Source organism: Mytilus galloprovincialis, chromosome 14, assembly GCF_965363235.1.
Source record: "Mytilus galloprovincialis chromosome 14, xbMytGall1.hap1.1, whole genome shotgun sequence".
Lineage (NCBI taxonomy): Eukaryota > Metazoa > Mollusca > Bivalvia > Mytilida > Mytilidae > Mytilus > Mytilus galloprovincialis.
This window is the reverse complement of record NC_134851.1, coordinates 46,280,300-46,352,388: the sequence shown is the minus strand read 5'-3', so window position 1 is coordinate 46,352,388 and position 72,089 is coordinate 46,280,300. Positions and strand designations below refer to the sequence as shown.

Sequence of the window (72,089 nt, the reverse complement as noted above, 5' to 3'; positions counted from 1 at the left end):
TGGATACATCTGTTGTAGAGTTGTCACTGACTCAGACGTACTTATGAATATAATTATTTTCTGTGACTGTATATTACATTAATTTGTAGGATCCTTTACTATAGATAATTTAGCTGATTTGAAACAATAACATCTTCATGCCTTATATATCATGTACTGTAGTACGCCGCTAGATTAAAACTGACGTGGAAAGGTAGCACATGCCCACCGAAAGCTCTTTATTGAGAGCCCAGGTGGTCGTGTGGTCTAGCGGGACGGCTGCAGTACAGGCGATTTGGTGTCACGATATCACAGTAGCATGGGTTCGAACCCCGGCGAGGTAAGAACAAAAAATTTGCGAAAGCAAATTTACAGATCTAACATTGTTGGGTTGATGTTTAGACGAGTTGTATATATACATATATATATATACATAAGTACGTCTGAGTCAGTGACAACTCTACAACAGATGTATCCATCGGATTGCCATCAATTATGGTAATGTAGTCTAGCGGGACAGCTGCAGTGCAGGCGATTTGGTGTCACGATATCACAGTAGCATGGGTTCGAATCCCGGCGAGGGAAGAACCAAAAATTTGCGAAAGCAAATTTACAGATCTAACATTGTTAGGTTGATGTTTAGACGAGTTGTATATACATTATGTACACAGCCATGTGTTACCATCATTGATGGCGATCCGATGGATACATCTGTTGTAGAGTTGTCACTGACTCAGACGTACTTATAAATAAAATTATTTTCTGTGACTGTATCTTACATAAATTTGTGAGATCCTTTACTATAGATAATTTAGCTGATCTGTAACACTAACATCTTCATGCCTTATATATCATGTACTGTAGTACGCCGCTAGATTAAAACTGACGAAGAAAGGTAACACACGGCCACTGAAAGCTTTATTTTCGTAGAGCCCAGGTGGTCGTGTGGTCTAGCGGGACGGCTGCAGTACAGGCGATTTGGTGTCACGATATCACAGTAGCATGGGTTCGAATCCCGGCGAGGGAAGAACAAAAAATTTGCGAAAGCAAATTTACAGATCTAACATTGTTAGGTTGATGTTTAGACGAGTTGTATATATACATATATATATATACATAAGTACGTCTGAGTCAGTGACAACTCTACAACAGATGTATCCATCGGATTGCCATCAATGATGGTAATGTAGTCTAGCGGGACAGCTGCAGTGCAGGCAATTTGGTGTCACGATATCACAGTAGCATGGGTTCGAATCCCGGCGAGGGAAGAACCAAAAATTTGCGAAAGCAAATTTACAGATCTAACATTGTTAGGTTGATGTTTAGACGAGTTGTATATACATTATGTACACAGCCATGTGTTACCATCTTTGATGGCGATCCGATGGATACATCTGTTATAGAGTTGTCACTGACTCAGACGTACTTATAAATAAAATTATTTTCTGTGACTGTATCTTACATAAATTTGTGAGATCCTTTACTATAGATAATTTAGCTGATCTGTAACACTAACATCTTCATGCCTTATATATCATGTACTGTAGTACGCCGCTAGATTAAAACTGACGAAGAAAGGTAACACACGGCCACTGAAAGCTTTATTTTCGTAGAGCCCAGGTGGTCGTGTGGTCTAGCGGGACGGCTGCAGTGCAGGCGATTTGGTGTCACGATATCACAGTAGCATGGGTTCGAATCCCGGCGAGGGAAGAACAAAAAATTTGCGAAAGCAAATTTACAGATCTAACATTGTTAGGTTGATGTTTAGACGAGTTGTATATATATATATATATATATATATATATATATATAAATATATATACAAAGTAATGATCGTTCGATTCCTCTATCCTCTGAAATAAATATTTGACGTTATTACCGCCGACACCATCATATTGTATTGTATATATACATATATGCCTCGGATTCTACGATTTTCTTCGAATGGAATTTATAAAACAACACAAATAAAATGACCTCTCAAACCTTAACCTAGTCGATAGACTTTCAACTAAACAATTTACTAAGACAGTAGCTGTCTAAACATGTCTCTGCGTTGTTCTTGAAACTTTGAGCTTTAACCCACAATTAAGAAATTCTCGACCACTGTAGACAATGATGACATGAGGATGTTTGAGAACTCTGGCATAGTTGGCTTTAGATGAATTTGGCTATTTATGTTAGTTTTTTTACATATAGCTCTTCAACGATTTTTTGTTCTTATCTATCTCCGGATTTCAAATGTTTGGCTTTGAGCGTTCCTGATGAATGTAGATCCAGAAAAGCGCTTCGGAAGCAAGAAATTAATAAACGTGTTGTTTTCAATTGTTCTTCTCTTTCCAATGATATAAAATATAGCCGTGTGTTATTCCGTTAACCCAAATCGATAAAATTAGTTGACTGGGCACCATACTAGAAACGTATCGGGAACATGCATCCGCACGAACTAAACATGCCTAATTGGTTCATGCAGATAAACAAAAACCAAACTATAAAAATTTAAACTAACGATAGTTTAATATTGTAATTCCAATTCCATAATGACACCATTCATTTTAGAAATTTGCTATATGTTTTGAATTTAGTATAAGCAAGAAACTACTGATGAGTTCATATTATTTAGATGTTGAACTTGATTGAGTTTTTTACGTGTTTTCTAACGTTTCTCTAGCTTTCGATTTATTTACTTATAAAGTAATTTTTATGATTGAAATGAATACTTTTGTTTCTTTACAGGTTTGATTTTAGTATTTTGCGGGAAAATATTATTAGACAAATACTACCATAAAGGTGAGAAAGAATTGCAAAGTTTCGAAATTTTGTTTTTATCCAATCGTGAACTAATATAATGTCTGACTTTGATTATAGCAAACTCATTCGTCTTCTTGTTTTGACAATACTTAACTGAAATTTCGGTCCTATATGCTCATGATGCTCTTCAAATTAGAATGGTTTTGGCTTTTTCAACCGTGTGGATTCGTTGTTACAGCAACGCAGTAGTCAGTTCATGTGTTGACATATGTAAACATAAAAGGGTCATATTGATACTTATAATTTAAGTGTTTATAACATTATGATTTGAAAAACTACAGATTCTCTACCATGGTATAGAGTATCTAAGGCAAACTCTATTCGAATTTTGGATCCTGAATTCTCTGTTAATTTTAAATTCATTAAGCCGTTTAATTTCTTAAAACTTAGCGTCACTGATCAGTCTTTTATAGAAGAAACGGGTATCTGGCGTATCCAATTTCATTCCTAGTATCTTTTATGATTGTTTTTAGTAACTTTATAATATCTCGTGACTTAATATAATGGCGTTTGTTGCGTTTTGGCATAAAAAAAATTAAGCCAAAAGTGCAATGTTGACATTGGAGTGCACGATCATAAACCATAAATACAAATGTGAGTTTTAATTGCACAGCTTAAAGTTCTTTGTTTTCATCTTAAAATATATTTTACGTAAATTTAGCCCAACTGCGACTTATTTATACGTTCATACATGTTCTAATTCAGGTAAAACGTAATATATATTATCAAGGTTTTTCCCCTGTACTAACTAGTTACAAAACGTTGATTTATTCGAAAAACAAGGATTTTCTTCAACAGGCAAAGACAACTATTTTCTTAAATGATTTTTTCAAACAACTTCAATTTATTCGGTTTTCAAGGTACAAGAACTTTGTTCTTGTAGTGGCCGTTTCATGTCGTTTATTCGAGTGTCACTGGTGAGGGTTTGTGCGTTAAGCTCAAAACATTATAAAAATCATTTTAAACCTACTAACGGTAGCATACACTTAATTGTATTAATTTGTTGATAGTGAACAAAAAGATAGAACATGATACACAGAGAAAGAAGTGATCACTATGCTGGAGTTCCTTATTTTCAACATATTTGTTGAATATGGAGGAAGATATTTTCGAAAAATTGTCGGCATTCCTATAGAAACGAAATTAAAGAAACCAGGTCATTTGATTTCACTTTCAGATATATTGATGGATTTCATTGATATATCCCCAGAGTTGAAATTTAATGGATCAATTAATCTGGCTTCCCTCGCCTCATTTCTAGTCCTATACCTCGAATTTGACATACACGGTCATCTCAGTACCACAATCTATGAAAAACGAGACGATTTCAATTTTGAATGATCAATTTCCCCCAAATTAGTAGCAATATACCAACTTCACTTGCATATTAGTCCGGCCGATTGGTGAAATAATGGCTCAAATAATGAGGAAAGCACAAACTTTTGCAGGATGGTATATTTTTGTGTACTAAGCAATTTAAGTTATGGACCCACCCTCAGAATTCAATATGGCGGCTAATTTCAAGATGACCGCCATACATTCTAACCAAATTTCCAGCATTGCACAAACAACAGCGGATTTGATGGGGGAAAACATATTTGAATGCGTTGATGTACTAAGAAAGTGTTTGTTTTGATTTTTCTTTGAAATTCAAAATGACGGCTATTTTCAAAATGACCCCGTTGAAAAAAATGTAAATATTCATTTTTGAGAATCGACCTGAATTTAATAATTTCAATAAAGTATAGTGTTATTAAGTCTCTGTTCCAGTTCTGTTTTTCTTTTGATTTTTTTCTGGCCTGTCATTTCATATACAAAGTAGTAGATTTCATGAAAAGCTGTAATATTTTTTGTCTTAGGTAACACATAAAAGCCGTGATTTGAGATTAATCTGCCGTAGGATATCATTCATTGTCTAACTTATTTCATGGTTTGCAATATTTTGAAATTTTAAATATGATAGTATGATTTGAGAATTGTATATTAACCACAAATCAGTGTAATGGCAGAAATCGAGGACAATAATATTGAAATGGCAGAAACTTAATCACTTGGGGATATGGAAAAACTAAAAGCTGAAGACACTTAACAGAGGACAACTCAGAAATGACTATTCAACAATTGTACCAAGAAGTTTTAGGAAATAGGAAATCAAATGCTCAAAGAACAGCTGTGATCGACCGAAATATGAAACAGATCGAAGCGCGAATTGATAAAATATATTTTGGTCTCATAACGATGCAAGCTGAACAGAAATGGGCAATGCATATGAATAATGAACAGATAGGAGTAATATATCAGAAAATTCAACAGTCCGAACAGAGGATATACCACAAGGCTAGTGGTAAGCGCTTGGCGTGATGGACGGTCAGACCAATGAGAAATTCAATGATGTGGTGAGATGGATGGATGAGTTAACAGCAACTGAAGAAAGAGACACTGTTCAGTTTAAAATTGTATTTCAACAACAGGATACTTTCCACAAAGGGCATCTGTTGTGAGTGATTTAGCGGAGAAGCGAAATGAAGAAGTAAAAATCAATCATAGAGGAACACCATTAGAGAAACATTTGGCTGCAAGTTCATCTATCAAGTTTCTCCAATGCTGACTGCAGTGCCTACTTACAATATCATCTTTGTCGAGTTAATGGCAAATGATCCTCCTCCCACATTTATTACTCTAATTATTTCAACAGTATCAGCTCCTGTAGCTCTAACAGGCTTGCCACAACAGGAAATTGACTCCACTGACCCACCCAGAAAAGGACAAAGGACATCAAAAGAGACTCCTCTGTGGAGAGAGAATATACACGATGGAAAGCAAATTCTGGATCAAGAAACCGGGGCAGACTCCACAGCTCCCCAAAATGCAAATACTCAATGGAAGAAAATCTATGACTTAGGACACGTTCATTTACCAATTTGAACGGACTACCAGTAGACGACAACGGGAAAACAGAAAACAGGTGTGAAGTCTCTTAGATTGCCTAGCTAATGTTGCCTTGTAGTACTCTCGCAAGGTAAACACAACACATATGATGATTTCAAGGCCTTAATCATGTTAAGAAAAGCATCGAAGCTGCGATTCAGGAAAAAAGAGACTGAGACCAGATTGGAACCGATGCATTCCTCCAAGGATGTAAAGATAATGATTCTGCAAGCATAGGATAGAGAGGAACCCAGAAACGACCAAAGAGGCGTTAATAAACAATTGAAAACCTTAATATTCAACCTGATGGCGAAATAGGAACCAAAAAGTGTCAATTATGCCAATCGTCAAGTCTTCTTTGCTGCATAACAGCCATTACTCTACGGTTTCACGCCATATCCCTCCGGTTTTTTTTAACGTGATATCCGGATTGAAAACACGTGTAAAACATGTAAAATGCTGTCATCTATAATCAAACTATTTTGTATTGGAAATGCATTTGACAGTTGGAGGAACCCAACAGTAGAAAAAAGTTCAATAAAAAGAAAATACTGACCTCCGTGGAAAATATCAAAAGAAAGTTCTTAATCAAAGGTAAAATTTAAAGCTCATAAATATCAAACAAAGTCCATGCGGCTCACGATGTTTGCTCTGCCCGTCAAACTACACTGTTATCTTCTTGACTCTCTGTCGGGTTGCATTTTGGTATAGCTTTAAATCCATAGAAAATCACCTGAGTGATAGAGAGTTGAAAGTTTTGCGCCACTTTCACTTTCGAGCATAATTTCTCCAAAAATTAGAAAAAGAAAAGTAGGTTATCCATCAAATTGATAGAATGGAAGTAGATCATCTATCTAACTATAAAATCAGAAAGATTTTGATTTCAAATTCGGTTTCCATAAAAAAAGGAGTGAAATTGAAAAATAACTACAAGGAAAGCTATTGTACGAGTAAGAATGCAATGGTTTCTTTTGACAAAAACTTTATGAGTATTAATGCTTTATAATAGAAGGTATAGGAACCAAATGATTGCCTTGTACCTTCAACTGGGTTGTGGTATGAAATTAATGAAGTGAATGACGTAGTAAGTAAGTTTGGTTAAAGTAGTAAACTTACCTTGAACACGAGGGAAGGAGGAATATTTAAAGTTATACATATAGTGGATGAAACAGAGATATTTAACCTTTGGGGTTTAAGTACGGGTTTAAAAAAGGTAAAAGTACTCTTTATAAGACCTGGTTAAAATGCAAATACCACTTCTTGAAACCTAACAAATATCCCCCTTAGTATATGCCAAATTAGTTTTTAATTGAGCAAAATCACTAGATTTAAAAAAAACATTGTAACACATTTGAAAATTTGAAAAAAAAAAAATTTAAAGACATGGGTATAGTAATTTAAATCAATAAGACTGTTGTGGAAACGTTTTACAGATAAAAAAAAAAAGCATAAAATGCTACATTACAAGGATATTCTAGAAAAAAGAAAATAAGTTAATAGATTTTTAGAAGATAATGGTTTATCATACCTCCTATACATTTTCAGGAATATGATTGGTTAAAAGCACGCTCGTGGAGACCGTGTCTATTCCATATAAGGTCATTAGGGGACGGGGCTTATGTCAATACACAGTTAGTAGTGGAGTTACGATTTGATTATTTAAATCTTTTGAAAAGTCTTTTTAATATTGTAACAGTTTTACAAAAGCTGTTCATATTAAATTGTTATAAATTGTTATTGTTGACATTATTTTTTTTGTGCAGACCAATGGAAGTATGTTCTTAAAATTGAACACTTAAACACTTTAATATAAAAATGTGGTTTGATTGATAATGAGACAACTCTAAGTCTAAATTAAAAAAAAACCCGATAGTTAGTAAGATAAATTCGTTAAATAGTGTGGTAGTAGCCTGATACGATATGTACGTCATTCACTGATCCCGTATACATCGTATTAGGTCACTAACAAACTATGTAACTAATACTATTAGTATATAGGCGAAAGACAAGAGAAGACGCTTTAAAAAAGGAAAAGCATTAAGGATTTAATATGTTACAGAGAGGCAAAATAACCAGAAGGACATTCAAACTCATAGATCAAAAATAGACTGACAACTGTAGTTATCAAAGGTTCCAGGATTATAATTTAGTACGCCAGACGCGCGTTTCGTCTACACAAGACTCATCAGTGACGCTCAAATCAAAATATTTATAAAGCCAAAGAAGTCAAAAATTGAAGAGCATTGAGGATCCAAAATTCCCAAAAGTTTTGCCAAATACGGCCAAGCTAACCTATACCTGGGATACGAAAATCGTTACTTTTTCGAAAATTCAAAGTTTTGTAAACAGGAAATTTACAAAAATGACCATATTATTGATATTCATGTTAACACAGAAGTGTTGACTACTTGGCTGGTGATACCCTCGGGGACGAAACGTCCACCAGCAGTGGCATCGACCTAGTGGTGTAAATAGTTATCAAAGGTACCAGGATTATAATTTAGTACGCCAGACGCGCGTTTCGTCTACATAAGACTCATCAGTGACGCTCAAATCAAAATATTTATAAAGCCAAAGAAGTAAAAAATTGAAGAGCATTGAGGATCCAAATTTTCAAAAAGTTGTGCCAAATACGGCTAAGGTAATCTATACCTGGGATAAGAAAATCGTTAGTTTTTCGAAAATTCAAAGTTTTGCAAACAGGAAATTTATAAAAATGACCACATTATTGATATTCATACCATGGCAAAAAAAAAACAGACAGTCACCCTCTTTCAAGGAAATCATGATAGGATATTCAAGCCATAACATATCGCATTATTTGGGAGCTATATACTCTGTATGCAGGCGACGTTTAAATGTTACTTCATAGAAATGGAAAGTTCACAATTGGGAAGCGGGAACCATCTGTTCTGTCGTAAAGTTTTGATTTTCAACCGACTCCCATTTTTTAAATTTCCAGATGTAACTCAAGATATGAAGCAGACTTAACTGTAACGGTTGTATCTTTTATCTCTAGTTCGATGGGATAGATGCGTTCAACAATGTCAGTAAATTTTGAATAAACTAGTGAAAATATATCATCTATATAGCAGAAAGTAAAGTGAAAGAGTATTGAAAGCTTCATTTCTTTCTTCTTGTACGAAGTCTGCCTCACCAGAAAAAAAAAGTTGTTAAGAAGATGGGCATAGTTAGTTCTCGTTGGAATAGCGATTGTTTGTTGAAATACACGTCCAAACGGAACAAATATGTTTTTAAACAAGAAATAAAGCATCTTGATAATGTCAGTTTCAGAGAATGTTTTGTTAAATCAGAGTGATTTTTTACAAAGTGGGATTTTCCTTCCCTAAGACTAGTTACTTGCATTTGCGATCTTTTTTTTTTATCTAAGAAAGCAATACACACCATCTGAAAATGGATAATTAACAATAGGAAATGAAAAATCATCTCTTTTATCATAAATTTAAGTATTAAGCTTTCCGTTAGTGATATAGATTTTAAGATCGAGGAAATGGCAGTGGTCATTGTTAGTATTAGCTTTATTCAACGTAAGTTCAACATGATAACTTTCTTTATTATACACACTGAAGTCGTCATTATTGAGAGCCAAAATATCATTCAAATATCTAAAAGTATTATTAAATTTTATTATTATTCCCATTGGAATTCCGATAACCTGACGATATACGGAATCTCCAAAGCGAACAAAAATGTTATCTAGTAAAAATTCAAGGGCATATATAGTATCAAAGCATGTCCAACTGACATATTTTTTTGTTTATTGCTACTAAAAATAACCTAAAAGAGTTCGAACATATATAATCACAGATTCAAAATCACCAATATAAGCATACAATTTATTAAATACTTCCAACGAGTTCTTGACACTCAAAAAGTAATTAATTCTACTATTTTCTAAGGCCTTCTTTGAACAATTTATTACCAGGTTTTTGATTGTACCAAGTGTACTGGTAAGAATAATAGACAATTTAGTAGTGGAACAATGGTTTTAAAACGAAATAAATCTATATTTGTAAGGTGTTGTGTGTACCTTCGGAAGCCAATACATAGTTGGGACTTTCATTGTTTTTGGTTCTGCTTGTAAAGCGGTAACTAAAAGTTAATGTTTGTTACAGATGTCGTTTTCTGAAAATTAAATTGGTGAATTGGTGATTTCTTTTTTCAGAACCTCAATGTAAAATTTACGTCAAACAATAATAATAATATTAGCAGCTTTATCGGCTGGGACAAACACAAACTCCTTGGCTAGTTCTTTTAGTTTATGTTTGATACGAAAAATATGTTTATTGTGGTAAATGTTAATAGTAAAATGTTCTTTAAAATGTTGAACACGTATATAAACTATGTTCATTACTGACTTTTTTATCAGCTTTTTTCCCGTTTTATCCATTTCAAACAGTAAGTATGGAGTGAGTCGTGGATGATATTTCGACACTCATTCCAATTAATAATTGACGGGGGAAGATATTTAGGTCCTTTAATGAGAAATGATGTTAACTCTCGGTCTTGAACGATGTTAAGATTTCCTGTTATAACATGGGAAATGGTCCATAAATGTATTCGTAATAACTACAAGTACATGAAGTAGGTGTATTTTCACTGATATTAACATATTTACCCAATTGGCGATAATTAAACACAAATTTCCGGGTAGATTTCTTGTAAATAAAACAAATAAGAGGGAGCTCAGTATTATCAAAATATCCAGGATTCTTTCCCCCATAGAATGATCGTTTAATATACCGGCAATATTTACAAAAACAAAACCTTTATTGACATACTTTATTTTACTAAAATGTTTTTTTTATGATTTTCAGGGCGATCAATTTTGGGAAACAGTTTAGAATATCATTATACCATAATAATTTGAACAATTTCATACTAAGGACTACTATATGAAATTGTGTTGCAATCCTCCAAAATTTTATTTAACTTATAAACCGGTAATGAACAGGGCTTTGTTAACAGATAATGTCTGCCGTTGTTTTTTTTAATAGAAATTAGGTCCGAAATATTGGTATGATTGGTCCGAAATTTTCTTTGATTGCATTTTTTTGTTCGACCGTGAGAAAGTCTGTTTTTGTCTCCTGCCCATCATGAGCAAAATTATTGGAAAAAGCTAGAGGCCCTAAAGAGTCTGTGTCGCTCACCTTGGTCTATGTGCATATTAAACAAGGACACAGATGGAATCATGACAAAATTGTGTTTTGTAGTATGTGTAGTGTTTGTAGATCTTACTTTATTGAACAATCTTGCTGCTTACAATTATCTCTATCTATAATACATTTTTTAGCCCAGGAATGACAGTGGAAAATATTGTGTAAAAATTTATGAAAATTGTTAAAAATTTATTATAAAGGACAATTACTGCTTAAGGGGTCACTTGAACACTTTGGTCATGTTGGCTTATTTGTAACTCTTACTTTGCGGTACATTATTGCTATTTACAGTTTATCTTAATCTATAATAATATTCAGGATAATTACCAAAAGGGCAGAATTTTCTTTAAATTACCAATTCAGTGGCAGCAGCCCAACAACAAGTTGCCTGATTGGTCTGAAAATTTCAGGACAGATAGATCTTGACCTTATGAACATATTTATCCCCAGCAGATTTTCCCTTAATGCTTTGGTTTCAGAGATACGAGCCAACAACTGCATTTTACCCTATGTACTACTTTTAGCCATGTCGGCCACATTGATTTACGAGCGAGTTCATCGGACACATTTGTTGACATAGATACCATAATGATGATCGTGGACAAGTTTGGTTAAATTTGTCCTAGTAGCTTCAGAGGAAAAGATTTTTGTAATTGACTTTAAAGGGCAATTACTCGTTAAAGGATCAACTGACCATTTTGGTCATATTAACTTATTTGTAGATCTTACTTTGCTGAATATTACTGCTGTCTACATTTCATCTCTATCTTTAATAGTATTTAGGATAATAACCCAAAACGCCCAAATTTCCTTAAAATTACCCATCTAGGGGCAGCAACCAAACAACGGATTCTCTGAAAATGTAAGGGCAGATTGATCTTATTAGCAATTTTATTCTGTCAGATTTGCTCTAAATGCTTTAGTTTCTGAGATATAAACAAAAGTCTAAATCTTACCCCTATGTTCTATATTTAGCCATTGCGGCCATCTTGGTTGGTTGGCCAGGTCAAAAGACACATTTTGAAAACTAGATACACCAATGATGAGTGTGTGTGGCCAATTATTGTTAAATTTGGCCAAGTTGTTTCAGAGGAGAAGACTTTTTTGAAAAAGTTACCGACGACGGACGACGACGACGTTTGCTGACGCACGCACCTTCGGGCCAGGTGAGTTAAGAAGAAATGAACAATGGCACTTGCTAACTTACAGAGAGTTTTACTTTCCAGAGTAGATGTGTGTGTTTTTTTTTTCCGCCTCAATTTCATAAGTTTGCCGTATTAAACGAACTCATTCGCTACTGTTGACAGACGGACATACAAAAGCATGGACGGACTGCTTTATACCATTTTTCCCCCGACTAAGACGAACATATAGAAATTATTTTATCTTGTTTGTGAATTCATTAGTTCTGATTATCTAAGATGTATAAGGAAATTAAAATTATAGGTATAATATATGAATTAAAGTTTTTGATTCTAACACGTTATACATCTATCTTAAAATATAATCCCTGTTATAATTAACTCACGTGTTTTGAATAAACGAGACAGTAAATATAAAATACCAAAACGTTTTTGATTCACAAATTAATTTAGAAATAATTTGACGTTGAAAACTACAAAGTAAGATTTCTTCAACAGGATAAGATATTATAAATCTAAATGGTTAATTTTGTAAATTAAAACAAAGACAAGGTTGTTGTCGGCATTAAAATCTTAATGTGTTTTGAATCTTTTAAGTCATAGTTGTAGCTAAATGAAAGGGAGAGTTTTAATGTTTGACATTATTCTTGGAGCAACTGTTTTTGTCATATTAAGTTAAATTTACAACAATATAGTTTTAAACACCGATTTTATTAATTTTAATTCACATTCGCTGAGTATTAATTTGTTTTGGCTTTAAGCTAATTTCCAAATGCATCTAGGGTAAAACTTTGATTGGATTCCTTGCTTTGTTTGTATAAATGTTTATTCAAGCTTTGGAATTCAGATTGACATCTTTTCATATAGGTATCAGGTATGGGGTAATCGTAATCAGTAATTGTAATCAGCTGTAATCGATGACATTTTACAGTGTAATCCAATGAAATCAGTAATCATGTCATTTCTGATTACAAGTTATCATAATGTAATCGATTAAATTGAAACTAACAGGTGTAATCATTATTACTTTAAGAAGTCTTTCAGATTACATACATATGATTACTTGCTGATTACAAATCTTGTATATATATATATATATATATATATATACCTAACATCACTGAAGAGACATTTATTGTCGAAATCCGGATCTGGTGTACTAAAGAAATATTGACACCGAATGTTTGTGGCACAACATCGTGGCCAAAGGTTAACAAATTTTTTTTCTGTTTAGTATAAATTTATATTAAGATCCATTTTGTTAAATCTTGTGATCAATTTTATTTGGCAATCGCCAATGGCAGTCAGCAGGGTTAAAGAACATCAGTTGTTCGGCCTGTTCATCAAATGCGTTTTGTTTAAATATACTTTTTCACTGTTTTGGTCTTTTGTAAAATGTTGTTTGTGCTGTTTTTAGACCCTTCTACAACGAAATTTGTTTGACATGAACACGTATAAAAATTGCGGTTTTATCCAACGCAATCATAGGTTTGAACGTAGTTTTCAATTTAGACTCGTTTATATTTTTTGTTTGGGCATGTATCATATTTTCCCTCCGGTTTATATGATATTAACTCCAATTTCTTATAAGTTTACCCAATAACTTTTACATGACAACAATGAAATTAAAATGCAGAAAACATTTAGTTGTAATTTGACTATGATGGTTGACATAAACATATTAGCCCCACTTTATTCAAAATAGAAGTTAAAATCAGATTTCATTTATTAACAAATTGAATAAATTTTGTTTTCCATAAATTCATGTACAATATGTGCTTTTTAATTTTTATTCTTTACTAACTTTGAGCCTTACGGTTCATCAGTATAAACAAGTACGTGTACAGTGGTGTATACATATGGCATAACATTATATACAATATACATAGTAAACAATAGGTGACGTCAGAAGTTTCATCAAATTGAATACAAAATATCTTTTATTACAATGAACTGTTTATTAATTCAAAGAGAAATGTATATACTTTCCTAAGTTTCATTCTTTATTTACTTTAAACAATACAGTTTATCAGTATACAGTTACAAAGCTGTTTTGTGCTTTCACCTGACAATAATTCTATTAAATATTAATTAGATCAAGTATTAAAAAAATTCAAACAAATAATGACAATCAACCACTTTTAACTTGATTGATATTATTATTAAGACAATGGAATTTTAATACCCAAGCTCACCTATTGTTTTCTAAAAAAAATGCAAGTAGTGATTATCACCTGTAGAAACATAATTGGATGTGTCAATTATGTCCCAACAGACAATAAAACTATACTTAATTATTTTTTCCTTATTTGTTTAGGGTTTCTGTTAATTAAGCAGTTGGTTAAAATTTGTAGAAAAAAATACAGTTATGTCTTTTACATAGAGAAAGGACACTTATCTATAGCTTTTTTTTTTTTAATGAAATTACGCATGCTACACTGTACATGTCTATAAATTCCTTTAGATATGATGAATGAATTAGGGCTTTTAAAAAAATCATCAAATTTAACTTTTTTGTGAGGATAAAAAGTTATAAAAAAACCTTTGATATTGCAATATACCATGTAATCATAAGTAATCTAAAGTAATCATGATTACTTTAAAGAAAAGTAATCTAATGTAATCGATTACATATGAAATAGGGTTTTCATATAATGTTCTCGATTTTATTTTATTAGCAAAGTAATTGTAAATTAATCGATTACATTTTAAAGTAATCGACTGCATCCCTGATAGGTATGTAAACCTGTATATATGATAGTCAAATTCAATTGGACGTTATCAAAATATAATTATACAAAATATAAAAACAGAGCAAACAAGCTAACCGAAGTATTGATTTATGTACATTAGAAAATAAGCTGTAAGCTTCAGTGAGATCATGCGAAATTTTTATCATTTTTCCTTACGACCATTTGAAATCAAACAAATGACAAACGACGATGAACCTTGTCATAATTTTTATTTTTACTATAAGATTTTGGCAAATAAGCAGTATAAATAGATTTAAACCTCATTGCAAGATCGGACATTATTTTACATGGTTCAGCCAGACATTAGTTACATGCATACGTTGCCAGTATGTCAAAACTTCTAGGAATATTTTTTTATTGGTTCGACCTTCTTAATACTCAATTTTTTAATTTTTTGAAAAATTGACATTTGAATTAGAAGGATCATATTATAACGAACAAGTGTACTTAGTTTTAAGTCGATATGACTTCAACTTCATCAAAAACTACCTTGAATAAACAATTTATCCAAAAACTTTAACCTGAAGACGTAAGTACAATGTAATAGAATTAAAAAAATGAAAGGCAGATAGGCGGAAATATAAGCCAAAATCTATGCATGTGAAAGAATAATAAAAATAATGGAATGCAGATAGGCACAAATGTAAAAAGTCGAGATCAAAATGTATATTTTATAATTTTCATTAGAGCGAAGGTTAAATATAGTGTACTATCGTTTATGTCCATTTGTGTTAAATATCAGATATCAGTGCGACGCTTAATTCTTGGGAGACGTATATTTGAGAGTACACCATTTTGGAATCCGTAAAAATCGCGAAATAGGACGTTATAATTTGATTTTTTTTTCATTGGTTAAACCAACGTCATAGAGCTTTTATGTCACTACCAAGTTGCGTAAGTTGAGGCGCATGCACAATAGGCTGTTTGGTTTTTAAGGTGACACGAGGAAAAAGAATAGGTGTTATTCGAAATTGTGAAATAAAAGGGTGTGGAATTTAAGGGGTTAAAATTAAAAGGTGATGTTACACTGTACTTTCGAGAAAATCAACCCAACGGAAAGTTGACGATGAGAATGAGGGAACTTTCATTTTTCATCATTCAAATAGAACTTTTGCATTTGTACATGTTTGTAGCTGTGCATTACGGAGGGTAGACAAACACATACAAATAAGCACATGGTTCGAATAAACTGAATATGAAAGGATTTGAATTCCCTGCAAGCCTAAAGGATAAAAGCAAGTTTGATAAAATCAACCCTTTATTGGCAGTCAATGTGTATGGAATCAGTATGACGACAATGATATATACCCACTGCGATATTCAGATTTGCTGAAAACCAGGATGGAGATATTCAATTGTTGCTGATTAAAGTTGAAGGAAAAACACATAAATTTTGCATAAAACATGTGTGTCATGTTTAAACTACTGTCAAATCAAATCTCAGTTAAAAAATACTGCAGGTGTTTAAGCCACTTTCACAGCGAAGAGGCATTGAAGTAACACAAAGAGTATCGTGTAAAACACAAACTAAGTAGGATTGAGATGCCTGTATAGGAGCCTATCACAGTTTTGAGAACCACGCCAGGTTATTGAGAGTTCCTTCGTGATGTATGAAGACTTGTGAGTGTTAACCAAAAAAGGTAGAATCCAAACCAGAGGAAACAGTTGCAGATATACAACACACAAAAGTGAATCAAAAACATACAGCGTTAGGATTGTGTTATTGAATTTACGGTTTTTATGTGAGTGTCTGCACTTAGGGGCCACCAGTTTACACTATGCTAAAAAAAGGAGAATATGTAACGCAGATTTTTGTTGAAAGACCTGAGAAGGAAATCAAAGATATTTACTTCTAGCATATCTTCAAAAAATCGAAGATAATGCAAACGGAGAATAAGAGTGATTTAAGGACTGCAACACAGTGCTGGCTTTAGGACAACGCTTTAGGAGACGATGATGTATAGAGTGCGACACACACAATAAAAGACCAAGGTACCCAAGTTCGTACCCTTAAAGTTTTAAAATTTGGGTGGATATTCCAGTTATCTGTTTATGAACAAGTTGGGTGCAACAGAAAGACCAATCACATATTTTCCCAACAAAAGAATTCAAGAAGGTGAATACACATAAAAAATGATGGTAATAAAGAAACCACTTTGTCAACTATTGAGATTTGAAGACAGCTTAAAAATTATACATTGTCAGTACAAGGTTAGAAAAAAATATTGAAGATTTTTAAAAAATGGAAAAAGTGTTTGTTAACCTACCACTAGATCATGAGTTGTACAAGGTTATTCCATCTACCTCAGACAATAATCAATTTATCTTGCTGCCAACTTCGCGCTCTAGAAAACTTATACTACGAATACACAACAGCATTTTTATCACAAAAAAAAAATGCATTTTTATTGAAATCTATGTTGCTTCTCATTGAGAAAAAAAATTCTGCCTCCTTTTAACCGAACAGTAGATTTCTTAGTCCAAAAAATGTTTTTTTTTATTCTATTTTCATTTTTTTCTTTACATATAATTTTAACTTTAACTGCACATTAACAAATATCAATTATTTAATATACATGATTGGGGACTGGGTTTTAAACAAACAGTTATCTTGGTACCTGTTACACCCAAATAATGTCCTGATACTCTTGGCATTAACAATAATTGTCATTATATTGATGTGCATTTAATAAATAATAGATGTATGTTCTGTAATGTATTAACTACTAGTTCAAGATGAAAAAAAATTGCCCTTTTGTCACTACTGGAATATTGTGGCACTATCAAATTACACATCTCATAATTTTTATTCAGTACGCAAACAAAAATGTGAAGCAACATGGAATCTCAATTGTTTATTTAATATTATTTAAGACAAAGTGATATTGATACCCACCACATTATGACCACAATTAATCTACAACGTCAGCAAAGTCGTAGTAATATCGTAGAAGTCGTGAAAAGATCGTAGTAAGTACGTGCCCAGTCTTCTTGATCGTGGAGATCCAAGACCAACATTGAACATGCTCCAAAAATTCGAAATTTAGTCGTTGTCAAAACAAGTGGTATTTATAGAAGCGATAAAAGGTCTTAGTAAGTACGTTGTAAGTTCGGAATGGGCGTATTTGAAATATGGTGCCATCGAAGTAGACATCAGAAAATATGTCGCTTAAACCCTAGAAAAAATCTCCTGAGATTATCCCGATGTCCCTTACGTCGTCCTTACTCTTCTACTAAGTTATTGATACAATCATACTACTATACGGAAGACAATTATACGATGTTTCTACACCCTTGTCGTCCTCATAACGACCACACCATGACTTTTCTACGTCCTAGCCACGAAATTTGCACGACCTCATTCTGTTGATATCTCTAATATAAACACCACGACCTCTATCTGTTTGAAACCTTTAGTGTCATGTTTTCTCAAGGAAACTGGAATGTACAATAGAAATAGATCTTTCTAGGGACGAAAATCGTAGTGACAACATAATGGAAACGTAGAGGAGTCGTAGTTCGATCGTAGTAGACTCGTATTGTGATCTTTATATGATCGAAAGGTCTTGGAAGAAGGCTTTTTTACAGAGATCATGTAAGTCGTTGTAAGGCTTTTATTAGATGTATCTAAAACGTGATCAGATTGTAACTTAAGGTGTTATGGGAGTCTACAATAAAATTGATAGAATTTGTTCATACTTTGCCAAAACATAGTATATATTGATATATATTCATAAGTTTAATACAAATGATAGATCACCGTGAATTTTCTCAAACTACATTTTGTGACACAATTTTGTGGGACATTTTGTATGAATTTTACAGGAAAATACACAATTTTTCTTTTGGAGACATGATAGAATTGTAAAATAAATTACGAAATGATAGCTTTTCGACAAGGTTTAAGGATATATCAACAGAAAAAATAGGGACACCGTTTCCAGCTAAAACACAAAATAGGAAAATGCCCTGTAGATTTCTTCAGAAAAGCACAGTTTCAGAGTTACCTCCCTTCAATATGCCAATTTAAAAAAAAATCAAAAATTTACCAAAATAATATACACTTGGTAAAGAGGGACGAAAGATATCAAAAGGACAGTCAAACTCATAAATCGAAAATAATCTGACAACGCCATGGCTAAAAATAAAAAAAGACAAACAATAGTACACATGACATAACATAGAAAACTAAAGAATAAACAACACGGACCCCACCAAAAACTAGGGGGCATCGCAGGGGCTCCGGAAGGGTAGGCATATTCTGCTCCACATGTGGCACCCGTCGTGTAGCTTATGTGAAAACAAATCCGGTAAATAGTCTAATTCGGTATGTCACATTCATGAAAGAGAAGGGGATTGTAGTTACAACGTAAGGAACATAACTAATATCATTTGTGAAACGGTAATTTCATAACAGTTAACCAACAATGGTGTCCGTAAAATTTAAGAAGGGATAATTTCAACTTCATCATTTAGAACTCTTGGTTTAATAGCTTCCTTGTGAGCAGCAACCCTCTATCAAGAAAATCATGATAGGAAATGCACGGGAAGATCGTATCAATTAGGAGATACATACCCCGTATGCAGGTGCTGCTTGAATGTTGCTATTCAGAAATGGAAAATTAATAAATGGAAAGCTGAAATCATCTCTTTTGTCGTAAAGTTTGGTTTTCAACCGACCCTCATTGTCAATTTCTAGATGTAAGTCAAGATATGAGGCCGACTTAATTGTATCTGTAGTATCCTTTATATCTAGTTCGATTGGATAGATGCGTTTCACATAGTCACCAAATTTTGAATTATTTAGTGAAAGAACATCATCTATATAGCGGAAAGTAGAGTTAAAGGATATCGCTAACTTCTTATTTTTCCCCCAAGAAGTTTTTGCATGATGTCAACCTCATAATAATAAAGAAACAAGTCGGCAAGTAGAGGGGCACAATTTGTTCCCATTTGAATGCCGACAGTCTGTTGGAAAACAAGTCCTCTGAACCTAACAAATATGTTGTCAATCAAGAAATCAAGCATCTTGATAATATCAGTTTCAGAGAATCTTTTGTTTGAATCAGAGTGATCCTTTACAAAGTAGGATTTATCCCTTCATAAGAAAAGATACTTGTATCTTCGTTGGCAATTATTTTTTATGAAACAATTCAATACTAACTCTTTCAATTTATCTTTTAGTTTGGAATTTGGAATACTTGTGTAAAGACTAGAAAAGTCAAATGTTTTAATACTATTACAAGATGAAAGAGTGTTAGATTGTATGTAATCTAAAAGATCTTTGGAATTTTTAAGTATCCACATCTGATTCACGCAACCCCTAGAATAGGCAGTTTCACAATAACTTTGAAGCCCGTCTTCTGCTGATAAAATAGATGTATATAATTTAGAGAGAGGTTTCGTGGAGCACTTGGAAGACCAAGCATTATACCATTGTTTGTAAGGACACTTATGTAGTTTAGGTATTAAATACAGCGATGGAAGATCCAGTTCTTCATCTTTGGTTGAAATTTAAAAGGAGAAAGAATAGACCTATAATTATTCAGGATTTCCTCTTTGGCAAGTGTCGCGAGGGTATATGGTGAGTTTCCAAGTGAATGATATTAATATTTATCAGTTATATTCTTATAAATTGTTTCTTTTGAATGAAAATTCACATTAGTTATCTGCATTTCTGCATCAAATTTTGCTTTTGTTTGAAAATCCGGACCTTGGAATCTCTGATGTTTACAATTCAAGATGGCAAAAGACACCCATTCCACCTTAAAGGTGTTGCTGCAGAAGCCGAATCGTAGCGTGAAATTATCTGGATCTTCCAAGGATCGTAGTATGAGCGTGTGAACTGTTAAATATTGAGTATCCAAGCCCACCATACCACGTTTTCATCGCGATTAATATTGAAATAAAAAAAAAAGGTTGTTGTTTGTTGGGTTTTTTTTTTGGGGGGGGGGGGGGGGGGGGCTGCTAACATTTCGCTTCATCCAGAACAAAATATAAAATGTAATTTAATATCAACAACTGGTATGTTAAAAAAAGAACTTATAAAGGGCCAATGAAGAGTATGTAATTGGATGAACAGAAGAAAGAGTAATGCACCAGAAAACTAAAAGGTTAACATTATTTGGATTGAGTGTTTTTTTCACATACAATGGTTGTTTTGTCCATATTTACTGGTAAAGTTATTAAAACATCCATATTCATCAAAGTTAAGTCAGATATGCATTAGGGGAAAAAAGTTCAGAAAGCTTGAAAAACGCCAAAGTCAATTATTAGTGGAAATTAGAATACGGATTGGAGCTGCATTTGCTTTGTCATAATAAATATGACATATAGCCCATGAATTACAAAATCTACGATATACAATGAGCTTAAGTGATGCATACGCCTTCAAGAAACTCGACGTTGTGGATGTTTTATCCACCTCTTACGAAAATAATGGTGTCTAACCATCCAACAATTCTACCCCTCCAACAGAATATATTTGGAAGGTGTCATTGGCGAACTTGGATTTCACAGGACTAATAAGAATCCTTCATGTCGCAATTTCCTCAAAACAAAGGTGTCGTTTAGAATTAATGTGATTAGGTCTATTTAACTAGCGGCATCAATTTTTATAGCATTCCTAAGCTTTATCGACGTAGGACAATCATTTTTGTTTTTGAGTGAAAAATTGCCGACCTTTGAGCAGTCAAATAAAAGGAGGTCTTCAATCAATAAATAATAAGCTAGCAAGAACATTCAATTTAGTGATATATTGATATTTGCATCGTTTAGCGGTGATGACCAAAATTCATTATGACCTTAATACTTTTTTCACGCACAAAATTAATTATTTTTTTATGAATAATGCTTCCCGTTAAATGATAACCACATGTCGATCAGTGAATTAATATATCAATACCATTTTATTTTCTCATTTGGAAATCAAATGATTTAATATATTTTTATATAAATACTGGAATTAATTTAAGTTTTCATTAACATGTCGGATTTCTCTTAACTGCATGTTTACCTTTGCAAAACCAGAAGAAGAAGAAAGTCTGTATTAAAGTCCATTGTTCGGGCAGCTTATATTCATCATTCCTTTTTTCATATAATTCAGCCTACCTGTCTGACATAACAATGAAAATCGAGAATCCAGAAGAAGGAAACGAAATAGAAATGAGTTGTGAAGTTGTGAGTAAATCTAATGAGCTGCATGATGTTAAATGGTCAAAAGATGACAAGCCAGTCGAAATGTTAGATCGACTCTCCACTAAAACGAGCGAAAGACATCAAATACTGCTAATTAGGAATTCAAATATAAAGGATAGTGGCACTTACTCAATAGAAGTAGATGGAAGAAAAAGAAGTTTACAACTTAACGTGACATGTAACGTATCTCTAATATTAATCTTGAATATAAAAATTGAATATAATTCGGGTTAATTTGAAAAAAAAGAAGTTTATTGACCTTTCTTAGTGCAATATAAAGAGTTGTTACATAATCGGAGGGATTAACCAAAATCGCAGTTAAGTAACACATGGTTAGGGGCTTGATACCGATTGAGTTCAGACAAAGCAAAGCATGAAACAAACACATGATCTGTTCGCGTACACATATTTCATTTCTTGACTTAACTTTTTCGTGTCTACTACAATTATTTTGACACTGGCAAAATGAAAATATTTGATGTTTACCCAAGAACACATATTAACTCTGTGTTTGTTCAGTTAGTAGTTACCTGGCGTGGATGACATATTTATATCTTTACCTGTACGTGCACTTGAAAAACAAGGGTTTACTCTTCCTGTTAATTATTTGTTAAAATTATCAAAAAAAAATTTTTATTATTATTTTTTATATTTGTTAAATTTGAACACAAAACCATATTTGTTTTAAATAACAAATTTTAAGATTTTAAACATGCATTCAATGACTTTTATTTTTCTAACAATCCACCCTGAGATATAAGAAAAAGGTTCTTAACTATTAGGCCAGTAACAAATATTTATAGAAATATTATGAAATCACTTTTAGTTGTTAACGGTATTAATACAGGCATGTGTTGCCATCAAATTATAAAACTCCTAGTTTGTGTATAACTTGTTATACTTAGGTACCATTAATAGATACTTTTAATGCTTATATGTGGTCTTCAAACAAAATGTCAAATTTTGCAACTTTTTTTAATGCAACAACAAATTTGCATTTCCTTACTTACATTTTTTCGCTTTAATGTATATGTATCCATCCTGAGGAATAAAAAGAACCCATTTATCATTCCAGTACACGTATATTAAAATAAAATAAAAGTCACACTTTTAATTGTTATCGACATGACTTTTAGACACTGTACAATTATCGTGCTCTCAATTTGTGTAAACCTTTTAATCTAATGGGTCCAAAAGAAATCAATGTTTATGCCATCAGTTGAACAGTCTCCATAATAAAAGATTGACAGACAGGTGTCAAAAATATGTCTGCCTTTGATAAAGGACAAACACTAGATGTTTAATGAAATATCAATATATCCATTGTATCTGAAGTTTTATTATCATATTTCCTTTTCCCTTTTAATTCAGCTTACCTGTCTGACATAACAATGAAAATCGAGAATCCAGAGGAAGGAAACGAAATAGAAATGAGTTGTGCAGTTGTGAGTAAATCTAATGAGCTGCATGATGTTAAATGGTCAAAAGATGACAAGCCAGTCGAAATGTTAGATCGACTCTCCACTAAAACGAGCGAAAGACATCAAATACTGCTAATTAGGAATTCAAATATAAAGGATAGTGGCACTTACTCAATAGAAGTAGATGGAAGAAAAAGAAGTTTACAACTTAACGTGACATGTAACGTATCTCTAATATTAATCTTGAATATAAAAATTGAATATAATTCGGGTTAATTTGAAAAAAAAGAAGTTTATTGACCTTTCTTAGTGCAATATAAAGAGTTGTTACATAATCGGAGGGATTAACCAAAATCGCAGTTAAGTAACACATGGTTAGGGGCTTGATACCGATTGAGTTCAGACAAAGCAAAGCATGAAACAAACACATGATCTGTTCGCGTACACATATTTCATTTCTTGACTTAACTTTTTCGTGTCTACTACAATTATTTTGACACTGGCAAAATGAAAATATTTGATGTTTACCCAAGAACACATATTAACTCTGTGTTTGTTCAGTTAGTAGTTACCTGGCGTGGATGACATATTTATATCTTTACCTGTACGTGCACTTGAAAAACAAGGGTTTACTCTTCCTGTTAATTATTTGTTAAAATTATCAAAAAAAAAATTTTATTATTATTTTTTATATTTGTTAAATTTGAACACAAAACCATATTTGTTTTAAATAACAAATTTTAAGATTTTAAACATGCATTCAATGACTTTTATTTTTCTAACAATCCACCCTGAGATATAAGAAAAAGGTTCTTAACTATTAGGCCAGTAACAAATATTTATAGAAATATTATGAAATCACTTTTAGTTGTTAACGGTATTAATACAGGCATGTGTTGCCATCAAATTATAAAACTCCTAGTTTGTGTATAACTTGTTATACTTAGGTACCATTAATAGATACTTTTAATGCTTATATGTGGTCTTCAAACAAAATGTCAAATTTTGCAACTTTTTTTAATGCAACAACAAATTTGCATTTCCTTACTTACATTTTTTCGCTTTAATGTATATGTATCCATCCTGAGGAATAAAAAGAACCCATTTATCATTCCAGTACACGTATATTAAAATAAAATAAAAGTCACACTTTTAATTGTTATCGACATGACTTTTAGACACTGTACAATTATCGTGCTCTCAATTTGTGTAAACCTTTTAATCTAATGGGTCCAAAAGAAATCAATGTTTATGCCATCAGTTGAACAGTCTCCATAATAAAAGATTGACAGACAGGTGTCAATAATATGTCTGCCTTTGATAAAGGACAAACACTAGATGTTTAATGAAATATCAATATATCCATTGCATCTGAAGTTTTATTATCATATTTCCTTTTCCCTTTTAATTCAGCTTACCTGTCTGACATAACAATGAAAATCGAGAATCCAGAGGAAGGAAACGAAATAGAAATGAGTTGTGCAGTTGTGAGTAAATCTAATGAGCTGCATGATGTTAAATGGTCAAAAGATGACAAGCCAGTCGAAATGTTAGATCGACTCTCCACTAAAACGAGCGAAAGACATCAAATACTGCTAATTAGGAATTCAAATATAAAGGATAGCGGCACTTACTCAATAGACGTAGATGGAAGAAAAAGAAGTGTACAACTTAACGTGACATGTAACGTATCTTAAATATTAATATGGATATAGAATTTGAACATAATTCGGGTTAATTTGAAAAACAAATCTTTTATTGACCTTTCTTTGTGTAATTTAAAGAAATATATCATAATCGGAGGGATCTACTAATATCGCAGTTAAGTAACACATGGTTAAGGGCTTGATACAGATTGAGTTCAGATAAAGCAAAGCATGAAACAAACACATGATCTGTTCGCGTACACATATTTCATTTCTTAACTTAACTTTTTTGTGTCTACTACAATTATTTTGACACTGGCAAAATGAAAATATTTGATGTCTACCCGATAACACATGTTAACTCTGTGTTTGTTCAGTTAGTAGTTACCTGGCGTGGATGACATATTTATATCTTGACTTGTACGTGCACTTGAAAAACAAGAGTTTACTCTTCCCGTTAATTATTTGTAAAAATTATCAAAATATTTTTTTATTATATTTTTTTATATTTGTTAAATTTGAACATCAAACCATATTTTTTTTAAAACAAATTTTAGAATTTCAAACATGCATTTAATGACTTTTTTTTCTAACAATCCACACTGAGGTATAAAAAAGGTACTTAACTATTTTGCCAGTAAAAATATTAATAGAAATATAATAAAATCTTTTTTGTTATTTTTTTTAATATTGTAAACGGTATTGGTACAGGCATGTGTTGCCATCCAATTATAAAGCTGCTAGTTTGTGTAAAACTTTTTTATACTAAGTTACCATTAAAAGATATTTTTCATGCTTATATATGCTCTTCAAACACACGGTCAAACTTTTTTTAATGCAACAACAAATGTTCATTTCTTAACTTACATTTTTTCGCTTTTATGTATATGTATCCATCCTGAGGAATAAAAAGAACCCATTTATCATTCCGGTACACGTATATTAAAATAAAATAAAAGTCACACTTTTAATTGTTATCGACATGACTTTTAGACACTGTACAATTATCGTGCTCTCTATTTGTGTAAACCTTTTAATCTAATGGGTCCAAAAGAAATCAATGTTTATGCCATCAGTTGAACAGTCTCCATAATAAAAGATTGACAGACAGGTGTCAATAATATGTCTGCCTTTGATAAAGGACAAACACTAGATGTTTAATGAAATATCAATATATCCATTGTATCTGAAGTTTTATTATCATATTTCCTTTTCCCTATAATTCAGCTTACCTGTCTGACATAACAATGAAAATCGAGAATCCAGAGGAAGGAAACGAAATAGAAATGAGTTGTGCAGTTGTGAGTAAATCTAATGAGCTGCATGATGTTAAATGGTCAAAAGATGACAAGCCAGTCGAAATGTTAGATCGACTCTCCACTAAAACGAGGGAAAGACATCAAATACTGCTAATTAGGAATTCAAATATAAAGGATAGCGGCACTTACTCAATAGACGTAGATGGAAGAAAAAGAAGTGTACAACTTAACGTGACATGTAACGTATCTTAAATATTAATATGGATATAGAATTTGAACATAATTCGGGTTAATTTGAAAAACAAATCTTTTATTGACCTTTCTTTGTGTAATTTAAAGAAATATATCATAATCGGAGGGATCTACTAATATCGCAGTTAAGTAACACATGGTTAGGGGCTTGATACAGATTGAGTTCAGTTAAAGCAAAGCATGAAACAAACACATGATCTGTTCGCGTACACATATTTCATTTCTTAACTTAACTTTTTTGTGTCTACTACAATTATTTTGACACTGGCAAAATGAAAATATTTGATGTCTACCCGATAACACATGTTAACTCTGTGTTTGTTCAGTTAGTAGTTACCTGGTGTGGATGACATATTTATATCTTGACTTGTACGTGCACTTGAAAAACAAGAGTTTACTCTTCCCGTTAATTATTTGTAAAAATTATCAAAATATTTTTTTATTATATTTTTTTATATTTGTTAAATTTGAACATCAAACCATATTTTTTTTAAAAACAAATTTTAGAATTTCAAACATGCATTTAATGACTTTTTTTTCTAACAATCCACACTGAGGTATAAAAAAGGTTCTTAACTATTTTGCCAGTAAAAATATTAATAGAAATATAATAAAATCTTTTTTGTTAATTTTTTTAATATTGTAAACGGTATTGGTACAGGCATGTGTTGCCATCCAATTATAAAGCTGCTAGTTTGTGTAAAACTTTTTTATACTAAGTTACCATTAAAAGATATTTTTCATGCTTATATATGCTCTTCAAACACACGGTCAAACTTTTTTTAATGCAACAACAAATGTTCATTTCTTAACTTACATTTTTTCGCTTTTATGTATATGTATCCATCCTGAGGAATAAAAAGAACCCATTTATCATTCCGGTACACGTATATTAAAATAAAATAAAAGTCACACTTTTAATTGTTATCGACATGACTTTTAGACACTGTACAATTATCGTGCTCTCTATTTGTGTAAACCTTTTAATCTAATGGGTCCAAAAGAAATCAATGTTTATGCCATCAGTTGAACAGTCTCCATAATAAAAGATTGACAGACAGGTGTCAATAATATGTCTGCCTTTGATAAAGGACAAACACTAGATGTTTAATGAAATATCAATATATCCATTGTATCTGAAGTTTTATTATCATATTTCCTTTTCCCTATAATTAAGCTTACCTGTCTGACATAACAATGAAAATCGAGAATCCAGAGGAAGGAAACGAAATAGAAATGAGTTGTGCAGTTGTGAGTAAATCTAATGAGCTGCATGATGTTAAATGGTCAAAAGATGACAAACCAGTCGAAATGTTAGATCGACTCTCCACTAAAACGAGCGAAAGACATCAAATACTGCTAATTAGGAATTCAAATATAAAGGATAGCGGCACTTACTCAATAGACGTAGATGGAAGAAAAAGAAGTGTACAACTTAACGTGACATGTAACGTATCTTAAATATTAATATGGATATAGAATTTGAACATAATTCGGGTTAATTTGAAAAACAAATCTTTTATTGACCTTTCTTTGTGTAATTTAAAGAAATATATCATAATCGGAGGGATCTACTAATATCGCAGTTAAGTAACACATGGTTAGGGGCTTGATACAGATTGAGTTCAGATAAAGCAAAGCATGAAACAAACACATGATCTGTTCGCGTACACATATTTCATTTCTTAACTTAACTTTTTTGTGTCTACTACAATTATTTTGACACTGGCAAAATGAAAATATTTGATGTCTACCCGATAACACATGTTAACTCTGTGTTTGTTCAGTTAGTAGTTACCTGGCGTGGATGACATATTTATATCTTGACTTGTACGTGCACTTGAAAAACAAGAGTTTACTCTTCCCGTTAATTATTTGTAAAAATTATCAAAATATTTTTTTATTATATTTTTTTATATTTGTTAAATTTGAACATCAAACCATATTTTTTTTAAAAACAAATTTTAGAATTTCAAACATGCATTTAATGACTTTTTTTTCTAACAATCCACACTGAGGTAGAAAAAAGGTACTTAACTATTTTGCCAGTAAAAATATTAATAGAAATATAATAAAATCTTTTTTGTTAATTTTTTTAATATTGTAAACGGTATTGGTACAGGCATGTGTTGCCATCCAATTATAAAGCTGCTAGTTTGTGTAAAACTTTTTTATGCTAAGTTACCATTAAAAGATATTTTTCATGCTTATATATGCTCTTCAAACACACGGTCAAACTTTTTTTAATGCAACAACAAATGTTCATTTCTTAACTTACATTTTTTTCGCTTTTATGTATATGTATCCTTCCTGAGGAATAAAAAGAACCCATTTATCATTCCGGTACACGTATATTAAAATAAAATAAAAGTCACACTTTTAATTGTTATCGACATGACTTTTAGACACTGTACAATTATCGTGCTCTCTATTTGTGTAAACCTTTTAATCTAATGGGTCCAAAAGAAATCAATGTTTATGCCATCAGTTGAACAGTCTCCATAATAAAAGATTGACAGACAGGTGTCAATAATATGTCTGCCTTTGATAAAGGACAAACACTAGATGTTTAATGAAATATCAATATATCCATTGTATCTGAAGTTTTATTATCATATTTCCTTTTCCCTATAATTCAGCTTACCTGTCTGACATAATAATGAAAATCGAGAATCCAGAGGAAGGAAACGAAATAGAAATGAGTTGTGCAGTTGTGAGTAAATCTAATGAGCTGCATGATGTTAAATGGTCAAAAGATGACAAGCCAGTCGAAATGTTAGATCGACTCTCCACTAAAACGAGGGAAAGACATCAAATACTGCTAATTAGGAATTCAAATATAAAGGATAGCGGCACTTACTCAATAGACGTAGATGGAAGAAAAAGAAGTGTACAACTTAACGTGACATGTAACGTATTTTAAATATTAATATGGATATAGAATTTGAACATAATTCGGGTTAATTTGAAAAACAAATCTTTTATTGACCTTTCTTTGTGTAATTTAAAGAAATATATCATAATCGGAGGGATCTACTAATATCGCAGTTAAGTAACACATGGTTAGGGGCTTGATACAGATTGAGTTCAGATAAAGCAAAGCATGAAACAAACACATGATCTGTTCGCGTACACATATTTCATTTCTTAACTTAACTTTTTTGTGTCTACTACAATTATTTTGACACTGGCAAAATGAAAATATTTGATGTCTACCCGATAACACATGTTAACTCTGTGTTTGTTTAGTTAGTAGTTACCTGGCGTGGATGACATATTTATATCTTGACTTGTACGTGCACTTGAAAAACAAGAGTTTACTCTTCCCGTTAATTATTTGTAAAAATTATCAAAATATTTTTTTATTATATTTTTTTATATTTGTTAAAAAAAGAGGGACGAAAGACACCAAAGGGACAGTCAAACTCGTAAATCTAAAACAAACTGACAACGCCATGGCTAAAAATGAAAAAAAACAAACAGAAAAACAATAGTTCACATGACACAACATAGAAAACTAAAGAATAAACAACACGAACCCCACCAAAAACTAGGGGTGATCTCAGGTGCTCCGGAAGGGTAAGCAGATCCTGCTCCACATGCGGCACCCGTCGTGTTGCTTATGTGATTACAAATCCGGTAAATAGTCTAATTCGGTAGGTCAAATTCATGAAAGGGAAGGGGATTGTAGTTACGACGTGAGGAACATATCCGATATCATTTGTGAAACGGTTATTCCATAACGGTCAACCAACTCGTGATGGCGTCCGTAAAATTTACGAAGGGATGATTTCAACTTCACCATTTGGAACTCTTGGTTTAATAGCTTCCTTGTGAGCAGTAACCCTCTATCAAGAAAATCATGATAGGAAATGCAAGCACGGGAATATCGTATCAATTCGGAGATATATACCCCGTATGCAGGTGCTGCTGGAATGTTGCTACTTAGAAATGGAAAGTTCACAATTGGAAAGCTGAAATCATCTCTTTTGTCGTAAAGTTTTGTCTTAAACCGACCCTCATTGTCAATTTCTAGATGTAAGTCAAGATATGAAGCCGACTTAACTGTATCTGTAGTATCCTTTATCTCCAATTCGATGGGATAGATGCGATCCACATAGTCACCAAATTTTGAATTGTTTAGTGAAAGAACGTCATCTATATAGCGGAAAGTAGAGTTAAAGGATATTGCTAACTTCTTATTTTTCTTCCTAAGAAGTTCCTGCATGAAGTCAGCCTCATAATAATAAAGAAACAAGTCAGCAAGTAGAGGGGCACAGTTTGTTCCCATTGGGATGCCGACAGTCTGTTGAAAAACACGTCCTCCGAACGCAACAAATATGTTGTCAATCAAGAAATCAAGCATCTTGATAATATCGGTTTCAGAGAATTTTTTGTTTGAATCAGAATGGTTCTTTACAAAGTATGATTTATCCCTCCCTAAGACAAGATACTTGTATCTACGTTGGCCATTCTTTTTTATGAAGCAAAGTAATACCAACTCTTTTAATTTGTCTTTTAGTTTGGAATGTGGAATACTTGTGTAAAGAGTAGAAAAGTCAAATGTTTTAATACTGTTACAAGATGAAAGAGAGTTAGATTGTATGTACTCTAAAAGATCTTTGGAATTTTTAAGTATCCACATCTGATTCACGCCACCTCTAGAATAGGCAGTTTCACAATAACTTTGAAGCCCGTCTTTGATTGCTGATAAAATGGATGTTAATAATTTAGAAAGGGGTTTCGTGGAGCACTTGGAAGACCCAGCAATATACCGTTGTTTGTAAGGACACTTATGTAGTTTAGGTATCCAATACAGTGATGGAAGATCCAGTTCTTCATCTTTGGTTGAAATACCAAAGGAACAAAGAACAGACCTATGATTATCCAGGATTTCCTCTTTGGTAAGTGTCGTGAGGGTATATGTTGGGTTTCCAAGTGAATTGTCTATACCTAATTCGTTTATCAAGCAATTAATGTAATGAATTTTACAGATAAAAACGATGTTATTTGGGGCTTTGTCTGCGGGGACAACAACATATTCATCATGGAGGTCAGATAGGTGTTTAGCAACATTTGGATCTTTGAAGATTGACGTAGCATGGGCATTGATGGACCCATTCAGTTTCTTAATTCTGATTTGTATTAACGACCTCACTGCCTTAATCCATTCGGATAGAGTGTCTACGTCTTCCTTCTCGCGCTTAGCCCATTGCCTGGCATAATCCTCGACTGAATCCATCAAAATTTTAAAGTTGTGTTTCCAATTGATGGATTTAGGCTCACGATATTTCGGACCTTTCGATAACACGTTTCGTAGAGAAGTGTTATTAACAATGTTAAGGTCACCGGTAATAACGTGGCCAGCAGGATTATATGTGAATTGGGAACTAGCACAAGTGCAATCAGGAGGTTTAGACTTGAAGTCGTCAATATCGAGATCCTGCAAAACGCGTTTGTAATTGAAAATTTTAGTTGCAATAGGTTTGGTATAGGTATAAGAAATTATTGGTACAGACTGGTCTTTGAAATAAGGAGGTATTTTCGATTGAACTGATTTATGATGAAGGATATTGCCTAGGTTGACGCCATCGAGACCTTTGTTGGCAAAGGAAAGATTTAGAAAAGATCTTTAAATTTGAACATCAAACCATATTTTTTTAAAAAACAAATTTTAGAATTTCAAACATGCATTTAATGACTTTTTTTTCTAACAATCCACACTGAGGTATAAAAAAGGTACTTAACTATTTTGCCAGTAAAAATATTAATAGAAATATAATAAAATCTTTTTTGTTAATTTTTTTAATATTGTAAACGGTATTGGTACAGGCATGTGTTGCCATCCAATTATAAAGCTGCTAGTTTGTGTAAAACTTTTTTATACTAAGTTACCATTAAAAGATATTTTTCATGCTTATATATGCTCTTCAAACACACGGTCAAACTTTTTTTAATGCAACAACAAATGTTCATTTCTTAACTTACATTTTTTCGCTTTTATGTATATGTATCCATCCTGAGGAATAAAAAGAACCCATTTATCATTCCGGTACACGTATATTAAAATAAAATAAAAGTCACACTTTTAATTGTTATCGACATGACTTTTAGACACTGTACAATTATCGTGCTCTTTATTTGTGTAAACCTTTTAATCTAATGGGTCCAAAAGAAATCAATGTTTATGCCATCAGTTGAACAGTCTCCATAATAAAAGATTGACAGACAGGTGTCAATAATATGTCTGCCTTTGATAAAGGACAAACACTAGATGTTTAATGAAATATCAATATATCCATTGTATCTGAAGTTTTATTATCATATTTCCTTTTCCCTATAATTAAGCTTACCTGTCTGACATAACAATGAAAATCGAGAATCCAGAGGAAGGAAACGAAATAGAAATGAGTTGTGCAGTTGTGAGTAAATCTAATGAGCTGCATGATGTTAAATGGTCAAAAGATGACAAGCCAGTCGAAATGTTAGATCGACTCTCCACTAAAACGAGCGAAAGACATCAAATACTGCTAATTAGGAATTCAAATATAAAGGATAGCGGCACTTACTCAATAGACGTAGATGGAAGAAAAAGAAGTGTACAACTTAACGTGACATGTAACGTATCTTAAATATTAATATGGATATAGAATTTGAACATAATTCGGGTTAATTTGAAAAACAAATCTTTTATTGACCTTTCTTTGTGTAATTTAAAGAAATGTATCATAATCGGAGGGATCTACTAATATCGCAGTTAAGTAACACATGGTTAGGGGCTTGATACAGATTGAGTTCAGATAAAGCAAAGCATGAAACAAACACATGATCTGTTCGCGTACACATATTTCATTTCTTAACTTAACTTTTTTGTGTCTACTACAATTATTTTGACACTGGCAAAATGAAAATATTTGATGTCTACCCGATAACACATGTTAACTCTGTGTTTGTTCAGTTAGTAGTTACCTGGCGTGGATGACATATTTATATCTTGACTTGTACGTGCACTTGAAAAACAAGAGTTTACTCTTCCCGTTAATTATTTGTAAAAATTATCAAAATATTTTTTTATTATATTTTTTTATATTTGTTAAATTTGAACATCAAACCATATTTTTTTAAAAAACAAATTTTAGAATTTCAAACATGCATTTAATGACTTTTTTTTCTAACAATCCACACTGAGGTATAAAAAAGGTACTTAACTATTTTGCCAGTAAAAATATTAATAGAAATATAATAAAGTCTTTTTTTTTATTTTTTTTAATATTGTAAACGGTATTGGTACAGGCATGTGTTGCCATCCAATTATAAAGCTGCTAGTTTGTGTAAAACTTTTTTATACTAAGTTACCATTAAAAGATATTTTTCATGCTTATATATGCTCTTCAAACACACGGTCAAACTTTTTTTAATGCAACAACAAATTTTCATTTCTTAACTTACATTTTTTCGCTTTTATGTATATGTATCCACACTAAGGAATAAAAAGAACCCATTTATCATTCTAGTACACGAATATTAAAATAAAAAAAAGTCTCACTTTTAATTGTTATTGACATTATTTTTAGACACTGTACACTTATCGTGCTCTCTATTTGTGTAAACCTTTTAATCTAATGGGTCCAAAAGAAATCAATGTTTATGCCATCAGTTGAACAGTCTCCATAATAAAAGATTGACAGACAGGTGTCAATAATATGTCTGCCTTTGATAAAGGACAAACACTAGATGTTTAATGAAATATCAATATATCCATTGTATCTGAAGTTTTATTATCATATTTCCTTTTCCCTATAATTCAGCTTACCTGTCTGACATAACAATGAAAATCGAGAATCCAGAGGAAGGAAACGAAATAGAAATGAGTTGTGCAGTTGTGAGTAAATCTAATGAGCTGCATGATGTTAAATGGTCAAAAGATGACAAGCCAGTCGAAATGTTAGATCGACTCTCCACTAAAACGAGCGAAAGACATCAAATACTGCTAATTAGGAATTCAAATATAAAGGATAGCGGCACTTACTCAATAGACGTAGATGGAAGAAAAAGAAGTGTACAACTTAACGTGACATGTAACGTATCTTAAATATTAATATGGATATAGAATTTGAACATAATTTGGGTTAATTTGAAAAACAAATCTTTTATTGACCTTTCTTTGTGTAATTTAAAGAAATATATCATAATCGGAGGGATCTACTAATATCGCAGTTAAGTAACACATGGTTAGGGGCTTGATACAGATTGAGTTCAGATAAAGCAAAGCATGAAACAAACACATGATCTGTTCGCGTACACATATTTCATTTCTTAACTTAACTTTTTTGTGTCTACTACAATTATTTTGACACTGGCAAAATGAAAATATTTGATGTCTACCCGATAACACATGTTAACTCTGTGTTTGTTCAGTTAGTAGTTACCTGGCGTGGATGACATATTTATATCTTGACTTGTACGTGCACTTGAAAAACAAGAGTTTACTCTTCCCGTTAATTATTTGTAAAAATTATCAAAATATTTTTTTATTATATTTTTTTATATTTGTTAAATTTGAACATCAAACCATATTTTTTTAAAAAACAAATTTTAGAATTTCAAACATGCATTTAATGACTTTTTTTTCTAACAATCCACACTGAGGTATAAAAAAGGTACTTAACTATTTTGCCAGTAAAAATATTAATAGAAATATAATAAAGTCTTTTTTTTTATTTTTTTTAATATTGTAAACGGTATTGGTACAGGCATGTGTTGCCATCCAATTATAAAGCTGCTAGTTTGTGTAAAACTTTTTTATACTAAGTTACCATTAAAAGATATTTTTCATGCTTATATATGCTCTTCAAACACACGGTCAAACTTTTTTTAATGCAACAACAAATTTTCATTTCTTAACTTACATTTTTTCGCTTTTATGTATATGTATCCACACTAAGGAATAAAAAGAACCCATTTATCATTCTAGTACACGAATATTAAAATAAAAAAAAGTCTCACTTTTAATTGTTATTGACATTATTTTTAGACACTGTACACTTATCGTGCTCTCTATTTGTGTAAACCTTTTAATCTAATGGGTCCAAAAGAAATCAATGTTTATGCCATCAGTTGAACAGTCTCCATAATAAAAGATTGACAGACAGGTGTCAATAATATGTCTGCCTTTGATAAAGGACAAACACTAGATGTTTAATGAAATATCAATATATCCATTGTATCTGAAGTTTTATTATCATATTTCCTTTTCCCTATAATTCAGCTTACCTGTCTGACATAACAATGAAAATCGAGAATCCAGAGGAAGGAAACGAAATAGAAATGAGTTGTGCAGTTGTGAGTAAATCTAATGAGCTGCATGATGTTAAATGGTCAAAAGATGACAAGCCAGTCGAAATGTTAGATCGACTCTCCACTAAAACGAGCGAAAGACATCAAATACTGCTAATTAGGAATTCAAATATAAAGGATAGCGGCACTTACTCAATAGACGTAGATGGAAGAAAAAGAAGTGTACAACTTAACGTGACATGTAACGTATCTTAAATATTAATATGGATATAGAATTTGAACATAATTTGGGTTAATTTGAAAAACAAATCTTTTATTGACCTTTCTTTGTGTAATTTAAAGAAATATATCATAATCGGAGGGATCTACTAATATCGCAGTTAAGTAACACATGGTTAGGGGCTTGATACAGATTGAGTTCAGATAAAGCAAAGCATGAAACAAACACATGATCTGTTCGCGTACACATATTTCATTTCTTAACTTAACTTTTTTGTGTCTACTACAATTATTTTGACACTGGCAAAATGAAAATATTTGATGTCTACCCGAGAACACATGTTAACTCTGTGTTTGTTCAGTTAGTAGTTACCTGGCGTGGATGACATATTTATATCTTGACTTGTACGTGCACTTGAAAAACAAGAGTTTACTCTTCCCGTTAATTATTTGTAAAAATTATCAAAATATTTTTTTATTATATTTTTTTATATTTGTTAAATTTGAACATCAAACCATATTTTTTTTAAAAACAAATTTTAGAATTTCAAACATGCATTTAATGACTTTTTTTCTAACAATCCACACTGAGGTATAAAAAAGGTACTTAACTATTTTGCCAGTAAAAATATTAATAGAAATATAATAAAATCTTTTTTTTTAATTTTTTTAATATTGTAAACGGTATTGGTACAGGCATGTGTTGCCATCCAATTATAAAGCTGCTAGTTTGTGTAAAACTTTTTTATACTAAGTTACCATTAAAAGAAATTTTTCATGCTTATATATGCTCTTCAAACACACGGTCAAACTTTTTTTAATGCAACAACAAATTTTCATTTCTTAACTTACATTTTTTCGCTTTTATGTATATGTATCCATACTAAGGAATAAAAAGAACCCATTTATCATTCTAGTACACGAATATTAAAATAAAAAAAGTCTCACTTTTAATTGTTATTGACATGATTTTTAGACACTGTACACTTATCGTGCTCTCTATTTGTGTAAACCTTTTAATCTAATGGGTCCAAAAGAAATCAATGTTTATGCCATCAGTTGAACATTCTCCATAATAAAAGATTGACAGACAGGTGTCAATTATATGTCTGCCTTTGATGAGGGACAAAAACTAGATGTTTAATGAAATATCAATATATCTATTGTTTCTGAAGTTTTATTATCATATTTTCTTTTTCCTATAATTCAGCCTACCTGTCTGACATAACAATGAACATCGAGAATCCAGAAGAAGGAAACGAAATAGAAATGAGTTGTGAAGTTGTGAGTAAATCTAATGAGCTGCATGATGTTAAATGGTCAAAAGATGACAAGCCAGTCGTAATGTTAGATCGACTCTCCACTAAAACGAACGAAAGACATCAAATACTGCTAATTAGGAATTCGAATATAAAGGATAGCGGCACTTACTCAATAGACGTAGATGGAAGAAAAAGAAGTTTACAACTAAACGTGACATGTAACGTATCTCTTATATTAATCTTGTATATAAAAATTGAACATAATTCGGGTTAATTTGAAAAACAAATCTTTTATTGACCTTTCTTGGTGCAATATAAAAAGTTGTATCATAATCGGAGGGATTAACAAATATCGCAGTTAAGTAACACATGGTTAGGGGCTTGATACAGATTGAGTTCAGATAAAGCAAAGCATGAAACAAACACATGATCTGTTCGCGTACACATATTTCATTTCTTAACTTTACTTTTTTGTGTCTACTACTGTGTAACAATTATTTTGACACTGGCAAAATGAAAATATTTGATGTCTACCCGAGAACACATGTTAACTCTGTGTTTGTTCAGTTAGTAGTTACCTGGCATGGATGACATATTGTATATCTTTACCTGTACGTGCACTTGAAAAGAGTTTACTCTTCCTGTTCATTATTTGTAAAAATTATCAAAATATTTTTTGATTATATTTTTTTATATTTCTTAAATTTGAACATCAAACCATATTGTTTTCAATAAAAAATTTTAGAATTTCAAACATAAAATTGAGAATGGAAATGGGGAATGTGTCAAAGAGACAACAAACCCGACCAAAGAAAAAAAACACACAACAGCAGAAGGTCACCAACAGGTCTTCAATGTAGCGAGAAATTCCCGCACCCGGAGGCGTCCTTCAGCTGGCCCCTAAACAAATGTATACTAGTTCATTGATAATGCACGCCATACTTATTTCCAAATTGTATACAAGAAACTAAAAGTAAAACAATACAAGACTAACAAATGCCAGAGGCTCCTGACTAGGGACAGGCGAAAAAATGCGGCGGGATTAAACATGTTTGTGAGATCTCAACCCTCCCCCTATATATCTAGCCAATGTAGAAAAGTAAATGCATAACAATACGCACATTAAAATTCAGTTCAAGAGAAGTCCGAGTCTGATGTCAGAAGATGTAATCAAAGAAATAAACTAAATGACAATAATACATAAATAACAACAGACTACTAGCATTTAACTGACACGCCAGCTCCAGACTTCTATTAAACTGACTGAAGGATTATAATTCCATCATATGAACATCAGGCACAATCCTTCCCGTTAGGGGTTTAGTATCATATCATCATAACATATATGAGAAGAACATAACCCGTGTCATGCCAACAACTGTTTTTTTTAATAAATATGTTTAGGTCCGATGCAAAGACCCTATCAGTGACTCAATATTAACGCCAAAATATGCAATCTTTAATGAATTGACAACAGTATCGTAACTATATCCCTTCTTAATAAGACTATTCAAAGGTTTTGTTAGTTTCTGAGGTGAAAACTGACACCTTTGTGCTTTATAAAGAACATTTCCATATAAAATTGGATGTGAAATACCTGAACGTATAAGAAGTCTGCATGTTGAGCTATATTTACGAATGATGTCCTTATACCGATGATAAAATTTAGTAAATGTTTTGACTAGTTAGTGATATCGAAAACCCTGGTGTAATAATCATTCAGTAATACATAAATTTCTCTCGTTTAAATCTAGAATATTTAATTTAATTATATCTAGATTTAAACGAGAGAAATTTTATGATAAAAGAGATGATTTTTCATTTCCTATTGTTAGTTATCCATTTTAGATGGTGACGTTCCCTTGTCATTATCTTACGGTGTTTATATATATCAATATATCCATTGTTTCTGAAGTTTTATTATCATATTTCATTTTTCCTATAATTCAGCTTACCTGTCTGATATAAGCATGAAAATCGAGAATCCAGAGGAAGGAAACGAAATGGAAATGAGTTGTGAAGTTCTGAGTAAATCTTATGAGCTGCATGATGTTAAATGGTCAAAAGATGACAAGCCAGTCGAAATGTTAGATCGACTCTCCACTAAAACGAGCGAAAGACATCAAATACTGCTAATTAAGAATTCAAATATAAAGGATAGTGGCACTTACTCAATAAACGTAGATGGAAGAAAAAGAAGTTTACAACTAAACGTGACATGTAACGTATCTCTTATATTAATCTTGAATATAAAAATTGAACATAATTCGGGTTAATTTGAAAAACAAATCTTTTATTGACCTTTCTTTGTGTAATATAAAGAGTTGTATCATAATCGGAAGGAGTAATTAATATCGCAGTTAAGTAACACATGGTTAGGAGTTTGATGCCGATTGAGTTCAGACAAAGCAAGCATGAAACAAACGCATGATCAGTTCGCGTACACATATTTCATTTCTTAACTTAACTTTTTTGTGTCTACTACAATTATTTTGACACTGGCAAACTGAAAATATTTTATGTCTACCCGAGAACACATGTCAACTCTGTGTTTGTTCAGTTAGTAGTTACCTGGTGTGGATGACATATTGTATATCTTTACCTGTACGTGCACTTTAAAAACAAGAGTTTACTCTTCCTGTTCATTATTTGTTAAAATAATCAAAATATTTTTTTTTACATTTTTTTATATTTCTTAAATTTGAACATCAAACCATATCTTTTTAAATAACAATTTTTAGAATTTCAAACTTGCATGTAATGACTTTTATTTTTCTAACATTCCACCCTGAGGTATAAAAAAATGTACCTAACTATTAGGCCAGTAAAAAATATTAATAGAAATATGATAAAATGACTTTGTATTGTTAACGGTATTGATACAGACATGTGTTGACATCCAATTTTAAAGCTCTAAGTGTGTGTAAAACTTTTATACTTAGGAACCAGTAATTGACAATTTTAATGCTTATATATGGTCTTCAATCACAAGGTCAAATTTTGCAATTTTTTTTTAATGCAACAACAAATTTGCATTTCCTAACATACATTTTTTCGCTTTTATGTATATGTATTCATACTAAGGAATAAAAAGAACCAATTTATTATTCCAGTACAGGAATATTAAAATTAAAAAAAGTCTCACTTTTAATTGTTATCGACATGATTTTTAGACACTGTACACTTATCGTGATCTCAATTGTGTAAACCTTTTAATCTAATGGGTCCAAAAGAAATCAATTTTTATACCATCATTTGAACAGTCTCCATAATAAAAGATTGACAGACAGGTGGCAATAATATGTCTGCCTTTGATGATGGACAAAAACTAGATGTTTAATGAAATATCAATATATCCATTGTTTCTGAAGTTTTATTATCATATTTCCTTTTCCGTATAATTCAGCCTACCTGTCTGACATAACAATGAAAATCGAGAATCCAGAGGAAGGAAACGAAATAGAAATGAGTTGTGAAGTTGTGAGTAAATCTAATGAGCTGCATGATGTTAAATGGTCAAAAGATGACAAGCCAGTCGAAATGTTAGATCGACTCTCCACTAAAACGAACGAAAGACATCAAATACTGCTAATCAGGAATTCAAATATAAAGGATAGCGGCACTTACTCAATAGACGTAGATGGAAGAAAAAAAAGTTTACAACTAAACGTGACATGTAACGTATCTCTTATATTAATCTTGTATATAAAAATTGAACATAATTCGGGTGAATTTGAAAAACAAATCTTTTATTGACCTTTCTTGGTACGATATATAGAGTTGTATCATAATAGGAGGGATTTACCAATATCACAGTTAAGTAACACATGGTTGGGAGCTTGATACCGATTGAGTTCAGACAAAGCAAAGCATGAAACAAACGCATGATCAAGTCGCGTACACATATTTCATTTCTTAACTTAACTTTTTCGTGTCTACTACAATTGTTTTGACACTGGCAAAAATGAAAATATTTGATGTCTACCCGAGAACACATGGTAACTCTGTGTTTGTTCAGTTAGTAGTGACCTGACGTGGATGACATATTTATATCTTTTCCTGTACGTGCACTTGAAAAACAAGAGTTTACTCTTCCTGTTAATTATTTGTTAAACATATCAAAATAGTTTTTTATTATATTTTTTTTATATTTCTAAAATTTGAACATAAAACCATATCTTTTTAAATAACAATTTTTAGAATTTTAAACTTGCATTTAATGACTTTTATTTTTCTAACATTCCACCCTGAGGTATAAAAAAATGTACCTAACTATTAGGCCAGTAAAAAATATTAATAGAAATATGATAAAATTACTTTGTATTGTTAACGGTATTGATACAGACATGTGTTGACATCCAATTTTAAAGCTTTTAGTTTGTGTAAATTTTTTTATACTTAGGTACCAGTAATTGACAATTTTAATGCTTATATATGGTCTTCAATCATTAGGTCAAATTTTGCAACTTTTTTTAATACAACAACAAATTTGCATTTCCTAACTTACATTTTTTCGCTTTTATGTATATGTATCCATGGTATTTATACTAAGGAATAAAAAGAACCCATTTATTATTCCAGTACACGAATATTAAAATAAAAAAAAGTCTCACTTTTAATTGTTATCGACATGATTTTTTGTCACTAAACACTTATCGTGCTCTCATTTTTGTAAATCTTTTAATCTAATGGGTCCAAAAGAAATCAATGTTTATGCCATCAGTTGAACAGTCTCCATAATAAAAGATTGACAGACAGGTGTCAATAATATGTCTGTCTTTGATAAAGGACAAACACTAGATCTTTAATGAAATATCAAGATATCCATTGTTTCTGAAGTTTAACTATCATATTTCCTTTTTCCTATAATTCAGCTTACCTGTCTGACATAACAATGAAAATCGAGAATCCAGAGGAAGGAAACGAAATAGAAATGAGTTGTGAAGTTGTGGGTAAATATAATGAGCTGCATGATGTTAAATGGTCAAAAGATGACAAGCCAGTCGAAATGTTAGATCGACTTTCAACTAAAACGAGCGAAAGACATCAAATACTGGTAATTAGGAATTCAAATATAAAGGATAGCGGCACTTACTCAATAGACGTAGATGGAAGAAAAAGAAGTTTACAACTTAACGTGACATGTAACGTATCTCTAATATTAATCTTGAATATAAAAATTGAATATAATTCGGGTTAATTTGAAAAAAAATAAGTTTATTGACCTTTCTTAGTGCAATATAAAGAGTTGTTACATAATCGGATTAAAACTATCGCAATTACGTAACACATCATTAGGAGCTTGAATCCGATTGAGTTCAGACAGACAAAACAAAGCATGAACAAACGCATGATAAGTTCGTGTACACATATTTAATTTCTTAACTTAACTTTTTCGTGTCTGCTACAATTGTTTTGACACTAGCAAAATGAAAATATTTGATGTCTACCCGAGAACACATGTTAACTCTGTGCTTGTTCAGTTGGTAGATACCTGGCGTGGATGACATATTTTATATCTTTACCTGTACGTGCACTTGAAAAGAGTTTACTCTTCCTGTTAATTATTTGTTAAAAATATCAATTTTTTTTTTTTATTATATTCAATTTTTTATTTCTAAAATTTGAACATAAAACTATATATTTTAAAATATTTTTTTTTTAAAATTTCAAACTTGCATTTAATGACTTTATTTTTCTAACAATCCACCCTGAGGTATAAAAAAGGTACTTAACTATTAGGCCAGTTAAAAAAGATTAATATAAATATAATAAAATCATTTTTTATTGTTATAGGTATTGATACAGGCATGTGTTGCCATATAATTATAAAGCTCCTAGTTTGTGTAAAACTTTTTATACTTAGGAACCATCAATCATGTTAATAGTGATTTTAATGCTAACATATGGTCTTCAAACTAAATGTCAAATTTTGAAACTTTTTTTAATGCAACAACAAATTTGCATATTCTAACTTACATTTCTTCGCTTTTATGTATATTAATCCATCATAAGGGGAAAAAAATGAACCCATTTATCATTCCAGTACACGAATTTTAAAATAAAAAACATCGCACTTTTAATTGTTATCTACATGATTTTAAGACACCGTACACTTATCGTGCTCTCTATTTGTGTAAACCTTTAAATCTAATGGGTCCAAAAGAAATCAATGTTTATGCCATCAGTTGAACAGTCTCCATAATAAAAGATTGACAGACAGGTGTCAATAAATGTTTAATGAAATATCAATATATTCATTGTTCCTGAAGTTTAACAGGTCAAGAACTCTAGATTTCTTTACGTCAGAATATATTAGCATAGTAATTTTCTAAACACAAGGCCAATACGGCCTTGAAAAACTGACCAATCGACTCAATAAGCTGCAATGTATAGAAGGCTACTACGAGTTTACCATAACCGGACAACACGTGAAATTAGTGGAAGAGCTGTTAACTAATATAGGGTATAGGATTCTCAAAATATATATGTTTTTGTGGTGCGAATGTGATTATTGTAAAATATATAACATAATCTTCAATTTGCATGTTCTGATAAAAAAAAGGGATTGTTTACGGGCTTCACTATTTGACTTTCTTTTTCGCCTTGTTAAAGTTGTTGAACAGGTTTGTTTCCATTGTTATGCATTTGTGCAATTATTTTACGACCTGAAACAGTGATATTTCTGATAAAATGACCAATATCCACTATAAAAAATGTTGAGCTCTTCTAAACCTGTATATTGTCATTCCAAAATCATTTCTGCGTAGAAAAACACGAACACTTTCATTGAAACACTTCTTTCTGTACTGGATGTTTAAATTTTTTATCAGGACCTGAACTGAAAGTAAGACCATCATAATATTCAGTATGCTAAAAATAAGTGTTATGAAAGCGACAGGGTGGATCCAGCCATTTTGAAAAGGGGTCCTAACCCAGGACAAAAGGGGATGGGGGTTCCAACTACATGTCCCAATTTAGATGCATTGATCGTTAGAAAAAGGGGGTTCCAACACCCGGAACCCCCTTTCTTGGATATGCCACTGAGCGGGTATGGTATAAATTTTAATATATTTTGTATAGCTTCATCCATCGATAAATACCGTTTGTTGCTAATTTTATCACAAAATATACCTCAGAGGTTTTTATTGTTCGCCTGCTGTCATGTTGACGTGTGTGAAATATCTCCAATATTTAAAGCCTTCTGGATCACAGTGGGTGCCATATTACCTTTTATTTTCTTTCTAAAACGTGCTTTGTATATATAGAAATAAGAAGATGAGGTATGAGTGCCAAATGAGACATCTTTCCAAAGAAGACATTATCTAGTAAAGTAAGCAGTCATAGATTCAATGCCGAAAAGTACGCTTTTTACAAATAACCCAAAAATTACTTGTGAAAAACAATCCAAACAAAAAAAAACAACAAAAAAAAAAAAAAAAAAAAAAAAAAAAACCCTGCCCAATATAATATATAAGAGGAGAAGAAATCTATCTAATAAATAAAAACGTAGGTTTGTATATATAGGAGCCTGTATTTCAGTGGTTGTCGTTTGTTTATGTGCTACATATTTGTTTTTCGTTCATTTTTTTTTATATAATTAAGGCCGTTAGTTTTCTCGTTTGAATTGTTTTACATTGTCATATCGGGGCCTTTTATAGCTGACTATGAGGTATGGGCTTCACTCATTGTTGAAGGCCGTACGGTGACCTATACATTTTAATTTCTGTGTCATTTTGGTCTCTTGTGGACAGTTGTTTCATTGACATTCATACCAGATCTTCTTTTTATATTAGATCCAATGCTGCAATTTTCACAAAACATATCAAATGTTCCACCCCGTCGAATACATATGGATAACATCATTACAGCATTTCCTAAAGCATGTAGAGCAAAACTTTGATTATCTTGCTTGCATTGTTTGTATACTGAACAATCAAATTAGGATAACAACCAATTAAATTCAAATATAAAATATATAAGTAAAACTATGCCTACATATATAAAAAAAGAAAATGTGGTATGATTGCCAATAAAACAACTAACCACAAAAGACCAAAATGACACAAAAAGTAACAAATATAGGTCACCGTACGGCCTTCAACAATGAGCAAAGTCCATACCGCATAGACAGCTATAAAAGGCCCCTATAAGACAATGTTAACCATTTCAAACGAGAAAACAAAAGGCCTTATTTATGAAAAAAAATGAACGAAAAGCAAATATGTAACACATAAACAAACGACAACCACTGAATTACAGGCTCCTGAATTGGCAAGCATTAGGAAATTAGCTGTAATGATGTTATTCAGTTTGGCAAATGGCCAAAACAAAATGAAACTACAGTTTCTGACTTCACTACTTCAGAAAAAGGGAACAATTTGGACGTCTCATATACTGAATGTGTCAAAAATAAATACTTATAGATTTTGTTAACACTGCCGTGTATGTAAATATTTCTTCGCCAAACAACTAAATGTGTATGCCATCGGTTTAAATACTCAACAATAGATGATGGACATACATGTGTCAATAATGTGTTTACCTTTGGAAAAAAGGTGTAATGAAATATCAATATATCGATTGTTCCTTAAGTTTAACTATCACATTTTCTTTTTTATATAATTTAGCCTACCTTTTTGACATCAAATTGAAAAAAGAGAATCAAGAGGAAGGAAACGAAATAGAAATGAGTTGTGAAGTTGTGAGCAAATCTAATGAGCTGCATGATGTTAAATGGTCAAAAGATGACAAGCCAGTCGAAATGTTGGATCGACTCTCCACTAAAACGAGCGAAAGACATCAAATACTGCTAATTAAGAATTCAAATATAAAGGATAGTGGCACTTACTCAATAGACGTAGATGGAAGAAAAAGAAGTTTACAACTAAACGTGACACGTAACGTATCTTTTATATTGATTTTAAATTTAGAATTTGTTAATTTGATAAAAATATTTATTTTTGTTGGTGCAATATACCTGATTGTGTCATAGTTATTATATCGCAGTTACGTAACAAGCGGTTAAGGGCTTTTATCACTTGGTTTCAGACTACGAATTCTAAAAAGTAAATGCATACTCACATGGTGTGCCCATATTTTGTTTGTTAACTTAGTTGTTGTGTCTACTATTATAACTTTTACAATGGCAAAATGGAAAAAACGGAGTTTTACTCGAATAAACGCACTGTGGTCATTTAGTCAGTAGTTTGCTTGCATGTATTTCATATTCTATATGTTATTGTACGTGCTCTTGAGAAACACGAAGGTACTCTTCCGGTTTATTTTTTCGTAAAATATATCGACACACATTTGTGTACTATCTAAAAATGTTTATTTTTTAAAGTTTGAACATGAAACCATATTATTTTTTAAAGAATTGACTATAACTTCATTGTCCTTTATGTCCTACATTTTCTAGAATTTTAAACTTTAATTTCTTTAATTTGACGTCTACCAAAAAGGTTAGAGCTTAGGTCTAGAAAGTCTTAGATAACTTTCCTAAATTTTAAAAGTCAGTAAAAAGTCTCTATGGCAATACTTTTTAACACTAGTTGCAAATGACACAAACCACAAATTTTCCCAACATGGCCTTTTGAACTATCATACCTTACACCTTTATCTATCAGTTGCATCTAGTGAGAAACAAAGTATTTCCGTAATAAATTTTGACAGACGTTTGAAAATAAGAGGTAGACATCTGAGAAACTTCAGATTTTGTCCTATCATTTGGATCCAACGGATAAAAAAAACTCCAGAAGGGAATATTTGACAGAATTTTGAGTTCGAACTTTTAACAATCCACCTTGAAGTTACAAAATAGTACTAAATCATCAGGTCAGTACACAATATTAATAACAAATGTACTATTGTCACTTTTTATTGTTAATGACATAATTGTGAACAACGTTATTCTATGCCATCAGTTTGAGAACCCCACAATTAAAGATAAACATACATTTGTCAATAATATGTCTGCCTATGAAAAAAATTAATGAGTCCATTTTTCGTGAAATCTAGTTATCATATTTTTTCCCATATAATTCAGCCTACCTTTCTAACATTATCATGCAAATCAACAATCCAAAGGAGGGAGACGAAATAGAAATGAGTTGTGAAGTTTTGAGTAAATCGAATGAGATGAATGTTGTTAAATGGTCAAAAGATTACAAGCCAGTGCTAAATTTAGATCGACTCTCTACTGAAACGAAAGAAAGACATCAATTACTTATGATAAGGAATTCAAATATAAAGGATAGTGGCACTTACTCAATAGACGTAGATGGAAGAAGAAGAAGATTACAACTAAACGTGAAATGTAATATACATATTTATATTATATCTTAATATTGAATTTAGAAATTATACTTAATTCGAATTTGTTTGATAAAAATATTTTTGTTGACCTTTCTTGTGTAATGTAAAGGGTTAAATTATAATCTCCATGATTAAACTATGTCGCAGTTAAGATACACACGGTGAGGAGTGTGATACTGGTTGACTTTCGACCAAGTTTAGCGTAAAGTTAACACATGTTTACCATGCGTGCACATATTTCATTCGTTAATTGGAAGATTTTTTTGTCACTTTTACATGTTTTATGTGTAACATTTTTTTTTACATATAAATCTTAAATTCTTCACTTTGTTTGTCTAACAATCCACCTTAAAGGGGCACTAGCTGTCAAATTCATGGTCACCGATTTGACTCAAATTCTCATATTTGATTTATAACAATGTAAAACATTTATCCAAACTATCAAAAGTCTAAAATAAACAGTTTAAATAGCATGGGATAAATAATATATAGGTTCGTTTCGTGTGCATGTTAGTCCAGACGCCAACTATCGATTTGACCTCAGATGACCATATGAGCGATGTAAACATGAATAAAGATATGAATAGATTAAACCAACACGTGCAATTGGATTTTTATAGGTCTGTTTGATTTTATTTTATAGATTGAAAATAGATGTTTCTCATTGCTTTTAACCGTATAAGAATGATTTTATGTGCATCGAATTAGTAATCAAATGATTTACCGTAGTTTTACTTTCATTGTTGACATTCTGTTGCTTTAAATAACCAGTAAACGTACAATGTATGCGTTGTCAATTTCTAGCTAGGGGTTACATTGAAGTTCACTTGAACACGGATTTAAAGAGGACGATTAATTCACTTGTAATTTGACAAAATTGAACCTTTTTGGCTTCAAAAGGCGAATTGTTATTTCACTATTTCACTTTCATTATTGATTGCACAGAAAAAAATCAAATTTTAGATTTTTTTATATATCTCGTAGCTAGTGTCCCTTTAACATGTTTAAACGTAAAACAAAATACTCAATTTTCCGGCAAGAACAAAATATTAATAAAAAAGGTAAATTGACGATATAAATAATAGACACCATGCACTAATAAAGAGCTCAATTTGTGTAATTTTGTTTTTATCCTGAATAACCAAAAGTAATGGTTTTTATGCCATCAGTTTTTGAACTCCACAATAAAAGACGCCCATACATGTGTCAACATTATGTCTGCATTTAAACGAAAATGATAATTTGAATATCAATATATTCATTATGTCCATTGTTCTCGATTTCAATGTTTTTTTTATATAATCCATGTAGCCTACGTTTCTGACAAAGGCATGAAAATCAAGAATCCAGCGGAAGGAGACCAAACAGAAATGAGATGTGATATGGTGAGTAATCTAATGAGCTGAATGTTGTTAATTGTCTGTCATTGATCGACTTCAATGACACATGATAAAAACAACTAACAGAAAGACATAATCCTCGTTTTATAATTAAGAATTTTCATTATGAATTTCAACCTGGAGTAAAAATATTTATAAAAAAAAAATATTAATAAAAATAAATATTATTGTGTTAAGATTTTGAATGATTGAAAAAAGAAAATAATGTCAGCCATGTAGTTGTGAAGATAAATAAAGAACTGAAAAAGACCAATGGCCGAAACGTCCCAAAATTAGTTTATTGTTACAATGATAGAAAAACATAAAACAATAACGATTTAAGAGTGTACATAGTTCATGAAAGGCTAGTTTAAAGCTAAATAATAACTATTAGCTGAATACTTCTCCGACTCAATGTATTTTTTTTCATTTGAGAAGAACATTTGTATTTAAATATCAATTACTCCTGGTGTTTTAAAGCCAGCATGTCAGTTGAACACCCTGTAAAATTTGACAATCCCATGTGCCAATAGACCTGTTACGAAGTGGTATATCATACATGGTGGTTTTTTGTTTGTAATGAGACAATGGATATTTCCGAAAAAGATAAATTTTTACAGATTTATTTTGGCAAAAGTCTTTTGCATATTCATTTTAAGATGAAAATTTTGAACCAATAATATCAAGCTAAAACAAGACACAATAAGGATATCATATGCGACCTAAATGCTTAATGTTGTATTTTAACTCTATGATAATCGACTATCTGATAAGTTGAAACTTATAATGAGAGTCGACTTTAACCATTTATAACAAGTTGTTCAATCTATTTTTCAATCCAAAAGATCTTGGTTCAAAACCTCATTTCGTGTAGTAGTTATCATATTCACTAATTGATTAGCCGAGTATCATTTTAACACATTATCAATATTTTGTTTGCTTTATAATTGTAACTGTTCTTTTGTGAGCATATTCAGGTGAAGCGTACGAGTGCTGTTACAGGAAACAGTTATCGTGTCCTCAAAAACAGTACCCATTTACAAGTATTGGTTTCTAAATAATACTTCGTTTTTTTTTTCAGAAATTGATTTCTTTCTATTAATGTGGCCATGCTAATCAGTTCAATGGTAGTATCAAAGCATGTCTTCTACGCAAATATTTGTTGATATACATATTTAATAGCTCTTTTCTATTGTTTTCATGTTATAAAAAAGAAGATGTGGTAGTATTGCCAATGAGACAACTATTCGCTAATGACCAAAATGACACGAACATATAAGTAACCGTACGGCCTTTAACAATGAGCAAAGCCCATACCGCATTGTCAGCTATAAAAGGCCACGATAAGACAATGTAAAACAATTCAAACGAGAAAACTAACGGCCTTATTTATGTAAAAAATGAACGAAAAACAAATATGTAACACATAAACAAACGACAACTCCTTTCAATCAAGCATAAATTTGACCCTTAATTGCATCAGATGATTTCTTAGTTTTAATATTTAGCATAATACCCCAAATATACACATAAAAGACCAATAAAATCTAACTTGAGGCAGACTAAAAAAATCACCATTTAAAATTCCTATGGAGATTTGCCAAAAAAGCAGAAATATCAATAAAAATTGATACAAAATTATAACTTTCCCGCTTCTTTTCATAAGAATGTAATGATACTTGATTTTTTAGCGGTCTTTGGAGTATAGCAAACAACTTTAAAGCTGTTTCCATATATGTTATCAAGCTATAATCTAGATTTCGTAATTCATTAGCTGACCATTTATTGAATTTTCAACATGTCAAAGTAAAGAATCTTAAATTTAATAAAAAATAATGTATATAAAGGGCATAAGGCTATAGCTAAACTAAAACATTTTCTGTTGCAATTAGTTTAAGTTAAAACTTAGGTTTGACTGGACTATATGTGCAATTTCAACCAATAGTTTAAAGAAGTGAATGTTTTCAACGTTTACTAGAAACTGTATGAACATTTTACCTGTTTTTCGGTGTATTGTACATTAAACATGTTGAAAAAACAAATAGCAGTTGACACATGAATTTGATTTTAGCGTAAAATTCAGACAAACAAGTTGCTTTTTAAATATATAGCAAATACATGTCTACAGTTCCGTGTATTTACTGTTATGTTTAGTTGATTGAATTATAATCTGTTAAAGCATTCATTATCCCTCGAATATATTTATTAAATTTATATGTATGTACTATGAATGATTATTTCATATAATTATATCTATTGTTTATACTTATAAAGAAAAATGAATGCGCTTCACGAATCGTCAAAGATAAACCGTCTTTTAAGACTTCACAAGCACAGGTATCGACTCCGAAGATAGCAGGCAAAGCAAGTGAACAACCACAAAAAAAGGTGAGGCACACTATACATGCACTTCATTGTATCAATATTAATATTTATGCATTTGTATTCTTGTATTTAGTATTTTATTATATCCATGAATGAATCATGATTAACTTAAAAAATATTCAAATAAGTGAATATATCAGAGACTAAAACATGAATGCAATCATCATCAAAGATAACACGTGAAACAGATTAGTATACCTAGTAGTGAATTAAAACCGATTCTGATCAGAAGTATATAATATACAATTATATCCCGTTGAAAAGGTGAATATAAAAAAATGTCAACACGAGAAGGTTATTTCATTGAGGACGCATCGATTTTAAGGGGCCACAATTATTTTATTATACCGAACTAACAGTGGGAAGGCTCTTTGAACATTTACTATACTCTTCACATAACCCAAGCTGACGTTTGAAAATCCATTTGTGTTCTAGAATTTCTCAAATGTACAACAAAGGCGGAATCTTTTTCTAAAATATGGTTGGCCCTTAAAAAGACCGTTTATAAGAGATATCATTGGCTGCAGACACTCTATTCATGTGTAATACCTGATTTCCTCGTCTCTGGATGTGATGCTTATTGAACGTGAATGCTGCCATTTTGTTTATTTACGTCTGTGACGTCATTTCATGGAAGATAACTGAAGTGCAAATTTAGAAACTTAAATGATTATTCGCCGGTTAACAGTATGGTTATTCACCGCTGGTGTAAATTGTAAGGGTTATTCGTCCTTCCTTGCAATTAATTGAAAATAAACTGAATTATTCCATGACGCGTGATAAGGTGCTACGCAATAGAATTGTTTAGAATCTATGTAAGGTAAAATAATTCTGATTAACCAAGCCTTGATTGAATTTATCGAAGTTTGACTGAAATTCTTAGAGCAATACATTATAATTATATCCCATTTAATTAAGTTTTTGTTTACAGTCGAACAGTTAGTTGATTCATTGCTTAAACTCTTCATTTGGCAACAATTATAGTATATCGTTGGAAACAGTGTTTGGTACACAAACACATACCAATTGCTTAATATTATGTTTTCGATGTCGCTCGATTTCACTCCCTGTATATGTAGGTCACAATTTATCCAGAGTTCGTGTCATCGACACAGGACATTATTTTATGTTGCCACTTGTTAAAAACCCTATTTAACTGGTCGGTTATATTCTTTTTGCATTTTTTTTACAAAACTATTTTTTTCGAAAACGTTATTTTATTTAGAAAATAGTTATCATAGGTAACACGATTATAATTTAGTACGCCAGACGCGCGTTTGGTCTACATGAGACTCATCAGTGACGCTCATATCAAAATATTTATGAAGCCAAACAAGTGCAAAGTTGAAGAGCATTGAGGATTCAAAGTTTCAAAAAATTGTGCCAAATACGGCTAAGGTAATCTTTACCTGGGATAAGAAAATCCTTAGTTTTACGATAAATTCAGAGTTTTGAAAACAGTTAATTTATAAAAATGATCACATTATTGATATTCATGTCAACACCGAAGTGTTGACTACTGGGCTGGTGATACCCCCGGGGACAAAACGTCCACCAGCAGTGGAAATCGACCCAGTGGTGTAAATAGTTATCAAAGGTACCAGGATTATAATTTAGTACGCCAGACGAGCGTTTCGTATACATAAGACTCATCAGTTACGCTCACATCAAAATATTTATAAAGCCAAACAAGTACAAAGTTTAAGAGCATTGAGGATCCAAAATTCAAAAACATTGTGCCAAATACGGCAAAGGTAATCTATGCCTGGGATAAGAAAATAATTAGTTTTTCGAAAAAAATTAAGTTTTGTAAACAGCTAATTTATGAAAATGACCACATTATTGATATTCATGTCAACACCAAAGTGTTCACTACTGGGCTGGTGATACCATCGGGGACGAAACGTCCACCAGCAGTGGCATCGACCCAGTGGTGTAAATAGTTATCAAAGGTACCATGATTATAATTTAGTACGCCAGACGTGCGTTTCGTCTACATAAGACTCATCAGTGACGCTCATATCAAAATATTTATAAAGCCAAATAAGTACAAAGTTTAAGAGCATTGAGGATCCCAAATTTCAAAATATTGTGCCAAATACGGCTAAGGTAAATAAAGCAAATGCTGAAATGTCTTGTCTGCTTTACTAGTGATCCAATAGTACTATATATGTTAAACGTCTGTAATAGTTAGTATGTTACTAGAGCTAGCAATAATCCATAAAAAGAGGTGAATATAAGATGAAAAAAAAACATACAGACCTGTACAAACATTCCCTATACCGAATACAGTGGTTCTGATGCTTACAGCGCCTTAGAAACTTACAAATCTAAAAGTTATGTTTGACCAATGAATTTGGAACATAAATTCGAAAATATCAGAACCCTGACCGACAGCCAGGCAGACCCATCTTACTATCAATTAATATATCAAATACTATTCAACTAATGCTTTATGTATCTGATAAACTGAAAAAAACAAGATGACATAACAAAGACCAATAAACCATGCAAAATGAGGTCAACGTCATATATGAAACTTGCCAAAAGCAGACGCACGGATCCGGTGCTGGATTTTCTTGCTGTATTGAAGACTTATTGGTTGTCTTCGAATATGTTCTGCTCTTTGATCGAGATGTTTTTGAGCGTCACTGATGAGTCGTTTGTAGACGAAACGCGCTTTCACTATCCAAGCGCAATACTTTACCAGCGTTTAGTATTCGTTCTTGACCATAAATAATTTCCCGAATAACACCCGTGAATAGGTAAATGAGTGGTTGTTTAACAAGACAGTAAACTGCCCCATATACAAATGACTTTTAAAGGATGTATATACATACCAAAAATGCCAAGCTTTTGATTTGTATATGAATAATAATAATATACATCAACAAATAGAGATTATCGACGTCGAAAAAAGTAAAGTCGCAAAAATACCGACCACCAACATGATATATATCTGGTCTCGCCCGCAATTTGTTTTACAGTTAATAGATTTTAAGATTTATGCATGATGTATTGGCTCTTTAATGTTCTTTAAAATAGAGCACTTAATATTGTTAAGTTATGGTCACACATTCATGAGTTTTACTGCCGTCCTTGACAGGACCAATCCCAATTAAAATTTGTGAAAAGTCTGATCAAGATCCTGTTGTCGGAGGATGAAATTCAAACTTTACTAAAAAATAAAAAAAAATAAACTTTATCACGACAACAATCAGAAATTGTTCAGGAAGTGTCGATATTCAACCGGTTTAAATTACTGAAATCTTCACAATACTAGCATTTTAGCTAAATTTTAGACGTGTTTCGTGTAAAACGAAAGGGGCCGCATTCGTGTTCATCCTTAATATTGAAATGTAAGTTGTATTTTATATTAATACATAACATATATAAAGGTTGAGGATGAACACGGATGCGGCCACTTTCAATTTTGACAAAAACCATCTGAAAAGTGACATTTTTTTGCATATTTAAAAGATTTTTCATATTTGAACTTGAATCGGATTGTTTTTAATGACTAAATCAGTTAAAATCTTTTACATAAACTAATTGAATGAAATAAAATGGACACTTAAGTGTTAAAAAATTAGTCAATTTGTTAGATGAACCCGAAATTTGAGGCCAAAATCGGTCCTTACCGGATCTCCTTTGAGAAGCTACCATCAAATTTTACACATCATTTAAGTTTTGAGTACATACATTTTAATAATTTAAAAGATTACCAGTTACACCTTATCTTATAAGTCGTAATCATATTTTAATAGGAGCGACACTGTCAAACGCCTTTATATAGTCTACAAAATTAAATAATTGAGAGCGAAGATGCCGTCAGTAGAACAATAACCGGGTCGGAAGCCAAACTGGGCTTCTGTTAGTACATTATGGTTTTTACTCCATTTAGTAAGTCGAGCGGCGATGAGAGTAAACAGCATTACAGTATGGGACATAAGAGATATTCCACGAAAGTTTCCAGGCTGCTTAACAACACATTTTTTGAATACAGGGATAATAATACTTTTTACCCAGAATTAAGGAAAGTCACCATTTCGAAGAATACTGTTAAATAGTTTACACAACACATTTTTTTATTGAAATTTTTACTCAAATAATGTACAGTACTTGCAACCTTAGGCGTTATTGTTTTAGCGATCAATCAGCGGTTATCGATCAGTCACTGATAAGTCAAGTTCGCGTCAAACTCATGTCATCCGTCAGACTTATAGTAAAAGTAATTGACTGATCGGACTGGTCAGAGGGATAGTACCGATCGACATTGCTGACAGATTGAACTTTAATACGTCACATGGTAAACTGAGACAAATTACGAAATCTTAGTTTCGTTTAATTTCAGTAAAATGGTGACCCGTAAAATACGAACGACCGAGCACGTACAACTGATAAATCTTTTACTAAATATTTCAGAGACGGATTTAGGGGGGAGGGATGGTGCGAAAGGCGGAATTAGGCGTGGGCCAACAAGAGGCAGTCAAGTGTTCCCCACTTATGAAAATTTCTAGATCCGCCAGTGCATTTAGCAAAGTTTTATGAATTCAAATGACAAGAAATGTACAGATAATAACTAAATTTAAATATTATCATTAAAGAATGGTCGTTTTCGTTTTTTTTTTAGATTATATATTTTCAAAACCGGCGCGTTCTAAAACGGTGTATATATCGCGATTTTGTTCTTATCAAGAATTTGTATAGTAAGACTTACTAAACAAATCATTTATTTCTTTATTTACCAAACATACTCGGGAAAACGAAATAAAAGGATTAGTTATTGAAAATTTCAGTCTATTTTTTTCAATATTTATAAATTTTTGTATCCTTAGAATTAAAAAATTCTTTTAAAGAAAAATAGAACGATCAGGGACTTTCTCTATTCCTATCAAAATCGAAGCCTTTAAAAAAGCAAGTTACCAAAAAAAATGCTGTTCTTTTTAACAAGAAATATGAATAATTTTGAACAATGAAAACAACTTCACATTTTGTTTTTCTGGTAGTCTTTTATTACCTTATTAAGAAATAACCATTCCTAAACAATAAAAAGTACGAAAATCCGATGGTGGACAATATATTCCATGAAAATGAAGAAAAAAATGCATGTTTGTTCAACAAAAATAAAACTTTAAGAAGATTCATTTTTGAAATATTTTCATTTTATACAAAATACATATTAAATTCATTTATAACAGCTAATTGCAATTGAAGTTACAATATTTTCCAATATGAGAAGAAATATATGCATTTTAGGCAATGCGTACACAAATTTGATGTCTTTTTCCATAAAGTAAACATATTTTATGACAAACAACCAATCCTGATGAACAAAAAGTACTGAAATCAAGAATTTTTAATAAAATCAAGAATTGTTTTGGTAATTTTAAACAATGCGAAAAAAATTTCAGTATAATTTGTCTGACATTCTTTAAAATCTATGAAAAACAACCTACTCGAAACTATAAAAAGTATAAAATGCCAATGGCGGTCAAGAATTTTTAGTAATATGACGAAATATTTGCATTTAAGGCAACGCGTATGACAATTTAGGATCCTTTACTATAAAGTAAGCATATTTTATGAAGAATAGCAAATCCTGATGTACAAAAAGTACTGAAATCATAAGGCGTTTAATAATTTGTATCAAAATAAAGTAATAACTGCTTGCTTATTCCACAAAAATAAAAGTTAAAGTATTTTAAATCTTATTATATTTAAATTCTAATTAGAAGACTTGTCTCGAGATGTTAAAAATAACTGATTTCAAATAAAATAGTATCATTTTTAATAAAAAAGAGAATAATTTTGGTTATTTTAAACAATGGGAATAAAATTTAATTATGATTTTTCTGACATTCTTTTAATTTTTTGAAAAAATAATATATTCTAAACTATATAAAGAACAAAAAACGAATGGTGTTCAATAACTTCCATTCAAATGATAACTTAACACATACTTATCCTTCAAATATTCAAATTTTATACAAAATTAGTTATAAAAAGGCATATATAACAATTGATTGCAATTGAACTTACAATTCTTTCCAATATCTTTTTCCTTAAAAGTAAACATATTTTATGAAGAACAACCAATCGGGATGAACAAAAAGTAATGAAATCATTTGGCGGTTAATAGTTTGTATCAAAATAAGGGAAAAACTGCATTCTTATTCCACAAAAATAATAGTTTAAACATCTAAAATCTTATTATATCTAAATTGTAATTAAATAAACTCATCATAGATACCAGGACGCACCCTCGAGCAAAAACATATCCACCAGCAGTGGCATCGACCCAGTGGTTGTAAATCAACTCATCATAGATACCAGGACTAAATTAAGTATACGCCAGACGCATCCTCGGAGGTGACTTATCTGGAGTTGTTTGAAATAACTGATTTCAAAAAAACAGTATCATTTTTAATAATAAAAAAGAAGATTTTGTCAATTTTGAACAATGCGAACAAAATTGTAATATGATTTTTCTGACATTCTTTTAATTTTATGAAAAACAACCTATTCTAAACTATATAAAGTTCTAAAATCCAATGGCGGTCAATACTTACCATTTTCGTAGGAAGAAGTTCATGTGAACAGAGACATATAAGTTTTTATATGTCAATATTTAATACAAAACTATTAATCAAAACAAATAATTTAACGCTCGAAGCATTTATACTGTTATACTAATAATATTTTTTTTCCATTGCAACCAATTTTATTACAAATTATAAATTAAGGTGTCTTTGTAGAGGTCCGCGTTCATCGATTGTTCACTCTCTCGTTCGGTTCACATAAGAATTTTAAATATATACGTATTCGGCCGATCCATGCATAAAATTAATTTACTGATCGTTGTCACGGTAACTCTTACATAGGTTATTTGACTTATCTGACGAGTCATATGGGTCATCGATCATCGATCACTCATCGATCAGTCAAACATCTGTCACCGATCAGTCAAGTTCACGTCACAGTAACAGTAACGCATAAGGTTGCAAGTACTGTACTTGTTCATTATATTATTTTATCATATATTTAGTACAAAATACAGCTATTTTGTATATCTAATAAAGGTTCGTTTTTCCAGTCTGTATCACCTACCCTGTATCGCATACCCCGTATCGCATAGCTAAACCCGTATCGCATACCCCGTATCGCATGGTAAAACCCGTATCGCATACCTTAGGTTTTTTTTGCTTAAGAAAAAATTTCCTCAAAATAGGTCAATTTTTTGAATGACGTCATTGTTTGGTATGTAACGTCAAGAACGTCAAGTTTTCATATTGTATGTGACGTCACGAACATCAAGTTTTCATATATTTATGGCACACTAAATGCAACTATAAAAAATACAAAACACTCAAATAAATACAATAATAAACAAAATATTTTTTTTTAAAACAACAGCACGCAAATTGTAAGGTAAACCAGGTGCTTCGTATAAATTATAGAGCAGTTATTTTAAGGCTTTGAAACAAGACAAAAACAGAACTGAAGGTAACTCAGTGCTATGGATAAGAAAACAGTTTATATACTATAATACTCTTCTGTTGAAATATATGATATTGCGTATAATACATGGCAAAATCCGTATCACATGTCGTATCACCCTCGACCAATATCATCCCTCGGGCCTAAAGGCCCTGGGGCTAATCATGATGTCTCGGGATGATACGACATATGATACGGATTCAGCCATGTATTATTCTCTATGTATCCTGTAGATTTGTCTCGTTTTAACTTTTTAAATACTATCATCAAGTTCTTGATATCTTGTATATCTGTGTTTGAAGTAAAATTCTTAAAATGTTCTTCAAACTTCTCTAAAATTATAAGAGGATCGAAAGATACTAAAGGGACAGTCAAACTCATATATCTAAAACAAACTGACAACGCCATGGCTAAAAATGAAAAAGACAAACAGAAAAACAATAGTACACATGACACAACATAGAAAACTAAAGAATAAACAACACGAACCCCACCAAAACTAGGGGTATTTCAGGTGCTCCGGAAGGCTAAGCATATCCTGCTCCACATGTGGCACCCGTCGTGTTGCTTATGTGATTACAAATCCGGTAAATAGTCTAATTCGGTAGGTCACATTCATGAAAGGGAAGGGGATTAAAGTTACGACGTAAGAAACATATCCGATATCATTTGTGAAACGGTTATTCCATAACGGTCAACCAACTCGTGTTGGCGTCCGTAAAATTTATAAAATGATGTATAACCTTTTTGCGTTTCTTAAATTTCCTATAGAATTGTTTCGGATTAGTCCTTTTTAACAATGACATCATGTTACCTCTTTGATTCTTATATTTTGTTTTTTCTGTTTCTTTTCAAGCCACTTATATTTCTGTTTTGCTTAATTAAGACGGAGTTTATTTTCATTTGACTGGTACTTATTAAAAGTCCCTGTCGGTAAGCATTATATAAGTTTTTACATTCATCTGTAAACCTGGCTTTATCCGTTGAAGTTTTTAAATTGTTTATAATCATCAGTACATATATCACAGTAATTTTTATGTCTAATTTCTGACTTTGTAAACTGTTCAAAAATATCAGACAAAAGTTGATTAATTTCATCCACGCAGATACTGGTTTCACTATTTTCATCTATATTGGTTAACATATTCTCAAACTGCTGGGCGTTAGACAAAAACACTCTCTCTTGTGTCATCTTCGTACTCTTTTCTCCATTTCAAAAGTATTATAAACATGATTACTACATGATCATTGTTCTTTGATCAAATTTATAGTATTATCTCTAAGGTAAAATTGAACTGATAATGGAGCGTGACATGACAAACTGGTAACTAAAGGCAACAGTTATATACCGCAGTTAAAAAAAACATAAAACAATAGAGAAAAAAAAACCACAAATCCGGGTTACAAACTAATACTGAAGGAAACGTATCAAATATAAGAGAATTACGACACAACAGAGACACAACGACGAAATGTAACACACACAGAAACGAACTATAATGTTACAATTGCCATTTTCCTGACTTGGTACAGGGCATTTTATAAAAAAAAATAGTGGGTTGAAGCTGGTTTTGTGGCATGCCAAACCTCCCGCTTTAATTCTAGTGTTAATTATAACATTAAAAAGAACACATTACACGACAGGGTTATACTAAATAAACAGATAAATGGGAGAAATATAGGACTGAGAAACAAACGAATAATAGCCATCAAAAGGTAACAGGTTAATAACTATTTTCATATGCTCAGATGTAAAAAAGTTTTAAAAGCCATACCAACTACAAAGTTGAAGATATCAGAGGACCGAAAGTTGGCTTGGGAAGAAAGCATCATTATTATCAAGTATAATACAGAGTTTTGCAAACTGTAAATTTTATAAAATGACTATATAATAGATATTCATGATTAAACTAAAATTGTGACTAGCTATAGAATAAAAACGAATACATTACAAAATCACAGCCCTGTGAGCCATAGTCAATGCAACGCCTAAAGTGACGTCCCATTCAAATGTCTAAAACGTGTTCCGAAAATTAAGAAAGAATATGAATGAATTCAAGATTAGATTTGTATGACTTATCTGAATTACATTAATAATAGTGTAAATTATAATACGAATTGAAATTAAAATGTAATAGTAATTAGATAAGTAATTGTATTATCTAGCTTTGTGGGTGTTTCTTCTGATCAAACTGCAAACTAAATATGAACATTTCTACGTTAAAACTCTTTACAATCTTAAACATATTCTCAGATAATAATAAATAGTCAATTAAACGATAACCATTTTTATTATTAAATGTTATTTTAGCACTATCTTCGCCAAAACGTCAGTTACAGATGCATAACCCGGAAACTACATATAATTGTAAAATTCTTTGTCCAAAACTGTTGGGCTCTTTTGTATCTTCGGAAGGTCTCTGTACAAAATCTTGACTATCATTTTCATAATCATTAAATAAGATATTGTATTGTTATAATTGATCTATGAAATCGTTCAAAAAATTCTCCGGTTTCAAACCAACACGACCATTTAGCATAATGTTAAGGTCTCCTAAAACTGCTACAGTATCTGTACAAATATTCAGAGATTCTATTTGTTCTTTCAAAATATCGAATACATTACTGTTATATTAACGATCAAACACATTTTTATCTGGAGGCATTTATCATTCTCATTGAAACCCAGAATATCGTATTCTTAATAATTTAAAAAAAAAATTCCATCTTTAAGGTTTCGTATCATTCCTTTCGAAATAGTTCAAGAACACACATTTAAAAACTCATGATTTCCCGTTTTAATATTACATCTATTTTGTTTAACAGAACACTCCGCTGACCCCTACTCCCTCCAAAACTGACCGTTAACACAGAGCTTATTGCCGAAAATATATGCCTTCTTATCATTTTTTCCCTGTCGTTTCATTATTGGAATAAGCTTTTTCCGTTGTTCAAGTACAATCTTTGGATAATGGGGGCTTATACAAAATGTGTTTCCTTTATTCGATTCGATACACTTCGGAAATTTTGTTTCTTGCATTTTTGATGTTAAGAAATTGTTCACAAAAAATAAGCACTGTGTCGACAGAGTGTTCACTCACTTGTACCGTTTCACTCATCTTATCCACTGTCCCCGTTGCACTTCCCTTGTTTTCATCATTCGTTTCAACATTGTCACACTTTTCTTCCAGCGCAAAGAACAGAAGGTGAGATCGTGATGGTCGTAATGAGATCGTAGTAAAGTCGCTGTGAGATCGTAGAGCAGTTTCACCGACTAGAATAGCGCTTTTGCTACGATGCTGCAGAGACCTTTGGGTTCTTACCTCTATCTTACTGCGCTAGCACTACACTTATACTACGACCTTATTTCGCCACGTCCTCACCACGAATTTTTTAACATGTTCAAAGTTGGTCACTCGAAGACCTTACAATGACCGTACAATAAACTCATCGTACTATGATCGTCAAAATTTTCATTTTGTTCACAGATCGTAGTGCGATCGTGGTCTAGTTTGACTGCGGTATTACGTTCGTTACAAACAAAAACCGTCACTACAGACACGGACATAGCCAACTAGTTGTAAGTTGAGATTGAATTTTCCCGTTTAAAACCAAACTATCAAAATCTAGGTAAGGACAGTTATAACCGTCTAAATTTGACAAATATAAAGTAAAATGTGGCAGTAAATTGAAAAAAAATGTTGATTATTTAACGTAAAATATACTCAAGATACCTGTTAGTGTTGTTAAATTTATCAATTAAATGAAATAAAGACGAGGCTTTACTGAGTTTGGTCATAAGTGTGATTCATAACAGTACAAAACATGTCTGCTATTAAAGGGGCACAATAAGGACCCATAGGAATACCTACAACCTGTCGATAAACTTTGTTGACGAAACGTACATAAATATTATCAAGGAGAACATTAACAGCTTCAATAATTTCATTACACCTCCAGTAAGTATATCTAGCATATTTACCTTTCTCATTGAAGAGGTATGCTCAGAATTGGTTGCAGTAAATATGTTAGCATTCAGATTTGATAAGATTATGTGGAAGCGTAGTGAAAAGATTAGAAAAGTCAAAACTGACAACAGAATCAAAGGAACCATCAGTAGCACATAGTTTATCTAAAACATCCTAAACATTGTTTACACTCCAAACATAGTTGATTCCACTATTTTTATATATTTTGTTTAAATAGTTTATCGTAAGCTCTTTGATAGTAGTTAATGAACTTGTTAAAAGCACGGAAGGATTAATTGTATAACACTCACTAGAGGCCGAAGTGAAACGATATTTTACTGTTTGATGTGTAGTTTAGTTAGCCAATACATAGAAGGGACCTTCAAATGTTCAGAAAAAGCCTCAAGCTTTGATGTGGTTATGATATGTTTGTATACTAGATGACTATCTGTGGAGGGCATGGACTTGAATGAAGATGAATTCAAAAAATCATTTTTTCTAACATCCGTCTAGTATTTACGGTATGTCTACATCACATTATTGGTTGCTATTTCGGCTGGTTCAGACACAAACCGCTTTGAAAGTTCTTAAAGTTTATTTCTTATAAGAGTACGTTAATATTCGCACTTGTTGTTTGTTTCTGATTCTTATTTGTAATTGCGAATATAAATCGTAATTGTAAATATAAATTTGAAATTGTATAATTCATAAGAAAATATTGTGTACTGTAAGATACGATGCAAGATCGTCTTTTATATTTAGAAACCACATAACCTATGAATTATTGTAAAGTATGGACGCATATTTAGACATATAAGACACTCAAAAACAGCTCGACATATTTCGGATAAAAGGAATTGTTCTGTTCCAACATTTTTCAATTCATCTTTCATTTTTTGTTGACAAATAATAACTAAAGGATGTTTAATCATAGGTAGAAGAGATTGACGGAGAACACAGTAAGTATTTAGATAAAAATGGCAAAGGTTACTCATATCTAAAACAAAATGTAGTGACGTCATTCTATTGTTGTACCTGTTCTCTATTTCAGTGATTGTACTATCATTTACCTGTAAGAATCATTGTGTTACCTGTAACTGTTCAATATTTTAAAGAATGGCAACCCTCTTTCTTAAACAAATTTGACAGCTGAAGGTAGCATAATGGTTTCTAAATGAAAGTCATATCACTGAATTTTGTTTGATCTATTCCGTTAACTGTTTTCTTCGCGGGAAAAAAATACAACCAAAGAACAAATTACAATTAAAAAATACCATTTTATCATTAAAGTCGCCTTCCAAAAGAATATGATTGTCAATCATAATAACGGTTTGGCTTCTTGAGAGAAACAAATGTTTTCAAATTGATTTTAAGACTTCAAATACAGCCATTATTTTCATGTTTTGAGTTGTCGCCGTTCGGCATTTATTTACAAGTTGTTGTATTTTGAGTCTATGATTTCTTGAATATGAATATAATGCAACATTTCGCTTATGAACGACGATATCAAAAGGAGAATAAAGGAAGACGTTACCGCATTTTATCTGTTAAATACTTAAACAAATCAATCGTGTGTCCGATTCGAACTTTGTTCGCAGTGATCGTTTTATGTTATAAAAGAAAGAATTAACTTGCAAAGGGATTCGAAAGACAAAGTAAGGTCTCAATAACATTAAAAACAACACAAGGGACATCACGACCTTGCAGAAAAAAAACATAAAGTGGGTATTCAGATGGTACCGTTTAAGGAAACAACAGTCTCTTAAAAAAAAATTCCGATGTACAAAATAATTTAAAATGACTGGACGTTGTTATCTCTTCATTTGTTCATATGAATTATACAGTTGTATATCAAAAATAAAAATCGACTGCGTTGCACGCGATATAGTTCAACGGAAACATGTATTCACATATATTTATTTTCATTCATCTAGAAAGAAATAGAAATCATAGAAGGAACAAACGTCTAAAAGGAGATGGCAAATTTTGAAATATGATATATATAAAACTTGCCATTATTATATTAAGCTACTTTTACTATATCCTTATTTACATTGAAAGCCACACCGAAGTCGAATATATCTGATAAAAAACACATTGGATTTTAATCAAAACTTTGAGACAACACAATCACTATTGACGATATCACTTAATTTCGTCTGTTTATCCATTTTCCAATATATATACATGTCAAGGTGTTCCTGGAAAATATTTATTATAATCCTTGCGAACGCAAATATCATGATACGCACACGCTGTGTCTTAATAGTAAGTTAGCAATGTACGTGCTTCACCTTAAGTTGTATTACCTTTTTGTCTATTGTCTACGTTGAGCTACTGTTTAAAGAACCAACATGTCAAATGCATTTTCATGTAAAGAAACTTCATTCACAAAACAATTTTTAAACTTGATGAAAATAAATCGTAACAAAAGTTTGTATTTGCTTGCATTTTTTTTTTACCTTTTTGACGTGTTAAACAGTGTTTTAATTAAGATTTAACCCTCTAACAGTCCATTCTGTAAAATGTCGAAGTGGTCTTCGGCATATGCAGGTGAATTTGGTAAATTGATTCTTTCAAGTAGGTGAGGAACATTGATCATTTCAAAATTGAAATCGTCTCTAGGTTGTCGATAAGAAATTGTAGCATACTGCATGTACTGATCAGTTGTTCCGCTGTGTAGCATGTTTTACCTTTCACTAAAATATGCATAAAACAATAATCACCTTTCAAGACAATTTTGTTTATATTTTTGTTCTTTGTCAAGTCATAAAGTGCATTTATTCTATATTTTCGGTCGGCACTTACATACAATTTGTCTTCTGCGTAATTTTCCTTGGCGTAGTCAGTTTGACGTGGAGTTATAATTTTAAAGGTGTCAAATCACGTCATTACCTTTATTCCGCCTTTTTAACAATGCCTGAGAGAACCACATTTGACTTTAGTTTATTTACAAACGAAGATGTGGAGTGATTTCCAATGATTTCACAACTATTCACAATAGATATTTGCAGCTATAGATAACCATACTGCCTTCACCAATAATCAAGACACATACCGCAAGCGGCATAGTCAGCTATTAAAGGCCCCAAAATGACAAATGTAAAACAATTCAAACGAGAAATCTTAAGATTTATTTCATCAATAAAAGAATGAAAAAATAACAAATATATAACACAGCAACAAACGACTACCACTTTACAAAAGGCTCCTTACTTGGAACAGGCACATACATACAGAATGGGACAGGGTAACACATGTTAGCTGGAATCTCAACACTCCACCTAATACGAACAGTAGTGTTACAGTTAAACATATAAGAACGAACTATAAAATCAATTGATAAAGGCCTAACTCATCAGATGGATACAAATAGGAATATATCTAACAAAACAGAGTGGAAGTGGACGGGTGCCGGTACATCCTAATAACAAAAGACATTAAGTTCAGATCTGAGAGTTACTGCAGATAATGACAGCTAGTTCAAAGCCACTAATAAATAATGAAAAATATGACGCATTTGAGACTAAATTATCAATCAGACCGCATTCAACATCCAACGGATTTTGTGTGAATCCGTCATAAACAGTCCGAGAAAAAAACAACGACTTTGCGTAATGCTAATATACAGGTAACAACAGAATGTAGGTCCATGATTGTGCATAGTACATGTATATATGAAAACAATATTTAGTTTCTTTTTAATTTACTGATAAAACAAATCAATATTAATACTAATAAAATAAACATTCAGAGATCTAATTACAGTTTTCAATTGATAACCTTTATAATAAGTTTATTAAACGGGTCGATAAGTTTATCAAACGAATCGATAAATTATCAGTATCGTTTCGAAATTTTCGGGCACGTTGTAGAACAAGTAATTAAAAATAAGGATGAAATAAGTTTTCTACAGGACAACCAATTCGTCGTTTTTACGTCATGCCGGCTATCAAATTTGGAATATCCTACGGTGTATATTTAACATCATGGATATTTATGATACGTTTTGTAATTTAATAAAAAAAAAAGTAGCTGAGGTGCTTTTTTTCTCTGCTTTGAAGATCTTTCTGTTTGAACCCGTCCATGTTTTCTATATAGAACCCGAAACTACTCGTGACTATATCTGATTTAAGCAGTGTCAATCCCTATGTAATGACGAATTACAGGTCTATGACACTCATATCTTTCAACGGCAATAAGTGAAATTATGCATTGGGCTTAAATCCTAGGCAATAACCTATCCCCTAGGCAGAAAGTCTATTGCCTAAATGATGTTAGGCATTAGTCTTAAATCCTAGGATTTAAGTTCAAATCCTGAAAAATAAGTGCAGGCATTAAGCTTAATGCCTAAATTATAAATGCGAGTAAAGAAAATATTTTTTTTCATTTTAATAATAAAACAAACAACATTTGTTTCTTATTAACCATTACAATGCATTATGAGAACTAAAGTTTAAACAAGACATCCCATACTTTAAAATTTCAACATCTTATTTGAGTATCATTTCTATGTAAAGGAGTTATGATAAGTAGAGTCTTTAAATAAGGGTGTAGTACATGAAATGTGGGTTAAAATATCATGACTAAATACAATTTAAAAAAAACATTTTTTCCAGTATAGTAAATGCATACAAACTACCTATTGTAGTATTATTACTACGTAAAGGAGTCACAATATCTAGACTTTTTGAAATTATAGGTCTATCAGAATATACAACGGCAGGGGTGTCTAAATACCATGGCTTAGTACAATTTTCAAATAAAATTGAGAATTGAAATGCGGAATGTGTCACAGAGACAACAACTCGACCAAAGACCAGAAAACAACTGAAGACACCGGTGGGTCTTCAATGCAACGAAAAAAACCCGCACCCGGAGACGTGATTCACCTGGCCCTTTTTACAAATATAATAAGCTCAGTAATGATGGACGTCATACTAAACTACAAAATATGTAAATGCACTAAATTAAGTAAATAAAAATCATACAAGACTAACAGAGACCAAAAGCTCCTGTCTTGGTACTTGAACAGAAATACGGAGGGGTTAAACATGTTTTTGGGATGTTAACCCTCCCCCTATACCAATAGACAATGTAGAAAAAAATCCGATGTCAGGTTACATGTGAGTCATAAAAGGAAAATATTTCAGCATGTTAAATATATACAAACTACTTATTGGAGTATTATTACTGCTTAAAAGAGTAGGAAAGCTAGAAAATAAGATTTATATTCCTTCTTTTCGCTGATTCGAATTTAGATCTTAAAGATTCACGAAATTTGTCCTCAATGGACATGTTGTCACTTAATGCTAATAACCCAGATAAAGCATTGAAAAAGTCAAGATAGCCTGGTGGTGTTTTACGAAACTTTTGTGTAAACAAAACTTCATATCTTGATTTTATCTTTTGACCAGTTCTCACCAGCTCGACTAGCGAAATGTTAAAAACATCAAATAATTATTATCAATATCAAATATAACCTCACCCTTTTTTATTTGATACCATCCATTTTTTTTCAAAACTTTTTTTTGTTTTTGTAATACCACAAAAGGTATGAGTTAATTCTGTATTTAATATAAAACAGAACTAATATTTGAAGATCTGTCGCATGAATGTATATTAATATGATGAACTTATTTCAAAAACTACTTTACAACAACGAAATATACATACAATCTAGAGCTCACTTACTGTGGATTCATTACTTTTCGTTGGATTACAATTTTCGGGTATTTCGTGGTTACAGGTGAACCACGAAATAAACTGTTCAACAATAACAGAATTTCTATAGGCTTGTAACATTTTAGTTAAAACATGAAATTAAATACCCTCGAGCATGTGAGTATAACTTATTCCATGAAAATTGGTACCCACGTAAACAAATGAATCAACATTATTGCTTAAAACTATGTTCGACAATAAATTGAATAATCATCATCATATTAAATAAAATAAGCTAAATGCTTGAAAATTTCAGGCAACAACTCAATGCCTATGCGTTAGCTTATTGCCTAGGATTCGAGGTTAATGCCTAATTTCACTTATTGGCACTAACATATATAGCAGGCCCCGTTCGCCGTTCGGTGATGAGCCGTACAGGGGCGGATCGAACAGGTGACGGATATAATTATCTTCGGTGTGGGATATATTCGACCTAGAACTTGTTAAATACAATGTACTTGTTAGTATTTGTTATATGGAAAACAAAAGTGAGTGAAATGGTATAAAGTTGAATTATTTGATTCCCTGTTTTAAAGACATTCCGGCTTTCAAATTAGACCTCCTTATTGTGTCAATAAAAATAGCGCTTGAATGTGAAGACCAGCTAAAACCCGTCTGTGGATGCGGGATTTTCTCGCTGTGTTGATGACCCAATAGTTGGGTTAAGGTGGGATCTGCTCATTGATCTTTTTTTTTTAATTTTTAACTCATTCTCCAATACCTTTATCAATCATATCTTAATTGTAAACGATTTAAGATAAACATGCATATAGCAGATTTTACTGTATCTAAATTCTTTGATTTCTCTTGCATACTTTTGTAGAAAACAAAGGCCACAGAAAGTAAGTTGTTTTTTGCTTCTTTCGATTATTATGTTGTACATGTCGTTTTATATCGCAAATATATTTTTTGGCGATTATTTCCTTTTTGTTTATTATAAGAATTTGATCACAAAACGAAATCAAAATCCATATTGCATTCAATACCGCGCGGATTGATTCATATATCTGTTTTACATTTTAAATCAAATCTTTTAATATGTTGTAAAACTAGTGTATTTGAACATGTAAAATTAAACCAATACGGATGTTATTTTTATTTAGATGCAACCATTGCGGAAAGTTGTCATTGTACCAATGCTGTGACTGCAATACAGATTTATGTAAGGACTGTTTCAGACAAAATCATTTATCGTTTTATCCACACCATTTTGTGAAAGGTATCAACGATAGTTTCCTATTGAAAGATTCATTCAATGTTAATGTCGAATCTGTGAATATCGGGGTTACAAGTGATATCAAATGTTTACCCAATGGCGATGTTATTGTAGCCGACTTTTTAGGAAAAAGAGTAATGACATTTTCTGTCATTGGGAACCAAAAACATGTTATACAATTAAAATACCGTCCAAAGATAATGAATGCAGTGGACAACAATACTATTGCGGTGTCGCTTGATATTAATAATGTGGCTATAATTAACATTGAAAAAAATTATGTTGAATACATTAACAGTACCTTAATAAAATCAGAAATAGTTTCTTTGACATGCATAAAAAAGGAAATCTATGTTGGTGATGGATTTAGTATTGTCGTAATGGACATTTTGGGACATTTTCAAAGACGAATTGAACTAAAAGTTAGACCATATGATATGTGTTTCGATGTTCAGTCACAACTTTTTTATTGTATCGGGGAATTCTCTAGGAAACTGATCAGTTTTGATTGTGATGGTACTATTACGTTTACATTTCATGAACCGGATACGAATACAAACTGCATAAAACGTTTTACCTTAGATAACGACGGAAATATGCTGGTGCTTAGTAAACATGTAAATGATGAGTTGGCTTGTGTTATCAAGGTATATTCTAAAGGCAAGGCAAGTGATGTTGTTATTTCAAATGTAAAATTGCCACAGACTTTGACAAACTTTAGTATTTGTTTTCATCATTCATCTAAATCAGTACTTATTGGAGTAGATAACACTGTTTATGTTTATACGATATGAAAAAAAAGTAAGAATGTATAACGAATATACGTATATATTTGTCTGACCTATTCATATCTAAGGAGTCTACCTGTTGTCTGGACTACTATATGCTAAAGATAGAGCATTTTACTCTGAATGCAAATTCCTATTGAAAAGGTTAACACCGTACATTGTTTTGTTAACTCTTGTTAGACACTTTTCATAAAACAATTTCAAAAGTATCTAATCGTCTTTGACATAATCATTTTTTCATACGCTTTTAAACGGTTAGTTTTGATTTCTTTTTTATTAACCAATGTTTGTTTCTTGGCAGTCATTTACATCAACGTTTTTGATTGAAATAATGAGCAAACGTGTACATGGTGTGTATTAAATATATCTTGGTTGTTACTTTTGGATTAATGGACATGATGTGTGTATTTGAATTCTTTTGATCTAATGCAGTGTGCGATATTTATTAAAAACATTTGGTAAAACTTGTTCTTCTGTTATTCTTAATAAATCTACGAAGGATTCGTGATCTTAATTTTAAATAATGGTATGTTAAAGGGGTACTAGCTACGAGATATATTAAAAATCTAAAGTATATTTTTTTTTCAACCATTAACGAAAGTGAAATAGTGAAAAAATAATTTCCTTTTAGCCGGAAGTATGGTTCAAATCAAGCTAAGAAACAATGATGATGTATTATTCACTTTCGAGTGAATAATACGACCTAATTTAATCCGTATTCAAGTGAACTTCAATCCCTTTACCTAGAGATTGATAACGCATGAATTGTGCGTGTAGCGTTATCTAAAGGAAACGAATGTCAGCATTGAAAGTTAAACAACAGTATTTTTTTATTGATTAACTCAATCCACGAAAAACAAATCTTATATGTGTAAAAACGATAATTTACTTATATTCTTAATCAAGGAACGACTGCAATAGTTTTGTTTGTCTATGAAGCAATAACAAAAAAATGTGGTGCACACAGAATAACCCGCGTTGCACGTTATTTTATATTGTGCCACATTTTGATGCTATTTAGAAAAGACAGAACAAATATGACAGTCATCCTTATAATTGAATTCAAAGTTCCATTTTTAACCGGATAAATCATTTAAAAACGTTAATGACTTCACGATCACATGACAACATTATGTATGTGCTGACAGACAAAACACTGTCATCCACCCAGAGGACGTGTTATATCCAATATTGAATTATTCTATAATATAAAACAGACAAAGACAAATCCAATTGCACGAGATGGCTTTCTTTTTTTTTTTATCTTTACTTATATTTACATCGATTATATTGGAAACGGAGGTCGAGGAAGATTCAAGGAGGTTAACTCGATAGTTAACTAGATGGTGTCAAGACTACAATGTACACGAAACTAAGCTACATAATATCGAGCCCATACCCTGTAAATTGATTATTTTACACATTTTGTAATTTCGATAAATGTTATACGTGGTTATAAATCGAAT

General features: G+C 31.6%; 1 protein-coding gene across 1 annotated transcript; it reads left to right on the top strand.

Annotated features, from left to right (window-relative positions):
• The first annotated feature begins 47,232 nt into the window (after window positions 1-47,232).
• LOC143059621 (uncharacterized) lies at window positions 47,233-71,055 on the top strand. The gene is made up of 6 exons (XM_076233135.1): window positions 47,233-47,664; window positions 48,975-49,048; window positions 51,317-51,430; window positions 63,830-63,854; window positions 69,443-69,461; window positions 69,723-71,055. The coding sequence occupies exons 1-6, from the start codon at window positions 47,415-47,417 to the stop codon at window positions 70,627-70,629; spliced, it is 1,389 nt and encodes a 462-aa protein (XP_076089250.1). The 5' UTR covers window positions 47,233-47,414; the 3' UTR covers window positions 70,630-71,055.
• The last annotated feature ends 1,034 nt before the right edge of the window (window positions 71,056-72,089 follow it).

Coding starts and splice junctions, on each gene's coding strand:
- LOC143059621 (XM_076233135.1), top strand. CDS start 47,415: ATGCAAATCAACAATCCAAAGGAGGGAGACGAAATAGAAATGAGTTGT. Junction 47,665..48,974: donor ATTACAACTAAACGTGAAAT/GTAATATACATA, acceptor TAATCCATGTAG/CCTACGTTTCTGACAAAGGC. Junction 49,049..51,316: donor CAGAAATGAGATGTGATATG/GTGAGTAATCTA, acceptor ATACTTATAAAG/AAAAATGAATGCGCTTCACG.